The sequence below is a fragment of the Zingiber officinale genome, chromosome 9A (assembly GCF_018446385.1).
Source record: "Zingiber officinale cultivar Zhangliang chromosome 9A, Zo_v1.1, whole genome shotgun sequence".
In the NCBI taxonomy this organism is placed as follows: domain Eukaryota; kingdom Viridiplantae; phylum Streptophyta; class Magnoliopsida; order Zingiberales; family Zingiberaceae; genus Zingiber; species Zingiber officinale.
The window spans coordinates 101,761,999-101,834,087 of NC_056002.1; the positions used below are offsets into that span (position 1 = coordinate 101,761,999).

The following is a 72,089-nucleotide window of genomic DNA, read 5'->3' on the forward strand; positions in this document are numbered from 1 at the left end:
TACAATTAATTAGGAAAATTTATTTAATTTTTTCTTAATTAATTGTTGTCAAGGAAAGTTAAGGAAATTTTATTATAAATAAATTTTCTTATTTGCCAAAGCCAAGGAATATAAAAGAAGGGGTAGGGGTGCCTTCATGGGTAACAACCTCTATTATTTCTCTCCCTCTTTTGTTCCTTGGTGTGGCCGGCCATCATCATCCTCTCCCTCTCTTCCTCTTGTGGTGGCCGAACCTCTCTCTCTCCCCTTGGAGCTCTTGTGGTGGCCGGATACTACTTGGAGAAGAAGAAGAAGAAGGAGAGAAAGCTAGCATCTCTTGGAGCTTGGTTGGTGTTTTTCTTCATCCTTGGTGAAGCTTTCTTTGTGTTGGCGAACCTAGCTAGGAGGAGAAGAAGGTTCATTGGTGGTTTCTCATCTCGGAAGATCGTTGCCCACACAGGGTTAGAGGAATACGGTAGAAGATCAAGGGTTTTTCTAAAGGTATAACTAGTAATTTTTCTTTCCATCATACTAGTTATTTTTGGAAATAATACCAAATACAAGAGGCTTCTGATTCTAGTATTTCGAATATGTTTTTTCGATGTTGTGTTCTTTTGTTTTATTTTTCCTTGTGATTTGATTGTTCTTTCGGTTAACCTAAAGTTATTTTAGGAAATTAAATATTAGCTTTCCATAAAGGTTTTGTCTAGTCGGTGGTGGTTGCTCCCATATCCAAGAAGGTCGTGTGCCTCGGTCTTGGAACCAATTATGGAAATTAATATTTAATGAAATTAATAACTTAAGACAATTTGGGTCGAACGTGTTAAGTTCAGGAGACCAAGTCAAAACCTAAAGAGCGAATAGATTAAGTTTTGGATCAAGCGTGTTAAGTTCAAGCGATCCAATTTAATTTAAAGAACACATGGTAGCTAGGAAAAGGTTAAGACCTTTGTACAAAATTTTTTTATGGTGGAACCTCTAGATTTCAGAGTAGCAACAATTGGTATCAGAGCTAGGGTTTTGCCTCTGTGTATTTGGTATTAATTTAATTATGCACATGTCATACATAATTTAGGCAGGATAATAGTAGGATGTGCTAACTTTGTGGATGCAGGATCCAACTATTATGGCTTATAGTTTTATGTGTGTGATTGGACCCTTGGACATGTCAAGGGCATTTATATGTGTGTGCATGATTGTATTAAAAATACAGCAGGAGCTGTATTTAGTTTTAATTAGGATTTTATTTTTGATCTAGATACATGTACATTCCTTTTATGGAATATAGGATCAAAAATGTAAAATTTCTATTTATGTCGCAGATCAAATCTTGCAAAGCGTGGAACCTTCTAAGGACCAGAGGTGCAGCGGAACTAGGAGCAAGATGGATGCGACAGCTAGACCCGGAGGCGGTGGCCAAATATGGTAGTGTTAGAGTTTATACTAAAAGCCTAGCTTTTGGTATAAACATTTATCTAGAAATAAGAATCACATTGGTCAAATGTATACATTTATGATAAATGTAGTTGTTCAATTAATTTATATTGTAGATAACATGGTGTGGTGTCACACACAGAGGATCATGTTATCAGTATCTTATAAATTATAAACAGTAGCTCACGACCATAATGGAAAGGAACAAACCATTGGAAGGTCGTAGTGTAATTAGGTATCGATTTATCTTGTTGTATAATTACACTAGTACACTCAGTGTATTGAGTAGAACCTTTATACTGACTTTATAAAGAAACAAAGACCTCGGTTATTATGGAAGTGTGTGCTCTTAATCCTAATATAATAACAAGCACATATATTTGATATTTATTTCTTTAATTTATCAATGGGTGAGATTTAGTTCGATAAATCAATAAGCCCGATAAATTGGGAAATGATATCACTTATAGTATGTGTTGTTGATTATAGAAGGAAACTGTGTCCTAGAGATACTTGGTTGATAATGTCCTCAAGAGGAGCTCATAAGGATTGTCATGTTAAACCCTGCAGGTGGACTTAGTCCGACATGATAATAAGGTTGAGTGGTACTACTCTTGGACTAAGATATTAATTAAATGAGTTGTCAGTAACTCACTTAATTAGTGGACATTCGATATCTTAAACACAGGGAGACTAACACACTCATAATAAGGAGCCCAAAAATGTAATTTGGGATTGGTGCGGTAGTTCAATGATAGTTCTCTAGTGGAATGAATATCATTGATAAAATAAGTTGTGTGTTAGGGGCGAACACGGGATGCTAATTTTATGGAGACCAAAACCAATTCCTCCTCTCGGTCCCTATCGTAGCCTCTTATTTATAGAGTTCTATACCCACCTATACCACCTTCTATACCCACCCAATGGGGCCCGTGCTAGCTTGAAACAAGCTAGGGCCGGCCTAGATATAAATTGGGTGGTCGGCCTAACGAACCCAAGCTAGTGGGGGCGACCAAATTAAATTAAAAGGATTTTAATTTTAGTTTTTATTATGGAAGAAATAATTTATTAAAGAGAATTAAAATATCTCTTGTAAAATCTACAAAGATTAAAGAAAGAGATTAGATCTCTTTCCTTATTTATAGATTAGTGAGTTATTTATTTTCTCTTTAAAATTATCCACATGTTGATAAAATTAAAATTATAGAAATTTCCTTTATCAACCATGAAGAGATTTTAAAGAGAAATTTTATTTAATTTCCGGAAACAAATTAGGAAGTTTTAATTGTTGATTAAAACTTGTCTAATTTTTCCTTCATTGATGTTTGACCATTAGAGATTAATTGGGAAATATTATTTTATTTTCTCAATTAAATCATGTCAAGGAATTAAGGAAATTTTATTGTAATTAAATTTTCTAATTTGCCTAAGTCGAGGAATATAAAAGAAGGGGTGAGGTGCCTTCAAGACACAACCTCTATTATTCTCCCTCTCCTATTCTTTGGTGTGGCCGGCTAACATCTTCTCCCTCTCTTCCTCTTGTGGTGGCCGAACCTCTCTCTCTCCCCTTGGAGCTCTTGTGGTGGCCGGATACTACTTGGAGAAGAAGAAGAAGAAGGAGAGAAAGCTAGCATCTCTTGGAGCTTGGTTGGTGTTTTTCTTTCATCCTTGGTGAAGCTTTCTTTGTGTTGGTCGAACCTAGCTAGGAGGAGAAGAAGGTTCATTGGTGGTTTCTCATCTCGGAAGATCGTTGCCCACACAACGTCCGAGGTTAGAAGAGGAATACGGTAGAAGATCAAGAGGTTTTTCTAAAAGGTATAACTAGTAATTTTTCTTTCCGCATCATACTAGTTATTTTTGGAAATAATACCAAATACAAGAGGCTTACGATTCTAGTATTTTGAATATGTTTTTCGATGTTGTGTTCTTTTGTTTTATTTTTCCTTGTGATTTGATTGTTCTTTTCGGTTAACTTAAAGTTATTTTAGGAAATTAAATATTAGCTTTCCATAAAAGGTTTTGTCTAGTCGGTGGTGGTTGCTCCCATATCCAAGAAGGTCGTGTGCCTCGCCACGTCAGTACTGGGAACCAATTATGGAAATTAATATTTAATGGAATTAATAACAAGGTGATTTGAACGTGTTAAGTTCAGAGACCCAAGTCAAAACCTAAAGAACAAATAGATTAAGTTTTGGATCAAACATGTTAAGTTCAGTGAAAATTTAATTTAAAAGAACATATAGTAGCTAGGAAAAGTAACAAAATGTATGAACCTGTTTAAGTGACAACAATTGGTATCAGAGCTAGGGTTTTGCCTCTGTGTATTTGGTATTAGTTTAATTATGCACATGTCATACATAATTTAGGCGGGATAATAGTAGGATGTGCTAACTTTGTGGATGCAGGATCCAACTATTATGGCTTATAGTTTTATGTGTGTGATTGGACCCTTGGACATGTCAAGGGCATTTATATGTGTGTGCATGATTGTATTATAAAATACAGGAGCGGTATTTAGTTTTATTAGGATTTTATTTTGATCTAGATACATGTACATTCCTTTTATGGAATATAGGATCAAAATTGTAAAATTCTATTTATCTGCGGATCGAATCTTGCAAAGCGTGGAACCTTCTTAGGACCAGAGGCGCAGCGGAAGATGGATCCGACAGCTAGACCCGGTGGCGGTGGCCAAATATGGTAGGAGCTTGGGATGACAACACACGGAGGACAACTAGAGATAAAAGCCATAATAGTTGAAAATTAGATTTTCTATTTATTGCTTTTATATTGTCTGTGTGTGCATGTTAGTTACAAGTTTAGTAGGCTAACATAGTTAAAATTTCTCATTAATAAATAACTAAGTGGGAGAGGGATTTTTAAATAAATCCCATGGTCTCCATTACTGGTTTGTAAGTGATGCGAACAAGCTTGCGCGTTGGCTCTGAGTGCCTTCCTCCATAACGGATGAGCTAGTTTGCGGATCACTAGAACAGACTTCCATTTTTGGATGACTATAGGAAGTTAATTAAGAGCGTGTGATCTTCCCCAACGGAAGGGGCATAATCTTATTAATGGACTTAGTGTCAAGTAATGGTATACACTTAGACACATCTAATAGTATCCTCCCCATCGGAGTCACTGTTATTATTTGTGTGACCAAATGAAACCAACTATTAATTTTTCATAAAACTAGGTTGACAAGATAATAAAATTAAAGGGTTAAAACCCCTCTTACAAATGATTGATTTTGTATACGTCCACACTAACGTGGCATACAAAATTAACGGTGTTTGAGATAATTTTATTTGTCATAAAGTTACGTTGACAAGATAGTTAATGGGTAAAACCCTCCTCTTACAAATGTTGATTTTGTATACGTCCACACTAACGTGGCATGCAAAATTCACGGTGTTTTGAGGTATTGGTAAATTTAAATAGTATTGTTAGAGGAATCAATATTATTTTAAATTTAGAAGTCTTGACCAAATATTTGATTAAAGATAGACCAACTATTAATTTTATTCGTCATAAAGTAAGGTTGACGAGATAATAAAATTAAATGATAAAATTTCCTCTTTGAATTTGTATACGTCCACACTAACGTGGCATACAAAATTCATGGGGATTTTTAAGGAGTTGGTCTTAACCAAATATTTTTGTGATTCTTAGGATGATGGTCAATCCCTAGCTGATATACTTTAGGATAGACTTAGTGGTCCCAATTATAATTGATTGGAAATAGGATTTGGACATTAAAGTAGACTGTCCTCTTAGAACTAAGAACAATATAGGTGTATTTTATTCATTAGTTGAAACATGTTTAGTGGTGTTATCTACCAGAACCTGGAGTGTAGATACAGATGCCATTAATCATGTCCGCAATTCATTGCAGGGTTCCAGGAAACCCGACAACTAAATGAAAATAAAAACACCGCCCACATGGGCACTACTGTAAAAGTGGCAGTTGTTGCAGTGGGAGATGTTTATCTTTTGATAAAAACAAAACATGGATTTTTAAGTAATTGTCTTTACGCACCAAGTTTAGAAAGAACTAGTTTTCAGTTTCTAAACAATTCAAAGAACATGATATTCTGTCTCTTTTAATAACAAAGTTGTTATTAAGAAAAGAGGGAAGTTATCTGTTCTGGTACGTTGGTTGGCAATTTATAAATCCAATAACTCTCACGATGCAACAAATGGAAATTAGTAACACATCTTCTAACTTTAAGAGAAACCTTGGAAATCAACCAATTATATCTTTGGCATCTAAGGCTAGGTTATATTAACTTGGGTATGATTCGGTAGCTGATGAACTTTTGGGTTCATTAGTAGTGAAAATCTTTCAACTGCGAGTCTTACTTGGAAGGAAAAATAACCAAGAAGCTTTCAAGTCTAAAGGGTATGGAGTCAAAGATATGTTGAAATTGGTTCATTCTGTTTTGTGATCCTATGACTATCCAAGCAGAGGTTGTTTCAAATATTTAAATCTATTTATAGACAACTATTTGATATACGGATACATTTACTTGATGTGTCACAAGTCTAAGTGCTTTGATTAGTTCAAAGAGTATGAGGCTGATGTGGAGAAATGTCAAGGTAAAAGTATCAAGACACTACGGTGAGATCGTAGTGGCAAGTACCTCTTGGGAGAATTTAGGAGTCACTTATCATAAGTAGGGATTCAATCCCAACTAACTACACCTAGGTATATCCCAGCAGAATGGTGTTCAAATTCATAACTCTCTACTCATATAGAATTGCTGAATAAGCGTAAGCCTATTTTGAAGCATATTCGGATTCAGGTAGTCCAGCACATATGCTAAAGAGAGACAATGAAAAGTTGGACAGGAATTCACTTGTTTATGGGTTATCCTAGAGAAATGAAAGTAGGTTTATAGTCTTAAAAATCAGAAGGTCATTATTAGCATCAATGATCGATTTTTAGAAAAGAACTATGTAATAAACCTCATGGCCATAAGAAAATTTGTTCTTAAGGAAATAATAAAAGACATGTCTAATCTAGTACCAACTGTACAAGATGAGATACCACAAGGAAACTGCAACACGTATCACAAATGATACACAATTGCAGAAAGTGCCTCATCGTAGTGGGAGGGTTGTTAGGCAACCTAAAAAGATTTATGTTTTGGGAGAGTTTTTGGACTCGATCCCTGGAGGACATGAATCTGATCTCCGGACATATGACAAAGCACTCCAAGATAAAGATGCAATATCTTGGCAAAGAGTAATGAATAAGAATTAGAATATATATTCTAATAAAATCTGGAAGCTTATAGACCACCAAATGGTATAAAAGCCTTTGGGTAAAAGGTCTATATTAGGAAAGAGGATAGCAGGAAGGTAGAAACTCTCAAAGCAAGGCTAGATGAAAAAGTAAACTTTTTTCTTTGGTAGCCATGCTTAAGTCTATCCGATTCTTTTATCTATTTGGCAAGTGGATGTCACGGCATTCCTTAATGGAAGTCTTGAAAACATCCATATAAAGCAACCAGAAGGGTTCATTGCAAAGGCTAAGAGCATCTTGTGTGTAAGCTCAATCGGTCTATGGACTGAGGCAAAGCAAGGTCTTGGAACATCGGTTTATCAAAGTAATCCAGATCTATGGATTTAGTAACGGATAAGTCTTGTATACAAAAGATGTGATGGAAACGTGGTGGTATTTCTTGTACTATACGTAGATAACATTTTGGTAGTTGGAAACAATATCAAAATGTTATCAGAAGTAGTATAGTTGTCCAAATAATTCAATATAAAAGACTTGGGAGAATGAATATATTCTTGAGATCAAAGTAATAAGGGATCATGAGAAAAGAATATTTACTTATCCCAAGCTTCATACATCGGAAAATCCTTGCTTGTTTTAAGCATACAAAACTCCAAGAAAGGTTTCTTACCTTTTCGGGATGGAGTAACTTTATCTAAAGATATGTCTCTGTAGACATCAAAGGAGATAAAGAAATAAAAGCAGTTCTTTATGCTACGGTTGTTGGAAGCCTAATGTATGCTATGCACGAGATCAGAAATCTGTTTTGCCAAGGGCATAGTTAGCAGATATCAAAGTAACCCTGGACAAGGACAGTGGATTGCAGTAAAGCATATATTGTAGTACCTTAGAGGCACTAGAGATTATATGCTAGCTTACAAGGCAGTTAATTTAGTCCTTGTGGGTTGCATGGATTTTGACTTCCAATCAGATAGGGACAATAATAAGTCAACCTCGGGGTTTTGTGTTTACTTTAGAGAGGTAAAGTCATAACTATGGAAGAGTAATAAGCATAGGTGTTTTTCTGGACTCCACCATAGAAACTTAGTATATGGCAAGCCTCTGAGGTAGTCATAAAAGCTGAATGACTCAATAATCTCAAGATAGACTTAGATATGATTTCTGGTTTGTCCAAATATTATTACAATTTATTTTAATAATATTGGTGCAGTAGCAAACTCGAAAAAATCATAAGTCTATAAAGGCAAGTAAACACAATAAGAGCGCAAGTACCACCCAATACGAGAAATCGTATAAACGAGGAGAAGTTGTTGCTGCCTAGATTGCATCAGGTGATGACCTATAGATCCTTCCACCGAGGTCCTTAAGGCAAGAGCTTTTGATGGACATGTTGAAGGGTTAGGAATCAGATGTATGGCAGCAGAAATAGCAGCTTAGTCTTTTAGTATAAGTGGGAGATTGTTAGAGTGTATACTAAAAGCCTAGCTTTTGGTATAAACATTTATCTAGAAATAAGAATCACATTGGTCAAATGTCTACATTTATGATAAATGTAGTTGTTCAATTAATTTATATTGTAGATAACATGGTGTGTGGTGTCACACACAGAGGATCATGTTATCAGTATCTTATAAATTATAAACAGTAGCTCACGACCATAATGGAAAGAAACAAACCATTGGAAGGTCGTAGTGTAATTAGGTTTCAGTTTATCTTGACTGTATAATTACACTAGTACACTCAGAGTGTATTGAGTAGGACCATATGAGGTCGTTTCTTTTATACTGACTTTATAAAGAAACAAAGACCTCGGTTATTATGGAAGTGTGTGCTCTTAATCCTAATATAATAACAAGCACATATATTTGATATTTATCTCTTTAATTTATCAATGGGTGAGATTTAGTTCGATAAATCAATAAGCCCGATAAATTGGGAAATGATATCACTTATAGTGTGTGTTGTTGATTATAGAAGGAAACTGTGTCCTAGAGATACTAGGTTGATAATGTCCTCAAGAGGAGCTCATAAGGATTGTCATGTTAAACCCTGCAGGTGGACTTAGTCCGACATGATAATAAGGTTGAGTGGTACTACTCTTGGACTAAGATATTAATTAAATGAGTTGTCAGTAACTCACTTAATTAGTGGACATTCAATATCTTAAACATAGGGAGACTAACACACTCATAATAAGAAGGAGCCCAAAAATGTAATTTGGGATTGGTGCGGTAGTTCAATGATAGTTCTCTAGTGGAATGAATTATCATTGATAAAAATAAGTTGTGTGTTCGGGGCGAACACGGGATGCTTAATTTTATCGGGAGACCAAAACCAATTCCTCCTCTCGGTCCCTATCGTAGCCTCTTATTTATAGAGTTCTATACCCACCTATACTCACCTTCTATACCCACCCAATAGGGGCCGGCCAAGCTAGCTTGGGAACAAGCTAGGGTCGGCCTAGGTATAAAATTGGGTGGCCGGCCCTAGCTTGAACCCAAGCTAGTGGGGGCCAGCCAAATTAAATTAAAAAGGGATTTTAATTTTAGTTTTTATTATGTGGAAAAAATAATTTATTAAAGAGAATTAAAATTAAAATATCTCTCTTGTAAAAGATCTACAAAAGATTAAAGAAAGAGATTAGATCTCTTTCCTTATTTGTAGATTGGTGAGTTATTTTATTTTCTCTTTAAAAATTATCCACATGTTGATAAAATTAAAATTATAGAAATTTCCTTTTATCAACCATGAAGAGATTTTTAAAGAGAAATTTTATTTTTAAAATTTCCGGAAACAAATTAGGAAGTTTTAATTGTTGATTAAAACTTGTCTAATTTTTTCCCTTCATTGATGTGGCCGGCCATTAGAGATTAATTGGGAAATATTATTTTATTTTTCTCAATTAAATCATGTCAAGGGAATTAAGGAAATTTTATTGTAATTAAATTTCCTAATTTGCCTAAGCCAAGGAATATAAAAGAAGGGGTGAGGGTGCCTTCACAAGACACAACCTCTATTATTCTCCCTCTCCTATTCTTTGGTGTGGCCGGCCAACATCTTCTCCCTTTCTTCCTCTTTGTGGTGGCCGAAATTCTCTATTGCTTGGAGCTCTTGTGGAGGCCGGATACTACTTGGAGAAGAAGAAGAAGAAGGAGAGAAAGCTTGCATCTCTTGGAGCTTGGTTGGTGTTTTTTCTTCTTCCTTGGTGAAGCTTTATTTTTTGTGGCCGAACCTAGCTAGGAGGAGAAGAAGGTGGTTGGTGGTTTCTCATCTCGGAAGATCGTTGCCCACACAACGTCCGAGGTTAGAAGAGGAATACGGTAGAAGATTAAGAGGTTTTTCTAAAAGGTATAACTAGTATTTTTCTTTCCGCATCATACTAGTTATTTTTGGAAATAATACTAAATACAAGAGGCATACGATTCTAGTGTTTCGAATTTATTTTCGATATAGTGTTCTTTTGTTTTTCTTTTCCTTGTGATTTGATTGTTCTTTTCGGTTAACCTAAAGTTATTTTAGGAAATTAAATATTAGCTTTCCATAAAAGGTTTTGTCTAGTCGGTGGTGGTTGCTCCCATATCCAAGAAGGACGTGTGCCTCGCCACGTCAGTACTGGGAACCAATTATGGAAATTAATATTTAATGGAATTAATAACTTAAGGTGATTTGGGTCGAACGTGTTAAGTTCCGCAGGAGACCCAAGTCAAAACCTAAAAGAACAAATAGATTAAGTTTTGGATCAAACGTGTTAAGTTCCGCAGGCGATCCAAAATTTAATTTAAAAGAACACATGGTAGCTAGGAAAAGGTTCAGACCTTTGTACAAAATTTTTGTACAGTGGAACCTCTAGGTTTTCCGAGTAGCAACCAACAGGCAGCAGCTTGGGATGACAACACACGGAGGACAACTATAGATAAAAGCCATAATAGTTGAAAATTAGATTTTCTATTTATTGCTTTTATATTGTGCTGTGTGTGCATGTTAGTATACACGACTAGTAGGCTAGCATAGTTAAAATTCCTCATTTATAAATAACTAAGTGGGAGAGGGATTTTTAAATAAATCCCATGGTCTCTATTACTGGTTTGTAAGTGATGCAAACAAGCTTGCGCGTTGGCTCTGAGTGCCTTCCTCCATAACGGATGAGCTTGTTTGTGGATCACTAGAACAGATTTTTATTTTTGGATGACTATAGGAAGTTAATTAAGAGCGTGTGATCTTCCCCAACGGAAGGGGCATAATCTTATTAATGGACTTAGTGTCAAGTAATGGTATACACTTAGACACATCTAATAGTATCTTCCCCATCGGAGTCACTGCTATTATTTGTGTGACCAAAAGACACCAACTATTAATTTTATTTGTCAAAAAGTTAGGTTGACAAGATAATAAAATTAATGGGATAAAACCCTCCTTTTACAAATGTTGAATTTGTATACGTCCACACTAACATGGCATACAAAATTCACGGTGTTTTGAGGTGTTGGTTAATTTAAAATAGTATTGTTTGAGGAATCAATATTATTCTAAATTTAGAGTTCTGACCAAAAGTTATTTGTGATTCTTAGGATGACTTTCAACCCACTGTTCATCATACTTCAACAGAATAGACTTACTGGATCTAATTACATAGATTGGAAAAGGAACCTGGACATTGTTCTTACTGCTGAAAGCTATAAATTTGTACTGACTGAGCCTTGCCCTGAAGCACCTACTGGTGAATCTACCCAAGAGGAGAATGAATATCATAGGAAATGGGTAAAAGCAGATGAGATGGCGCGGTGTTACATTTTGGCTTCAATGTCAAATGTATTGCAACATCAGCATCAAGATTTACCAACAGCTTATGATATTATGAACAATCTCAAGGAACTCTTTGGTCATCAGGATAGGGATTCTAGGCAAGAAGCCATGAGAAAGGTAATGACAGCCACCATGCAAGAGGGTACTCCTGTAAGGGATCATATCCTAAAGATGATGGCTTATCTGAACGAAATACAGATCCTTGGAGGAGAAATTGATGGGGAAACCCAGATCGATATGATCCTCCAAATGCTACCGAGAAGTTTTGAGCAGTTTCGCCTGAACTATAATATGTATAAGAGGATTTATTCACTAGCGGAACTACTGACAGAACTTCAAGCAGCAGAAGGATTATTTCGTCACAATGCTCAAATTCACTATGCTGAAAATGGTTCTACTTCTAAATCGAGAGGAAAGAAGAAGAAGAAACAAGTCAGTTCAGCAAAGAAAGTGAATAAGTCTCAGAGTACGGGATTTAAAGCTGGAGTGAAGAAGCCGAAGGGCAAGTGCTTCATCTGCAAGCAGACATGACATTGGAAGGCGGACTGTCCTCGTAGGAACCAAAACAAAGGTATATCTCATACTTTAGTTGTTGAAACATGTTTAGCGGTGTTATCTACCAGCACCTGGTGTATAGATACGGGAGCCACTGATCATGTCTGCAATTCCTTGCAGGGATTCCAGGAAACCCGACGACTATCTGAAGGAGAAATTACCGTCTACATGGGCAATGCTACTAAGGTGGCAGCTGTTGCAGTGGGAGACGTCTACTTATCTTTTAGTAGAAATAGAAATTTGGTTTTAAGAAATTGTCTTTATGTACCCAGTTTTAGAAAGAATTTAATTTCAGTTTCTAAACTATTTTTAGATGGATATTCAGTTTCTTTCAGTAACGATGTAGTTATTAAAAGAAATAAAGTGATTATCTGTTCTGGTGCATTAGTTGGCAATTTGTATACTTTAAATCCAATTTCTTCCACAAAGTAAAATATGAAAATTTATAACTCATCTTCTAACTTTAATAAGAGAAAGGAACCTTCGGAAATAAACCAAGCATATCTTTGGCATCTAAGATTTGGTCATATTAACTTAAGTAGGATTCAGAGGCTTATAGCTGATGGACTTTTGAGTTCGGTAGAGTTGGAAAATTTTCCAACTTGTGAATCTTGCTTGGAAGGAAAAATGACCAAGAGGTCGTTCAAGGCCAAGGGGTATAGATCCAAAGAAGTATTGGAATTGGTTCATTCTGATTTGTGTGGTCCTATGTCTGTCCAGGCAAGAGGTGGTTTTGAATATTTTGTCTCTTTTATAGATGATTATTCAAGATACGGATATATTTACCTAATGTGCCGCAAGTCTGAGTGCTTTGATAAGTTCAAAGAATACAAGGCTGATGTGGAGAAACGATTAGGTAAAAGTATCAAGACACTACGATCTGATCGTGATGGCGAATACCTCTTAGAAGAGTTTAGGAATTACTTATCAGATGTCGGGATTCAATCCCAATAGTCTACACCTGGAACACCCCAACAGAATGGTGTAGCAGAACGAAGGAATAGGACTCTTATGGAGATGGTTAGATCGATGATGAGTTATTCAGAATTACCAAATTCGTTTTGGGGATATGCTCTGGAAACAGCAGTGTATGTTCTGAACTTAGTACCTTCTAAATCAGTTTCTTCTACTCCCATAGAATTGTGGAATGGGTGAAAACCCTGTCTAAGACATATTCGGATTTGGGATAGTCCAGCACATGTGCTGAAACCAGATGCTGATAAGTTAGAATCCCGTACAGAAGTTCGTGTGTTTGTAGGATATCCCAAAGGAACGAAAGGTGATTTATTTTATAGTCCTAAAGACCAGAAGGTCATTGTTAGCACCAATGCCCAGTTTTTAGAAGAAGACTATATAATGGATCACAAGCTCAGTAGTAAAGTTGTTTTAGAAGAACTAAGAGAGGACACGTCTACTTTAGTATCAACAGTACAAGATGAAGTACCACAAGAGACTGCAACACATGCCACACATGATACACAACCACAGACAGTGCCTCGTCGTAGTGGGAGGGTTGTGAGGCAGCCTGAGAGATTCATGTTTTTGGGAGAGTCTTCGGACTTGATCTCGGGAAAATATGAACCTGATCCCCGGACATATGACGAAGCACTCCAAGATATAGATGCAGCATCTTGGCAAAAGGCGATGAATTCTGAAATAGAGTCTATGTACTCTAATAAGGTCTGGGAGCTTGTAGAACCACCTGATGGTGTAAAAGCCGTTGGATGTAAGTGGATCTACAAAAGGAAAAGAGGGACAGACGGGAAGGTAGAAACCTTCAAAGCTAGGCTTGTTGCGAAAGGGTACACTCAGAAAGAGGGAATCGATTATGAGGAAACCTTTTCACCGGTAGCCATGCTTAAGTCTATCCGGATACTCTTATCTATTGCTGCTCATATGGGTTATGAGATTTGGCAAATGGATGTCAAGACAGCTTTCCTTAATGGAAGTCTTGAAGAGAACATCCATATGAAGCAACCAGAAGGGTTCATTGAAAAAGGCAAAGAGCATCTAGTGTGCAAGCTTAATCGGTCCATTTATGGACTGAAGCAAGCTTCAAGATCTTGGAACATCCGGTTTAATGAAGTAATCCAGTCATATGAATTTATTCAAAGTCCGGATGAGTCTTGTGTATATAAGAAGTGTAACGGAAACGTGGTGGTATTTCTTATACTATACGTAGATGATATTTTGTTAATTGGCAACAATGTCAAGGTATTATCAGACGTAAGGGTATGATTGTCTAAACAATTTGATATGAAGGACTTAGGAGAGTGTGCACACATTCTTGGGATCAAAGTAATAAGGGATCGCAAGAAAAGAATGTTGTGTCTGTCCCAAGCTTCATATATAGATACAATCCTTGCTCGTTTTAGCATGCAAGATTCCAAGAAAGGTTTCTTACCTTTTAGGCATGGAATAGCTCTATCTAAAGAGATGTCTCCTAAGACATCAAAGGAGATAGAAGACATGAAAGCAGTTCCTTATGCCTCGGCTGTAGGAAGCCTTATGTATGCAATGCTATGTACGAGACCTGATATTTGTTTTGTCGTGGGCATGGTCAGCAGATATCAGAGTAACCCTGGACAAGGACATTGGACTGCGGTAAAGCATATATTAAAGTACCTGAGAATGATTAGAGATTATATGCTAGTTTACCAAGCAGACGATTTGCTCCCTGTGGGTTACACGGATTCAGATTTCCAATCAGATAAGGACAACAGTAAGTCTACATCAGGCTATGTGTTTACTTTAGGAGGTGGAGCCATTTTATGGAGGAGTGTTAAGTAGAAATGCGTTTCGGACTCAACCATGGAAGATGAGTATGTAGCAGCCTCTGAGGCAGCTAAAGAAGCAGTATGGCTCAGGAACTTTCTAATGGACTTAGATGTGATTCCTGGTTTGCCCAAAATCATCACAATTTATTGTGATAATAGCGGTGCAGTTGCAAACTCGAAGGAACCACGAGCTCATAAGGCAAGTAAACATATAGAGCGCAAGTACCACCTGATACGAGAAATCGTGAAGCGAGGAGAACTTGTCATCGCTAAGATTGCATCAGCGGATAACCTGGCAGATCCTTTCACTAAGGCCCTTCCGGCGAAAGCTTTCGATCGGCATGTGGAGGGAATGAGAATCAGATGTATGGTAGAAGATATGGCAGCTTAGTCATTAGTATAAGTGGGAGATTGTTGGAGTGTATACTGAAAGCCTAAGCTTTTGTAAACATTTATGTTAAATAAAGAATCACATTTGGTCAATTTATCTATATTTAGTTGTAGTTGTTTAATTAATTTATACTGTAGATAACATAGTATGTGGTGTCACATGCAGAAGATGATGTTATCAGTACCTTATAAATTATAAACAGTAGCTCACGACCAAAATGGAAAGGAACAAACCATTAGAAGGTCGTAGTGTAATTAGGAATTAGATTATCTTGACTATATAATTACACTAGTACACTTAGAGTGTATTGAGTAGGACCATTTGAGGTTGTTTCTTTTATACTGACTTTATAAAGGAACAAATACCTCAGTTATTATGGAAGTGTGTGCTCTTAATCCTAATATAATAACAAGCACATATATTTGATATTTATTTCTTTAATTTATCAATGGGTGAGATTTAGTTCGATGAATCAATAAACCCGATAAGTTGGGAAATGATATCACTTATAGTGTGTGTTGTTGATTATAGAAGGAAACTGTGTCCTAGAGATACTAGGTTGATAATATCCCCAAGAGGAGCTCATAAGGATTGTCATGTTAAACCCTGCAGGTGGACTTAGTCCGACATGACGATAAGATTGAGTGGTACTACTCTTGGACTAAGATATTAATTAAATGAGTTGTCAGTAACTCACTTAATTAGTGGACATCCGATATCTTAAACACAGGGAGACTAACACACTCATAATAAGAAGGAGCCTAAAAATGTAATTTGGGATTGGTGCGGTAGTTCAATAATAGTTCTCTAGTGGAATGAATTATTATTGATAAAATTAAGTTGTGTGTTCGGGGCGAACACGGGATGCTTAATTTTATCGGGAGACCAAAACCAATTCCTCCTCTCAGTCCCTATCGTAGCCTCTTATTTATAGAGTACTATACCCACCTATACCCACCTTCATACCCATGAGAAGGGGTCGGCCAAACTAGCTTATGGTTCAAGCTAGGGTCGGCCAAGCCTTGGTTCATGGGTGGCCGGTCCTAGCTTGAACCCAAGTTTAGGTGGCCGGCCCCCATTAAATTAAAAAGAATTTTAATTTTAATTTTTATTATGTGGAAAGATATTTTATTTTTTTCTCTTTGAAAAATTATTCACATGTTGAAAATTAAAATTATAGAAATTTCTTTTTATCAACCATGAAGGGATTTTAAAAGGAAATTTTATTTTTTTTAAATTTCCAAAGACAAATAAGGAAGTTTTAATTGTTGATTAAAATTATCTTATTTGCTCTACATGAGGTGGTCGGCCACATACAATTAATTAGGAAAATTTATTTAATTTTTTCTTAATTAATTGTTGTCAAGGAAAGTTAAGGAAATTTTATTATAAATAAATTTCCTTATTTGCCAAAGCCAAGGAATATAAAAGAAGGGGTAGGGGTGCCTTCATGGGTAACAACCTCTATTATTTCTCTCCCTCTTTTGTTCCTTGGTGTGGCCGACCATCATCATCCTCTCCCTCTCTTCCTCTTGTGGTGGCCGAACCTCTCTCTCTCCCCTTGGAGCTCTTGTGGTGGCCGGATACTACTTGGAGAAGAAGAAGAAGAAGAAGGAGAGAAAGCTAGCATCTCTTGAAGCTTGGTTGGTGTTTTTCTTTCATCCTTGGTGAAGCTTTCTTTGTGTTGGCCGAACCTAGCTAGGAGGAGAAGAAGGTTCATTGGTGGTTTCTCATCTCGGAAGATCGTTGCCCACACAACGTCTGAGGTTAGAAGAGGAATACGGTAGAAGATCAAGAGGTTTTTCTAAAAGGTATAACTAGTAATTTTTCTTTCCGCATCATACTAGTTATTTTTGGAAATAATACCAAATACAAGAGGCTTACGATTCTAGTATTTCGAATATATTTTTCGATGTTGTGTTCTTTTGTTTTATTTTTCCTTGTGATTTGATTGTTCTTTTCTGTTAACCTAAAGTTATTTTAGGAAATTAAATATTAGCTTTCCATAAAAGGTTTTGTCTAGTCGGTGGTGGTTGCTCCCATATCCAAGAAGGTCGTGTGCCTCGCCACGTCAGTACTGGGAACCAATTGTGGAAATTAATATTTAATGGAATTAATAACTTAAGACAATTTGGATCGAACGTGTTAAGTTCCGCAGGAGACCCAAGTCAAAACCTAAAAGAACGAATAGATTAAGTTTTGGATCAAACGTGTTAAGTTCCGCATGCGATCCAAAATTTAATTTAAAAGAACACATGGTAGCTAGGAAAAAGGTTAAGACCTTTGTACAAAATTTTTGTACAGTGGAACCTCTAGGTTTTCCGAGTAGCAACCAACACCCCGGTGGACATCTACAGGTGGTTGTTGTCGAGTACCCCTGGTGAAATCGTCGCCGCTCGGGCCCTCGCTTCCTCCCAAATACCGACAAGTGGCCCGCGGATCAGAATCTTGTGCTCGGGGATATTCGGACGGGCACACTGCTCGAGGTAGTCCTCTGTTGGGAGGTTAAGGACCGCCGTCACGGAGCGTCGGCCGCTCGGGTCCGACGAGGAGGAGACCATCAGACCGGAAGGTGCGGCAGTGGACGCGGGATCGATCCTGGACCGCAATGGTCTCCGTTGGGTCGACGGCAGGGATGCGACCGGTGGGGCAGCAAGGGTCTCTGGTGGCAGCTCGGCCAGAGACGGGGTTCGGTCGGATGAAGTAACCTCCGCCATTGCAAGGAGGGTTGCGGGAGAAGATGTGCCGACCCGCTAAGCGACCTCCACAGCCGAGGTGGTGGAGCGAGGTGGATTGTCCGTGCGGTGCCTCTTGCGCCTAGTAAGTGGCACTTCATCACTAGAAGATTAGGAGCCTCCGGTCCGAGTGGCGGGTTGTGCTTCAGATGTTGGGAGCGGGTCACCTGCAGCATCAATGCTGGCCGTCTGGCCGGTGGTGCCTTCACCCACAGCGGGTGTCTCCCCGCTCCCAGCAAGCGTGCCCTCCTGGGAGCTGACCGCGCGCTAAGTCGCGGCTCACCAACTCCTTTGCAGCGACCGCCTCGATCTCGGCATCTTTTAGCTTGCTATAGTCGGCTGCCTGTGCTCGCATCATGATTCGGGCAGCAAAAGGAAAAGAGGAAATAAGTTAGACTCAAAGGAAAGAACCCAAGAAGTTTCTTACCTAAGCCGCTCGGAAGTCAGGATTGGATCAGACTCAGGCCGAAGATGTACATGATGGCTTCCAGCAGCAGCTTATGGATGTCATATTTCTGGTCGGCCAACATGGTCGCTGGGTGAAGATAGCCCGGCTGGCTCTTGTACTTATTCAGATTGGGCTGAGGGGGTAAGCCGACTTGCTAGTGCGTTTGGAAACATGACCGCTCAGGAAGACGCAAAAAGAAAAAAAATACTCCTTCCAATGCTTGTTGGAAGTAGGCATCTTGTCAAAAAAGACCAGCCCAACCCGTGACTGGAAGAGGAAAGTCCCCAGCTCGGACTGCTTGGGATAGTAAAAATAATGGAAAGTGTGCGAGGTCAGGGGATGTCGTGCAGTCGAAACAAAACTACGACGTCGCACAGCAAACGGAAAGAGTTTGGTACGAGTTGCGGAAGTGGAACACGGAAATAGTTACAAACTTCGATGATGAAGGGGTGGATCAGGAATCGAAGACCGCCCACAAATTGGTATAGGAAAAGACAGATAGTGTCGGTCGGCGGGTTATTTGGCCGATCGGACGGGGAGGTCAAGATTATAACATGATTAGAAGGGATATCGAAGACATTCCTAAGGTTCTCAACATCACCCACATCAAATCTGGTCTTCATGGTACTATACCAGAGACCATGAGCTGGGTCAGACGGCTGCTAAGATTTGGCCATTACCGAAAAACAAGAAAATAGGACTTCGATGGACAGAAAGCACAACGAGCACAGGAAAGGCGAGGATCCAAAAGAATCGCAAAAGATTGAAGATAGCTTATAGAAAGAGCAGAGAAGGTTGCCGCAAAAGAAGACGGGAAGCCACCGGAGCACTGATCGCACGAGAATCGCCAGAGCAGAAAGAGCAGAACGCAAAGGTATGGGAGAAGGGGGCTCTGAGGGTTATAAGCTTTCGGCTCAGCCAAGCAGAGCCGTCGAATCTAGGGCATAAAAGCCCAGGCGCAGATCCGACCGTGGAATTCAAATCGTCAGACATCGCGTCAGAGCCTGTCGCTTGAAGCATGCGGCGACTGCAACAACGACACGTGGCATTCCCTCACTGGTTCACATTTAATAGGCGTCATTATCAGGCGTGGACGCGGGCTTGGCCTTAATGGGGGTGATTTGCACAAATCCCTAAGAGATTCTAATGACGTCGACATTGAACGCACACGTCCGAGGACACTAAGGGAGAAAGCCCAAGTGCAAATACTTGATGCGCCGATCGGCTACAAGGATTGGTCTCGAGGCCGACCGATACTCTTTGGTGAACCGATCGAAGTCCTACCAATATGATGGTTGATCAGCCAACCGATCTCCATGCTTCTTTTTGTCCAGTCAGTCGGACTTGCAATCTCCTTCGACTAGACTTGAGGGGGAGACATGTGATCCGGTGATAAGGGTCTACCCCTCAAAGGGTCGTTGTCACGATGGAAGTCAAAGTCTAGGCGGTCAACACCTCTGCATCGCTGGCCGGTTGGGCAAGTGGGTTATCCAATCGGGGTGAAGTATAGCCAAGCCGATATCGACCCAATGTTACCACAGCTCGGTCGTATACCAAGCTTTCAACGTTCAGAAAACCGTGTGCCGGTGAGGCATAGGTCGAGCGGGCGGCTCGCTCGGACTTACATCGAACCTCAGAACCGGCGAAATGGGATCACAACCGAGCAGTCACACTTAGATATAGCTTAGCACAACAACGAAACTCGGACAGTGGAAGGAGGGTCGAGTGGCCACTCTGCTCGGTCCAAGGGTCAGACCACCCAGACAATTGAGGGTTGGCTAAGCGACCCTCACACTCGACCCACCAACAGACAAAAAGATGATTAACTGGTATCCTTGTGGAAACTCGTGCCACCGACAGACGGTATGATTGGCGACATGGCCATTCAGAGGATCGATGGAAGTTTCCACTATCATGTCAGAGATATGCTCGGGTCATTGAGGTATGGTGTCAGAGACGCTTTCCTGATATGTCTTTTTAGGGAAAGATTTGAGAAGCGCGCATGCCTTGAAGAGCGTGAATGTACACCCTCGGGACCCTATATAAAGGTCTCAAGCTTTGACGGAGGTATGCATAATTTCTACTGTAGCTACACTGTTATTCCGATTCTCTGTTTTTTTGCTTATACATCGCCGGAAACTGACTTGAGCGTCGGAGGGTCATCGTCGATGAACCCTCCCTGGCTCGGCACTGACACTACTGTGATTACAGGATCCTCTAGCTAGGAGTCCATCAACGATCAACAGGAGTGACACGTCCTCCAACATCAATTGCCTCGACTCTCGGACAGAATTAAATATGATTCATAAATATTGTTCATAAATATTAACGAGCTGAACATATATTATTTAATTTAACGAAATGTTTAAAGTTTATTTTTTTAATTAATTTTATATGTATAAAATAAATATAAATAAGTTTTTATTAAATTAAATACTAAATTTGTTCATGATTTAAAATTTTTAATTAATTTATATGTTTACAACTCTCCCGTTCAAGATTTAGATGGAAAAATAATCAGAATAATACAATCAGAATATAGCTAGGTAATTGTAGATGGATAGTTGATGGAATGAAATTTATTTATTTTATAAAAAATCAAAATGGGACGTATGATTTCAAAAAACTAAGGTGCTCTTTTTTTTACTTTTGACCTTGCCCTAAAATTTTTGCAGGGAAGCGTAATTCCATCAAATTATATGGGCGTGATTTGATATAATGACGAGAGAGAGAGAGAGAGAGAGAGAGAGAGAGAGGGGGAGTATCTGGAGTGTAGTCAAAGATCGCAACGGATAGCGTCAAGCCCGCAAAAGAAAATTGTAAGAACGAGTGAATGACCAATTGATCGTGTAGCAAGTCATCTTTGATCGCCTCCCCGAATATGGAGCAAGTAGCGGCCACGCATCTGTCGCAGTTGAACAATTCGTCACCGCGTGCTCCATCGCCGGGACGCTTCAAACTGCTGAGCAGGAACCCGTCGCCATCCATTCCTGGCAGACGCCGTTTGTCCTCCACATTTACTTTTCAATGCAGCGCGTTGTGTGACGTGATCTTTCATCTTCCCTTGGCAATGGTGACCGATTCAAGGTGCATTCCATGATTTTCTATTTTCTCATGCGGAGTTAGTGCGACTATTAACGATAGCATTCATACATGATAGCATATATAAATATCATTACGTCTCGTCGGATGAATCTAATGACTAACGCATGAGAAATTATCACAATAAAATCTGGGGTTCAAATTTTGCCAAAGCTGAAGTAAATACCTCCCTTATGTGCTAGTCATTATACCAAAGGCTAGTAGCCACCCGTGATTTACCTCCTCCGTGTTGACCTTGGGACGGATTGGTGGGATGCTGGGGGCGAGCGTATTCGCCTTTATGCCACAATATATAAATATCATTACAAATGAAAATAAAAAATATATAAATTAAGAAAATAATAAATATTTTTTAATAATAATTATTCTCTAATAATTAAGAAACAAATAATTATTCCCTAATAACTTAAAAATAAATAACTATTTACTTATAATAATTATTTCTTAATACGTTATCTCAAGATAGTGTCCCAGAAATGACATCAATTTTACTGCAAATAGCAAACAACCGAGGTCGAGAAAACGACTTTGTAAGTGCATCATCTAACTGATTCTCAGTAGGAATATGAGTAGCTCGTAATTCGGAGGCATGCACCAGATCACGAACAAAGTGATAGTCAATAGCCAGATGCTTCATCTGAAGTGAAAAACAGAATTAGCTGAAAGATACGTAGCATCCAAATTATCAATAAAAAGTACAACAAACGTGATAACCAGAAGAAGCAGATATATCAAAAGTTAATTAATTCATTGGATCCCAGTTGCTGCAGAGGCAATGACACGATATTGCAGTAATATTGGCTAAGACCATTCAGGACACGAATAGAGAGCTCATCAAAGTCAACTTTGACATTCATAAGTGCAAGAACGTCAATATTTCTTTTGATGTCCTGTATATAATCAGTGATAGACCTGTTATCCCGTTGAGGGCTGACAAGATTATTTTGACGATGAGTTATAATCCTGTCATGTGAGGGAGTAGTATAGGTTCTCTCCAACGTCTGTCATGCGTCTCTAGATGAAGTTGATGAAGAAATAAATTGTACAAGAGTAAGAGACATCAAATCTATAATAGTGTTGAGGAGAAGTTGATCTTGGCAGAACTAGAGAACATGATCAGGATTCGCCTGAGGGAGTGTGACATCTGAAGGCATTATCTGTGCAGGGGGCATGGATGTGAGCCATCAACAAAACCGAGTAAGTCATATTCGAATAGAAGAATCGTGAACTGAGCATTGACGTTAAAAACCACAAGAGAGACAGGAGAATCAGGAGTATTTATGAGAAATAGCCGGCGGGTGATGTCGTCTATGACATCCATTGTAGAAGGTGGCTGGAGCCGATGGTTGATATCGTCGACGACAGCCATTGTAGAAGACGGCTGAGAGGTATTATGGAGAAAAAAAAGATTACCGTTAAACTTAGAGCTCTGATACCATATTGACAATAGAATTTACGTATATTATTAATGGTAGCATATGATATATATATAAATACCATTACAAATGAAAATAAAAAAATATATAAATTAAAAAAATAATAAATATTTTTTAATAATAATTATTCTTTAATAATTAAGAAATAAATAATTATTTTCTAATAATAATTATTCTTTAATAATTAAGACATAAATAACTATTAATTCTTGTGTCTTCACACTGCCTAATCTCAATCTATATTCCTATATATTAGGGAGAAAATGATCGCTTTTGAGGGCGAAAACTAACTGCGGCCTCTTCGAGAATGGGTCTCCTCAGTTGCAGTTTCCTTCTTCTCATCTTGATGGCCTCCATCGCCAATACAATCGCCTGCTCCAATGGAGAATGCCAGGCAAGTTTAGTTTCCCTAGTTGTTTTTAGAGAAGAAGAACAACGATTACAATTTTATCTTTGGGGGAAATTTTTGCACAGCTTCTTGAGGAGTGCTCTTCGGACAGTGATTGCCAGGCAGGGTTGTATTGTTTCTCCTGCGGCCTCTCTGCTTCGAGGTGTGTCCGGTATACGGCAACAGATGAATTCAAGATCGTGGTATGTTCAATTCCATCAATTACTGCTAAACTAATTATAGAATGTTTCTACTAGTTGTTTGTTGGTTTGGTTTACGATTTGCTCGTTGCAACCCACAAACTGTTGTTCAAGCTAATCTTCATGTTTCTAGGATAAGTTTTGATAAATTAGTTGTGCCTAAATTGTGAAGTGATGATTGATAGAAGTGGCATGGCTTGTAATAGCTTCCAAAAATGAACTTATTGTACGATTTCATGTCTTTTAGCTAACAGGTTTCTTCTTTTGGTTTATCTGACACAGAATAATTCCTTGCCCTTCAATAAGTATGCATATCTCACAACCCACAATTCTTTTGCTATTGTTGGAGAACCGTCTCGAACTGGAGTCCCACGAGTTACATTTACAAATCAAGAGGACAGTGTCACTGAACAATTAAACGTAGGGCTCTAATATATTTGAATTTTTTGTTGCTGTCTTTTTAGTTTTCTTCTGACAGTATTTTGTTTTAAATCTTCAACGCAGAATGGTGTTAGAGCTTTGATGCTAGACACATATGACTTTGAAGATGACATATGGTTGTGCCATTCAAACGGTGGAAAATGTCGTGATTTTACTGCTTTTGTAAGTATGAATTATAAAAAATTGACATTATATTACCCAACTATTCTCTGTTTATTAGTTTCCTTTGTTTCATTTCTTTGCATCTTTCAATTTGCTAACCATAAATGGTGGAATTGGTGTCTACTGGTCAAAAAAATTTGAGTATTATTCTATCATATATCTAAATCTCTGAAGTGGAATCGAAAGTAAAAATGAAAAATAAAATGGTAAAATTATTTATGAAAAGAATATATTAAAAATATAATATTTATATGAAATAATCTCAGTAATATACAATTATTATTGCATATTATTTAGATGTTTTACCCATAGCATGTTTAATATTTAACATACAATTTCAATACTGACATATTTCAAAATGCTAGACAGTCATGATAGAATAATATATATTTAATAGTTTCTTGCCCAATCTATGAAGATTCTTACCTTGGTAGAAAATTGGGAAAGAGAAAATACGAAAGTTTTTTTTTCCAAATTCAACTAATAATCATCATCTAGTTTTACTTAATTCAACTTTGTTTTTCCAAATTCATACAAATGCAAATTTGGACAACAACTGCATTCCAACATTTGTTTACATTTTTATGGTAGAACAAGATAAAATCCATAAAAGCATTTATTGTTCAGTGATTACAAATCATATTGAACACATAATTGTTGCTCAATAATTTATGAAATATTAATATTCCCATGACACTTCAAACCAAATTAAAACATTGTTCAGAAATCTTTTTCCTTACTGTTAGTCTTCGGCATGTAGTTTGCTTTGCCTAATTTGCTGACTGCATAAAATGTGGACTTATAACTTGTTTATAACAATTATATAGGTAGCAAGTGTTTGCTAATAACTGTGTATTTTTCTTTGATATTTTGGAAACTAAAGTTCATCTGTTTCTACTACCCGGAATCATTCAAATTTATGATGTATGAGTTTGATTCCAAGGTGTTGATAGACATATTTAATCGATGGCACTGAAGAGCTTCTATGGTCAATTTTATATTATACAAATTCCTCTTTTGGTCCAATATATACATTTTTTTTGTAATCGTACATATGTGTATCACATATACAAACACGTTAGTAACTCAATTGATTGCTAAATTATATCGTATCATGCGAGATTAACTGGACTAGTCTTTTGTGGCTTGAAAATTGGCCGTCTGAAATGGATGAACTCATAATTGGCTGTGCTTATAACAGACTATTTTTTACTGTAATTTTGTTTAATCTGCTCAAGGAAAAAGCTAGTGACACATTTTTGTCCAGGAACCAGCTATAGATACTATGAAGGAAATTGAGGCATTCTTGTCTGCAAACCCATCAGAGATTGTCACATTGATCTTAGAAGACTACGTTGAGACTCCAAATGGATTAACAAAACTTTTCAACGATTCAGGATTGATGAAGTACTGGTTCCCAGTTTCCAACATGCCCCAGAATGGCCAGGACTGGCCTCTAGTAAGTGACATGGTTGCAAACAACCAGCGTTTAATTGTCTTTACATCAATCAGATCTAAGCAAGATACAGAAGGGATAGCGTACCAGTGGAACTACATGGTGGAAAACCAGTGTAAGCATCCTATTGAAAATGTGATTGAGCTCTTGAAAAATAATGCAATGTGCATTATCTTGAAAAATTGTCTTGTTTTTGTGAATGGTTTCCTTTGTTACCGAGTTTTGCATTTCCTGTCACATCTTTCTTCTTTTGGGCATACGTGTATGGAAATATTGTATAATTGTTCTCAGTGCACTTAACCTAATACACCTTACACTGAGGATAACGTCTCCTTAAATGATATTGAAAATAGTGACTTATATCCTTTACTTTTGATCTACAATTTATTTATATTCTTCTTTGGAACTCTGTAGATGGAAATGATGGCATGGAAGCTGGGAAATGCTTCAATCGGGCTGAATCTGCTCCTCTAAATGACACGAGCAAATCTCTTGTACTAGTTAACTATTTCCCCTCAATACCAGTTAGGCCAATTGCATGTGAGCACAACTCCGAGGCACTCATTGATATGCTAAATACATGCCATGGTGCAGCTAGCAACCGTTGGTCAAACTTTGTGGCTGTTGATTTTTACAAGGTAAGTTACTGCTCATTTGTATATTGTGATAACACCATGGTAGACATCAACTAAGCATGAACCACAAGGAGACATAAAGAGCATCTGAACTACATAATCTGATAATTAAGTGCATCAAGAGATGTTTCTTAGAATCTACTGCGCTTGTCAAATTACTCTGGTAAATTTGAATACCATCCATCAGGTTCATGTGGTTAGATTAACTCGCGGTTTGCAATCGTTTTGATGCATCCTAACCTGAGCTTTTAATGAATTTATTATGACCACAAGAGTTCCATATATCTGGTAGATAGAACTGTTTAAAAGAAAGGAGATGACAAAATTGAGAACTTTAAATATCAAACCCATTTTCAGAGAAGCGATGGAGGAGGAGCATTTCAGGCAACAGATATGCTCAACGGGAGGTTGCTATGCGGATGTGATGATGTGCATTCATGCGCGGTAAGATCTTCAATTATGTTTTTGCTGATTTTTGTACAAGTTCCAAATACAGGAATAACCCTTACATATGAAAAGAAACCTTGACAAAGTAAAAAATAAAATTATAGATTGTGTAAAATTTTGAGTATATGCTCTAGAATTTCACTCGATGATAAGTAAAATTTTTGGGCAAACATATTGCTTTGTTTCAATTGCTTGTACCACAAGGTCCTTCTTGATACGTCCATATACTAAATGCTCCTAGAAATTGTTTGTTCTAAATGAAATATTAGGAGATTGAAAAGTATTGTACTGTTTTTAATTTTGATTTCAGAAGTATAGAATTTGCGTAACTAAAAGAAAGTATTAAGCCTTTTCTTTTACCTTTGTCCATGTAGGCTGGGTCGACTTCCAGTTCCTGCGGTGGTCCATAACAGCAATGCTGACACTCCTCTCTTGTATATCAAAGAACTACACAAGGTGATTGACCGGTATAAGATGGAATTCCTCTTTTCTATCTCAATTGAGAAAAAATAACAGCTATGTAATCAAAATTAGTGTTGCAATATTATCAAATTATTTATTTAAAGCAATGTGTTGCATATTGAGGTCAGTCATCATCTGTAATATTTTTTTGAGGAACTAAATGCATGAATGAATCCGTTGTGAATTAAGGCCAGTAAAAGAAAGGCAATTTGAGTTCAACAATTTTGTGGCTATTTACAACTCGGGATCTCAAAGTAATCTCGATAGGTCTTAGAAATATATGGGTCCGGGTCATAATAAATATGTTTATGTGCGGACAAACTCCCATAAATACAAATTTATGCTATTGTATAATGGGACAATTTAGATAGACAAAAAGATCAATTTATGTGTCATTAAGTTGTTTCAGCAATAATTGAAGAAAATCTTGAAACTTGAGGTTGGAGTAGTAGCCATTTATTATATTTAAGTATCATCTTTGCTTGATTGTTAGATACTGTGAGAGGAACAATCTGTAGTAGAATTTCAGATGTTAGAAAATTCAAACACTAACTACATATGGGACCTCCACCACATCTCTATGAAACTTCACTAACTACAGTGAGTACATTAGGAGAGGATAACACCTCAAGAACTCACAAACTAAGGCTATTGGAATGCTGAGAGTAAGTGGTACACAAAACTATGCCCAAATTATATGTGATACTTCATATCGATAGAAACATTATTATATCCTTCTAGATGATTCTCAAATAGAAAAACATCATATGGTCTCATACTTATTAAGTCATGACAAGCCCTAATGTGTCTACATAGCCATTAGCTAATTGCCTTTGAAACCTAGCTCACACAAATCTTAGTTACCATTAGATAATTGCCTCAAGGTAGCAGAGAGAGGTGAAACAAATTAATACAGCATAGTAAATCTATAGAGAAGAAGTATGTTTCATTGCCTAGGGTGTGCTTGATATTGTTGTCTTCGTCTTGGTAACTGCAATACTTGTAGTTGCAAAGACAGGCAAGCCATCTGAGAGGTCTTCTTGGGTATAAATATCCTTCAGTTCGAAGAGATCTTCATCGTCATCATCATCACCATTGATCTCCTCTCTCCTAACCCTGCCAAAATGAGTAAACTCTTTGGCTGCCCTTGAAAATGGCAACTTGTGGCCTTGATGGAACCAATCTCTTGTGAGGTGGTGGTCTTCACTACCAGGCTTAAGCACCCACCTACTCTCAACCCTAGCACCACCGAGTCTGCTTCCCCATGTCTCAAATTCACTCTCGGCGATCCCCTTTTGGCTGTTGGGGCTCGCAAAGCTGCTGCTGCCACAGAAATTGCTGGGTTTGGAACCAAAGCTGCTCTTGCTTCTTCGAGAGGGAAAGGTGTTGTTTCTACTCCTACTACTCTCACTCTGCGCCGCAAGGCTTTTCTGCATCCATTTGTCTTCTTCCTTAGCTTCTTCTTCTTCTTCCCTGGTGCTCGTGCTGGGATTCAAGCACTTGAGCTTCCTGCTGGAAGCGACTCGATTGAAGAAATGGTTGAGATAGCTCACAAGCTTGGCACCAGGAGACCGAGGTTGCTTCCACCTCTTGTCCTTAACCATCGATGATAACGAACTACTGCTTCCAATCACCAGCCCCTCATCTACTTTTCTCTGTTGGACTCCACTCGACTCCTCCTCCCTCTCTTCAGCTGCCAAGCTGGGACCATGTAAGCCAATCAATCCACCAGCCTCGACCTCACCGTAGAAATACTGTGTAGCCTCGAACACATCCAGTTCATCTAATTCATGCTCGCAAAGTTTGTTCATGTTTGGAAATCCCTCAGTGCAAGTCCTTCCTGCTTTGCATGGGTATATATAACACATTTTTGTGGTGATCGGTTCTTGTTAAAGAACTAATGGTGGATAAGGGAGACTATTTACTAGATTGCATTACAATTAATTGACACCAAAACTAAGTTTTAGTCTGCATGTGCATTTAAAAAAAGTTGTGTGCAGTGTGCACGAGTGTTGTTGTGATTGATATATGGAAGAAGCTTCATCGTTGTTCCATTAGGGCAGGCACAGAGAGGCATTAGTGAAGTGAGTGCAGCATCAGTGCACACAAGTAGCTCTGGTTTTTTCCTTTTCTCCATTTAATGTCTTGTCTTGTACAGTGCCGAAACATGGACTGTTCATGCCCTTATCTCCATTGAGTTATTTTCCTTGTCGTGCAGTCCCAGCAATGCACACGGCATCCAACTGCAGCCAGAACTTTTGCTTTGCTGCAAAACCATACTTGTCTTTTCTGTGCAACTCAAGCTGTTCTTAACTGTGCAACTCGAGCTGTCCTTCCTTGCCTTGCCTGGCTCCACAGCCAACTCTTGATTGCATCACTAGAGGCAATGTCTGTGTGAAGTCGGGTGGGTCGAGTCAGCTTGGTTCTATAATCGGGGTGTTTCCGATGAGTGAGTCAGATCGACTAGAAAGATATGAGAACTTGTCGGTTGTGAAGGGCATTTAAAGTCTTTTGGAAGGCGTAGTTAGCGTGAGGGGGGGTCCTAGTATATAGGAGGGGGCATCGTCTAGACGAGATCGGATAGAGGTTTAAGTATGTATTCACGCGGTTGGATCTGTTAGCCTTGTGGTTGGACCACTAGGTCTTGCTTGCTGATTTTGTCTGCATGAGGTCGACAAGAACATGGATCATGGCAATGGTGTTCTTCCCCTTCACATGATCTGTTTTTCCCTATATTGATTTTTCTAATTATTATATAAATATGTTAAAAATTAATTAGCATAGCTCAATATTTGCATTTTATTTTAAATTCAGAAAATAGAAAGAAAACGAAATTTTAAAAAATATGGAAATATGTGTGAAGGTTAATAAATAAAAATATTTTTTGAAACAGATTCTTCCTACAAAATTTTATACAGTGAAATTGATACAAAATATATTAATAATTATTTAATCCAGTGAAAATTATCCAGCTAAAATTGAAATTTTAGCTAATAATTCAGCTAAATAAATGTTATTTAGAAATCAATTCTCAAAACTTCTTTTTTTTTTAAAAAAAATAAAATAAAATAGAATTCAAGTATTTTCTAGAAAATAAATAAATAAATAAATTTCATTGTACAATGATGACAACAGTTGATAATAAATAAAACAAAAAATACTGAAAAATAATAAATATTACACTATTCAACTCAATATGCCAGATCTTCTATATCAAGGTTGTTTTGTGTTCTTAGTAATAATATCAAAATAAATGAAGATCAAAATGGAAGAGAAAAGCTCCCATTCCTATCAAATATTTGATAAGACACTTTTCTTCACCAAAACATAAAATCAGACAGTATACCACCTATTTGCTTAAATCATAATTGATCGACAAGTGATCCATGAAAAATATCAGATAAAATGTTTCAAAAGAGGGAGAACAAGGAATATACAGCCAGAGATAAGAAGATGAAAAAAATCATTCATTTTCATTCACAGTAGAACTAGCAGTTTGGAAGGCTGATCAGTAGAGAGAGCCACAAACAAGATCAGGGGTCTTCTTTAAATAGCATTATCTGGAGAAAAAACAGCAACAAAATAAAGGAATTAGGAAGGTGCAAGGAAATAGGACAGCAAACAAGATGATATATTTTGTCTTGGAGTACACTAATTGCTTTACCAAGTTCTTGTCTATTTCACTGGCTTTGATCTCACTCTTTATAGGTACTAGAATTAATAGGTTTAGATCATGTTTAGAATCCTATGTATATTCCCCCCTTCGATCTTCTCTCCATCTCTCTTATTCAAGGTATCGACTACTGAAAGTGTGGTTATGAAAGTAGCAGTTACCTTGCTGCAGAATGGGCAGGCATGGCTTCTCTCCATCCATTCATATATACAGCAAAGGTGAAACTGATGGGCACACTGCAAAGTACTCCTTGGATTTTCGATAGTGTAATCTGTAGACAAATGAAACGTCATTTACTTGATATTGCAATCACAAGTAGTTTATATGGAAGGCAAACTAAATTGGATGACCATGAAACATGCATGTCTATTGATCTTTGTGTTCCAACTCACCCTCGAGGCAAATTGGACACGAATCTTCAACGTCGGATGACAGATAAAGATAGGGTAACATCTGTGAACTCCCTGAGATGGATCCATTTTCATAGTTCGGATCGGGTTGAGTGTTTGTACCCTTCTCGTATCTGATTGATACAGATTTCTGGACACCTTCTGGAATTACTGCATGCCCTGACACAAGATCTTCATTCTGTCTCTGTGAATGGGAGCCTCTGGGATCATTGCTCAATAGAGGAGAGACAGTATTATCTGCAATATCGACTCGCATTATGGAAATAGAAGAAAGAAGAATGCTCCCTTGCACATCTAAAGCAACAGCTGAACCTTTGGTATGCCCTAACACAAGGCTGTCTTGCTGAGCCTGTGGTTGGGAGCTTCTAGGATTGTCGTTTGACAGAAGAACAGCAGCATTATTTTCTCCAATATTTAGCCCTTGCTCGGCTGAAGGCACGACTCGTTCTCTGCTAGGGAACAATGAATGATACTACATAATGCACATAGGTCAGTAATACAATTCCGGGAGTGATAGATCAAACAAAAAGATCTGGCCAAGGCGAGCAAATCAAGTCTATTTGTGTATCCAGAAAATGTTTTATGTTTGATTTGTTATAACTGTTTAGACTTATAGTTATATGTTGATAGGATTATCGCCTATAGTAAGCCTCACTACCCAAATATGAGTGTGCCAAATGACATACTCAAAATCTTATTAACAATATTTTTATATTCTTGGATCATATATTTATGTGAAGGTTGAAGAGCAATCTTTATCACCAACAGTGGATTAGCTTCTGATTTTATTGTACCTAATTTTCTTAATCAGGTTTTGCTCCTGTAGTTTATATTTGTACCAAGACCTGGATAGTTCAATAAACATCTTCAAGCTGCATTATAGAATGATCATAGAAATTTAAAATCTATGTAACAATATGGTAACAAAGTAATATAGATCGAAGTGAAATTTAAAATTAAAATGGAGGAAGTCCTATAAGGTGAACTAACAAAACATTGCATAATGCTCAAGGGATGAACTGCATTATAGAATGATCATAGATGCATTATATCAGAGGAATATTTTTTTTTTGGAAAAAAATAAATTAGAATCAGTGATCAGATGAATCTAAGAGAAACAGCATTGTGAAGACATTACAAGAAACATACCATGTCAACAACGAGCTGAACGAAGCTACGTCTTCTATTTCGATGTTCTTGTCCTTCCACTTTATTCTCGCGCAAACAAGAACCCACACAACCCATAACTTCAGATCCCAAACGCCGTCAGTGGATTTAACCTAAATTGGTCTCTTTTTTGGGTGGCAAAATAAACTGTGCGATTCGATACGGTGATTTCTGCAATCTGAACACAACAGTTATTTCAGAAACAAGCAACACGCAACAAAGTCATTTGAAGTCGCTTCAAGGCCAAACTCGATTTCAATAGAGATAAGAAAAATAGAAGAAGAAAAGTAAGAACAAGCTCTTTTGAATCCCATGGGAATCAAAAAGGCAAAAATTCACAAATGTAAAGGGAAAACAAAAAATGTAAATTCGACCACAATTCGGTGACGAAGAAACTCTTCCTCGTGAGACAAAACTTAATTGATCGATTCGTGCATGGAATACAAAAAGAGAAACAATCGAACAAATCCGAAATCAAAATGGTTCCTTTTACAGCTCAATATCAGCAAGGCGGAAACTCTAAATCAGAAAGGGAGAAGAAGAAAAAAAGAAAACGAAACTTCAACGCCCAAGTCTCATTCTAATCGTAAAGAGCGTAAATCAAAAAGGCAAAACCTCAGCGTTCGTCTTCTGCCGGAGAGGCAGCAGTAATCCAAACCCAAACAGGGAGGCTAGCGCTGAAGAAACGCGATCATGGTGCGGCGATAGGAGAGCGATCCATCGCCGAAGGCCGAATCCGATTCCCCACAGAGAAAGCGAATCCTTGAGAACAAAGAAGAGCAGGGATCGGAATGGAACCGAGGGTTCTTAGGATCGGCCGGAGACGAAGTCCGTCCTTCGAAAGAAGGAAAAGCGAAGCGTACAGAGCTTAAACCCCTACCATTGTCACTTATGCAAACAATACCCCGTATGTTTTGCTATTTTTCTAAATCACCCTATTCTTTTCACATTACTTAGATCAGCCCAGAGACGCAAAAATTACGGAAGTTTTTGGAGTATTAAGGAATTATGGAAAGGACGGAAAAGCGGAGGGGATAAGCCCTGATAATTTTGTGTTAATATTTTATAAATCTCCCTTAAGTTTTCGTATTACCTAGATCAGTCAGTTCTTCGACAGTAGCAAAGTTTATCATGGCAAAAATCCATTTGAACCCCCACACTTTCTTTATTTTCTAGGCAATGTTTCCATAGTTTAGTTTGAAGTCTACAAAAATGCATTCTAAAGAGAAGAACGACTCATTTTATTCTACCCGAAGGATCAACACCTTTATAACTCATCTAAATATTAGGTAAATCATTTTGCACTTTTAACCCTGACATTTCAAAAATAGTATTTTACCACTTGGAGGTCTAATGTAATGGAACTAGAGTGGTTAATTTGGTTTGGCCTACCTACAAAATAGTTTCAACAGATTAAATTGAGATTTTATTAATCCATTTTAAGGTAGATTTTGGTGGGTTGACCTGTGCGAGTCAGCTCGTGATGGACTGTTGGTCCACAGGTTAAGAAAAATTTTTTCTAAAATTTAAAATTAAAGTGAATTTTAATTGGATCATGAGCTTGATCCGTCTAATTCATAATTTAAATTTGAATATTTTAATATTTTCTATATATATTTTAATTTTTTGACAAACTCATGGATTGATCTGTCTAATCTGTAACTCATCTTGAGTTGAATTAAAGATTTTTCAACCTACTAAGATGATGAATCGAGTCATCTTATCCCGTCATATGATGAATTTTTGATTAACCAATCCACTCCGTTATAGGTTAATCCGTTTGACCGCACTAAATGAAACTCATAAAGTTCAATAACTCGATAAAAATAAAACTATCAATTTATGTCGTGGCTTAGAGATTTCTACTAAGTAGGTGGCATTTCGAAAAAAATGAACTCTAAGGTCAAATTGAAATTTTCCAATTCTTAAAATTTAGTATATAAAGGAATGCCTCAATCATTTAAAATTAATCATAACTTTCTTCTTAAACAAGTTTAATTTGTTGGTTAATAGTTATGGTAGCTGCTTTAATTAGAAGTCAATCAAGTCCAAACAAACAAAAAAATCTTAAAAAAAAAGGAAGAAACTTGTGTATAAGTTCCATTAAGGTTGAATTAAAATTTTAGTCAAAGGATTAGTTCTTTATTTCATTAAATAGTAAATTTTTTAATTATCTATGTATTTGTATTAATATTAGCATAATAATTAAAGTCAAATCATACTTTTTATGACTTCGTATTATAACAAGTAACGACTACAGTTTACAAAACTGCGTCAGCAATATTTAGTATTACTTAATTTCAAGTAAAAAAACGTAGTGTTTTTCTATTATACCCTCCATTCTTTCCATATTTAAATTTGTATTTTATCTATTTAAAAAATTTCTGTTCTTAAATTCAAATTTGAGAGTATATATACATTAAATAGGCTTAGGAAAGTATATTAGTTTTAGTTTGAAATAATTTAAAATTCTCTAAGTCCATTAATAAATTTTAGATAAAAGTTACTGATAAATCTTAAGAATTTTGAATCACTTCATAAATTAATATATGTTTTTAAATCTTTTAAATATATTTATGCCTTTAGATTTAAATTTGATAGCATAAATTAAAAATATTAAATTCTTAACCATAAAGGTTTGATAAAAATTATTACAAACGGTCTAAAATAATGATACTTACTAATCAATACAGCTAATGAATTTTTAGGACCCTCCTAAAAAATATAAAATTTTTAAATAATACATGTTTATCCATTAGTTTAGTCCGAAATTGATGAACGAATTTAAGAAATTTTAATGTATCCATTCCCTAAATTATGAGTGATGATTTGGAAGGAAATAATTTGAACATGAAAACAACAAGAGAGTGGTATAATGGAAAATCACTAGATATTTTTAAATTATGAAACTTAGAACATGAAATGAATAATATTGTAACAAAAAGTAATAACCCTCACCCGAGCCCTCCAAGACCGTCCCAAGTACTTTGGAAGGGAGTAAATCACTATGGTCATTCGACCAGCTGAGCGACTTCTTAGGTAAGGAGGCATAGCATGGGAAAACCTTGCGATTCAAATCCAAGATCTATTATTATAATTTTTTAATCGAGTACCAACTCGGTTAGGTCCAAGGTCAGCTTAAGTCATAGACCGCTAAAGCCTATGCCTAGGGCCCTATTATATTGGGACCCACCTCTATAAATTAAAGTTGAATGTTGTAGCTTTTTATTTTTTTACCCATTCAATATAGATTTGATTGATAATTTAATTTTTTTCTTTTAAAATTAGATTTGTGTTGTAAAATAAAGTATATAGATGTCCATAATCCCCAATAACTTCATAAACTCCCTCATCTATATAACCTATCATCTTTTAAATTCTTAAGTTATGTAAATTTATGAGGAATTTCAATATGATTGTCTACCTATAAATACATATGTATATATTCATTTCAATAAGTAAGAAAGAGAGTCGAGAAAAGAAATAGGTTAACAATATTTTTTTTTCATATGCAATTGTTTATATAATTTCAGAATACGTTATCAACATGAAGAGTTCTACTTTTTTTAAAATCAGTTATAGATAATATCAAAAAAAATGTATAGATATATTTATATATACATTTTTTTTTCTATCAGTCAAAATTATTCACATGCCAAGAAGTTAAATTTATAGTTTCTTTATCATTTATTAGCTATTATCTGATTAACTATTAGTTAGTTACTTATTTGCATGACTTGCAACGTTTCAAAATTTTTACAATATTTTACAATTAAGTATTACCAAATCATCTTTTGATTATATCATATTTTATCATTTATTAATAAATATATATGATGCACAATAATTATTATTAATAATTTAGTTTTCTTTGAAATAGATTCTCACTATGTCCCATCTTTCAAAGTTAGAGTTTGTGGATCCTGACATTTTGGGAAAAAAAATATCTATCATGGATTTTGGATGCGGAGATTCATTTGGATGCTACGGGTCTTGGAGACACCATAAAAGATGGAAATAAGGAATCTTTATAAAATCATGCAAAAACAATGATATTCATTCGTCACCATCTTCATGAAGCATTGAAAATTGTATATTTGACTATTAAAGATTCACTTAAGCTATGAAATAATTTGAAGGAAAGGTATAGCCATTATAAAATTGTGATTTTTCGAAATGCTTGTTATGAATGGATTCATTTACGTTTACAAGATTTTAAATCTGTAAGTGAATATAACTCAGCAATGTTTAGAATTAGCTCAAAATTAAAATTATGTGATGAAAAAATTACTGATGAAGATATGTTGGAAAAAACATATTCTACCTTTCATGCATCTAACATGCTCTTGTAGCAGCAATATAGAGAGAAAAGTTTAAGAAATATTTTGAGTTGATTACATGTCTTCTGGTGGCTGAGCAAAATAACGAGCTTTTGATGAAAAATCATGAGATCCGTCCAACTGGTGCTAGTCCAATCCTTGAAGTGAATGAGACAACTGGTAAAAATGATAAATGACAACATAGACAAAAATTTCACCGTGGTCGTGGCCGTAGCTGTGGTCGTGGTCGTAGATACGGAAATGATCGATCTCAAGAAAATCATGATGGTTATAATAAAAGAAATACAACAACTCACCAGAAGTGGGTTAACAATAACGTTCACCAAAAGTGGACAAATGACAATGGTAAAAGGGTTCAAAGTGGACAAGATAATAACAAAAAGAAATCACAAAATTCATGTTATAGATGTGGCATGAAAGGACATTGGTCACGTACTTGTCGTACGCTAAAATACTTTATTAATCTCTACCAAGCCTCTTTAAAGGGCAAGGCAAAAGATATAGAGACAAATGTTGTCTTTCAAGACAATAACACAATTGTTGGTCCTTCTATGACAACACATTTGAATGTTTCTGATTTCTTTGTCGATCCTGATGGAGGGATAGACAATTTGATTGGAAATGAAGATATTTATGGAAATGTCTAAATTAATCAAATATTTTAAAATAAATTAATTCATTTGCTATTATGTTTTCTTTTACTAATCTTTTAGTTGTTTCTCATTATGTATCTATTTTGTTTTAATGAAGAATATCATGGCTTTTGAATTCAATAATGGAGATTTATACCTTATTGATAGTGCAAGGACACATTCTATATTCAGAAAGAAAAAATATTTTTCTTATTTAGAAATGGATGAAAGTAATGTTAATACAATATCTGGTACTACAAATATTATTGAAGATTCCGAAAGAGCTAATATATCATTATTTGGAGGAACAAAATTTGTTATTGATAATGCATTGTTCTCTCCTAAGTCTAAGAGAAATTTGCTAAGTTTTAAAGATATTTGTCGAAATGGATATCACATTGAGACATATGATAAGAATATTGAATATCTCTATATTACAAAATTAGTGTTGGGTAAGAAACATGTATATAAAAGATTACCCGCTTTCTTATCTGGTTTGTACTACACAATAATATATGCAATAGAAATAAATGCAATAGTAAACCTGAAGTTTACTGATTCAAATGATTTTATACTTTGGACACCCATTAAAGAACCAGAAGATTCTCCAATTTAATGAATTCTCATGTTTTGCTTGTTCTCAAGGAAAACTTATTATGTGACCTTCATCATCTAAAGTTAGAATTGAATCCCCTGCATTTCTGGAATGTATACAAGGCGATATATGTGGGCTTATTCACCCACCATGTGGACCATTTAAATATTTTATGGTGCTAATTGATGTCTCTACAAGATGGTCACATGTATGTTTATTATTAACTCACAACCTGGTGTTTGCGAGATTTCTCGCCTAAATAATTCAGTTGAGAGCTCAATTTTCAAAATATTCTATCAATAAAATATGTCTTGATATTGACGGTGAATTTACATCCCAAGTATTTAACGACTATTGTATGTCTATTGGAATAACTATTGAACATCCTGTTGCTTATGTTCATACACAAAATGGTTTAGCTGAATCATTTATTAAACGCCTCTAGTTAATAGCTAGACCATTGATTATGGGAACTAAGGTCCCTACATCTATTTGGGCCATGCTATTTTGCATGCAGCAACACTTATACTTATCTGGCCAACCAGTTATCATATATTCTCCCCTTTACAATTGACTTTTGGTCAAGGGCCTAATATATCCCATTTGAGAATATTTGGATGTGCGGTATATGTGCCAATTAGCCCACTACAACACACTAAAATGAGACCTCAAAGAAAATTGGGAATATATGTTGGATATGATTCTCCTTCAATTATAAGAATTTGGAACCAATGACAGGAGATGTTTTTACAGCGCGATTTGCCGACTGTCACTTTAATGAAACAATTTTTCCAAACTAGGGGGGAGAAAATAAAGAGTTTCCCAAAGAAGTCACTTGGCATGCATCATTATCACAATTTGATCCTCGTACAAATCAATGTGAACTTGAAGTTCAAAGAATAATACATTTGCAAAATATTGTAAATCAATTGTCTGATGCATTCACTGACTTGAAGAGAGTGACTAATGTTGGTGCAACCTTAGGTCAAGGTTGACCTGGTTGACCCGACTCGAGTTGACCTGACTCGAGTTGTATTTTGATGTTTGACAAAGAACAAAAGAGTTGTATTTTGATGGGAGATTGTTGGTGCAACCTTAGGTCAAGGTTGACCTGACTCGAGTTGACCTGACTCAAGTTGTATCTTGATGTTTGACAAGAACAGAAACTTGGGAGGTTGTGGGTGCAACCCGTGGTCAAGGTTGACCTGGTTGACCCGAGGTGAGTTGACCTGACTCGGAAAAGTCCAAGCAGGGAGCTTGGCACGGGAAAAGTCCAAGTATGGAGATTTGGCACGGAGAAGTCCAAGTATGGAAGCTTGGCAAATGGGAAGTCGGAGAGGGTTCGGTAGCTCGTTCTCCGGACTGTGGTCAGAGAGGGCTCGGGAGCTCGTTCTCTGGACCGGATGGAAGTTGGAGAGGGCTCGATAGCTCGTTCTCCGGACTGTGGTCAGAGAGGGCTCGGGAGCTCGTTCTTTGGACCGGATGGAAGTCGGAGAGGGCTCGATAGCTCGTTCTCCGGACTGTGGTCAGAGAGGGCTCGGGAGCTCATTCTCTGGACCGGATGGAAGTCGGAGAGGGCTCGGTAGCTCGTTCTCCGAACTGTGGTCAAAGAGGGCTCGGTAGCTCATTCTCTGGACTGGATGTGGAAAGTCCTGGTGAGTGAAGTCAGGCAGACGGATAAGTCCTGGTGAGTGAAGCCAGGCAGTGGGAAAGTCTTGGTGAGTGAAGCCAGGCAGTTGGAAAGTCCTGGTGAGTGAAGCCGGGCAGATTGGAAATCCTGGTGAGTGAAGCCAGGTGAAAACCCTAGTGAGTGAAGCTAGGTGAAAGTCCTGGTGAGTGAAGCCGGGCAAGGGAAAATCCAGATGGATCAAGGGTGATCGGACATCTGGTGTTGAGAAGGTCAAGTAGGTCAAGGGAGTGACCGGATACTTGACACGAAGAGAAAAGTCCAAGTGGGCCAAAGGGATTGACCGGACACTTGGTGGGGAGTCTTAGCAGGTCAAGGGAGTGACCGGATGCTAAGCATGATGTACCAACAGGTCAAGGTTGACCGGATGTTGGTTTGGAAGGTTTGGGACTTGGTTTGGGCAAAAACCAAGCTCTGGATCGATCAGTGGATCGATCCAGTGATACACTGGGTATCTGGATCGGTCCGGTAACGATCAATGGCTTACAGAGGTTCTTCTGATCGGTCTGCAGACCGATCAGAAAGCGAACAGAAGGCAAAGAGAAAAGGAGGGGATCGGTCTGTGGACCGATCCACATGCACCCTGATCGGTCCACAGACCGATCAGGAGACGATCAGAGAACTTGGGCGAGTTCTCTGTGAAGAGTGCTGATCGGTCTGGGGACCGATCAGCATAGGTCCTGATCGGTCCCCAGACCGATCAGAGAAGGTCTGGACCGATCAGGGTGGAGCTTGATCAGTCCAGCACTAGCCGTTGTGACACAACGGATAGATCTCTGCGTTGTCTGCTTCGTCTGTTTTCTCCGCAGGTTCCAGGGGGACATCAAGAGATATAAGGCTTCTACAGAGAACGTTCTTGTAACTTCTTTTCTTCTTCCTGCTGAGCTTTGGTTGAGCTCTCATTGTGCTGAAGCTTCGGGTGAGCTTTCGTGCTGGTTTTCTAGCGATTCTTGGAGCCGTGAAGCTGCTGCTTCATCAACGGACTCCGACGAGAAGGCAAGCAAGTGTTGTTCACATTTCTGTTAGTCTTGTTCTTCTTGTTCTATTTTGTTGTACTCCTTATTGCTGTTGCAAAGGATTTGTGGTGAGGTTTCTCCACCCAGAAGGAGTATATATATTAGCCGGTTCTCCGGGGACTCATCCACCGACGGATTGATAGACTTCGTCCACCTTACGGACACGCCGAGGAGTAGGAGCATCATCTCCGAACCTCATTACATCGGTTTGTTTGAGGTTTGTCTTTCTCATTTTCGTTTCTATTGTTTATTTCCGCTGCGCTAACCCTAATTTGTAGAAAGAAACGAACGATTTGGGGCGGCTATTCACACCCCCCCTCTCTAGCCACGATCATCGATCCTAACAAGTGGTATCAGAGCGAGGTCGCTCTTCGTTGGATCAACACCCGGGGGAGCACGAGCTAGAGAATGGATCTATTTGGAGAAGATGTCACGATTCCACCCTTCTACGATCGCGACAACTTCGCGTTTTGGAAGGTAAGAATGAAGTACTTTCTTATGACTAACCTTGAAAATTGGAGTTGTGTTCAATTAGGTTTCAAGCCTCCAATGGACAAGAAAGGAGAAACCCTAGAGAAGAAGGAGTGGACCAAGGAACAAGTCCACCAATCCCTAGTCAATGATGAGGTATTGAAAATTTTTGAATTTTCTTTACCTAATGATGTTCTATGTAAGATAGGTGGTTACAACAATGCTAAGGAGTTGTGGAACAACTTGGCTAAGTTCCATGAGGGGAACTCCACTTCAAGCCATGAAGAGGAGTCAAGTGAGCCAAGTAGCTCATTTCATGGAGGAATGAATTTAGAAGTTGAGGGCCACTCAACATCTAAAGAAGAAGAGGAGGAGAATTCTTCTTCAAGTTCGGAGCAAGAAGAAGAAGCTTCTACTTCCGGAAGGGATGAAGGAGAGAGCGTTCATCCATCCTCAACTCTAGGTAACTCAAGCCATTTAGTTTCTAGCAAATTACACATAATGTGCTTTGAGTGTAGGGAATTTGGGCACTACAAGAGTAAGTGTCCAAAGAGGGTTAGAAAGACTCCACCGGCGCCAAAGGTCAAGGAAGCCGGAGTCCCAACACGCAAGGGCAAGGAGCACGTGGTGTGCTTCCAATGCAAGCAAAGGGGACACTATAGGAGCCAATGTCTGAGGGGGAGGCAATCTCACAAGGACAAGAGACCGAGCACGTCTATAGGGGGAGCTAAGGCAAACCCTAAGGTAATCTCTAAGGCACATTCTTGCAATTCTAGTAGGATGCATGCTAGTAGCCTTATTGCTATTGTTAATAATGGTAAGCATGATAACATTAGAAATCGATACACATGCTTAGGTGCCAAACATGTTAGCCTAGGTAAGGACAATTCTAGAAATGCTAACCCTAGAATTATCTCATCTAAGGCTAAGGAAAACCTAGGTAGAAACCCCAAAACAACTAGACACATGCCTAGGAATACCTCAAAGAAAAATGAAAAATTAAAAATTGAGGTATTAGAGAAGGAGAATCAAGTCTTGAGGTCAATACTTGATACTTTGGAAAAGACTCTTAAGAACTTGGAGAAGTCATCTCTAGGGTTTAAGGGTCAAAAACCAATGTCCAAGGACAAGAAAGGTTTGGGTCACAAACCTAAGTCCCAAGTGGTCCAGCCCACTTATCATAATGTTTCATTCGATTATGGAACAAAATCTAGGGCTAGGAAGACCATCACCAAGGTCACAAGGGGAGTCACCCCTAGAGTGGATCTTGATGAGTCCCAAATGACCAAGGCTTTAAAGCCTAGGAGGGTCATTAGGAGGGTTGCTAGGGAAGTCATCCCTAGTGAATATTTAGTGAACCCAATGAGCTCCAATAGGTATTGGGTTCCTAGGAGTGTGATTTCATCACGCTAGATTAGTTAGGGTGTGCCAACCTTACTTGAATAGGTAGTTAACCTAATCTTGGCAAAAGGTGGCACTTTAGGAATTTTCAAGGTGTAATCAAGCCTTGAAAATGAAATGGAAAGTGATTCCTAAGGTGATTAGGATGTGCCAACCACACTTGAGGAATTTTCTAGAGTCAATCTAATTGGCACATAGTGATCTAAAAATCCTTAGTATATGATTTTAGGTCTAATACACTTAGGAATATGGATTTTATGGAAAAATGATCAAAATTATCAAAAATGACAACTAAGGCTAGAATTAGGTATTTTCTATACCTTTATGTGCTATTTGCCATATATTGTTTGCCATATGCCATGTCATGACATCATATTTAATTTATGATCATTTAAAATGTCATGATAATCCTTAGGTTAGTTAAATGTCATGCTTTATTTAAGTTTCATACTTTATGCCATGACATCATGACATTGGCACATGTTTTCATTTTTGATACTATTTTATGCCATGTCATCATCTCTTGCATGTATAATCAATGAAATTGATTTAAGGACTAAAACACAATTTGATATGGAGATCAAATTGTTGTTTAGAAAAATGCATGAGAACTTAGATTAAGCTAACCTAAACCCATATCTCACATCAAAATTGACTTGGATGTGTTTGATACACCTTAGATGTGTGTGAGATATTATGATTATGAGTTAGGATCAAGGTACATAGTTCATGTACCTAGATGAGCCTAATTCGAAATTGGGGATCATAGAGAAAGCTTATGTACAAGTCATGTACATTTAGCCCAAAGATTGTGGTCCTAAATTAAATGGTTTAAAAAACATTTCAAAATTGATTTGAAAAACCTTGATGAAGCTTTTCTAGTGATAGCATTCATCATTGAACAAGTTGATACAAAGATAAGTTAACTTTGAGCTATTTCAAAGACTTTTGAACTTTGTATCAAGATTGAAAAATGGAAGTTATTTTCATAGAAAACTATTTTTCCATGATAGTATATGTTATGAGGAATGTATCCTCAAAATTTCATAATTTTTGAAATTTTCTGTAATTTTCTAGAGGTTTCTGAATTTCGGGAGAAGAAAAATTCAGAAATCAGAAATCAGAGGTTGTGGACCGATCAGGAGATTCCCTGATCGGTCCAGGTCTGTGTGGATCGGTCATTGGACCGATCCAGAGGGAGCCTGATCGGTCCGGTGACCGATCAGGGCGTGCCAACTTACTGAAATTCGACTGGTTGTCTGAAATTTCAGCTCGGGAAGTGGTGTTTTAGGTTTCTAAAGGTTTGAAACTCTCGAAGACATTGTTGGTGCAATGGTCAAGGGGGAGTTGCCTTTTAGGGGGAGTTTTAACTCCTAAAAGACTTAAGTGATATGGGATTATCACTAAGTTAATTGTTGACTCTAGTGTCAAGGGGGAAATTAAGGGTTTCAATGAAAGGTATGAGACTTTCATTAGGAAGAAACTCTTGACCTTGATTCATTCCTTTTGATGTGTGTCGAAAAGGGGAAGAATGTCTAGAGAATGTTCAAGGAAGAACATTGGAGTTAGTAGGAGAGTTTGTTGATCACGACGAGTGAAGTTGTGAACAACGATAACTTACTCTTCAGGGGGAGAGTTTGTTGATGTATGCCAATAGGGGGAGAATGAAGGGTTTAAGTTAGACCTTCATTATCTAAGAAGGAGGTTGCCTTCTTAGAAGGAGAATGTAAGGTTGTAACTTATGTTTCATTACCTAGTGGCATGAGGAAAGTTGAGGCTATTGGATTAGCATAACTTAAAGGTATTGTCAAACATCAAAAAGGGGGAGATTGTTGGTGCAACCTTAGGTCAAGGTTGACCTGGTTGACCCGACTCGAGTTGACCTGACTCGAGTTGTATTTTGATGTTTGACAAAGAACAAAAGAGTTGTATTTTGATGGGAGATTATTGGTGCAACCTTAGGTCAAGGTTGACCTGGTTGACCTGACTCGAGTTGACTTGACTCAAGTTGTATCTTGATGTTTGACAAGAACAGAAACTTGGGAGGTTGTGGGTGCAACCCGTGGTCAAGGTTGACCTGGTTGACCCGAGGTGAGTTGACCTGACTCGGAAAAGTCCAAGCAGGGAGCTTGGCACGAGAAAAGTCCAAATATGGAGATTTGGCACGGAGAAGTCCAAGTATGGAAGCTTGGCACATGGGAAGTCGGAGAGGGCTCGGTAGCTCGTTCTTCGGACTGTGGTCAGAGAGGGCTCGGGAGCTCGTTCTCTGGACCGGATGGAAGTCGGAGAGGGCTCGGTAGCTCGTTCTCCGGACTGTGGTTAGAGAGGGCTCGGGAGCTCGTTCTCTGGACCGGATGGAAGTCGGAGAGGGCTCGGTAGCTCGTTCTCTGAACTGTGGTCAGAGAGGGCTCGGTAGGTCGTTCTCTGGACCGGATGTGGAAAGTCCTGGTGAGTGAAGCCAGGCAGACGGATAAGTCCTGGTGAGTGAAGCCAGGCAGTGGGAAAGTCCTGGTGAGTGAAGCCAGGCAGTTGGAAAGTTCTGGTGAGTGAAGCCGGGCAGATTGGAAATCCTGGTGAGTGAAGCCAGGTGAAAACCCTAGTGAGTGAAGCTAGGTAAAAGTCCTGGTGAGTGAAGCAGGGCAAGGGAAAATCCAGATGGATCAAGGGTGATCGGACATCTGGTGTTGAGAAGGTCAAGTAGGTCAAGGGAGTGACCGGATACTTGACACGAAGAGAAAAGTCCAAGTGGGCCAAAGGGATTGACCGGACACTTGGTGGGGAGTCTTAGCAGGTCAAGGGAGTGACCGGATGCTAAGCATGATGTACCAACAGGTCAAGGTTGACCGGATGTTGGTTTGGAAGGTTTGGGACTTGGTTTGGGCAAAAACCAAGCTCTGGATCGATCAGTGGATCGATCCAGTGATACACTGGGTATCTGGATCGGTCTGGTGACCGATCAGTAACCAAACAGTATGCTACTGTATGTTATCTGATCGGTCTGCAGACCGATCAGAAAGCGAACAGAAGGCAAAGAGAAAAGGAGGGGATCGGTCTGTGGACCGATCCACATGCACCCTGATCGGTCCACAGACCGATCAGGAGACGATCAGAGAACTTGGGCGAGTTCTCTGTGAAGAGTGCTGATCGGTCTGGGGACCGATCAGCATAGGTCCTGATCGGTCCCCAGACCGATCAGAGAAGGTCTGGACCGATCAGGGTGGAGCCTGATCGGTCCAGCACTAGCCGTTGTGACACAACGGATAGATCTCTGGTTTGTCTGCTTCGTCTGTTTTCTCCGCAGGTTCCAGGGGGACATCAGGAGATATAAGGCTTCTACAGAGAACGTTCTTGTAACTTCTTTTCTTCTTCCTGCTGAGCTTTGGTTGAGCTTTCATTGTGCTGAAGCTTCGGGTGAGCTTTCGTGCTGGTTTTCTAGCGTTTCTTGGAGCCGTGAAGCTGCTGCTTCATCAACGGACTCCGACGAGAAGGCAAGCAAGTGTTGTTCACATTTCTGTTAGTCTTGTTCTTCTTGTTCTATTTTGTTGTACTCCTTATTGCTGTTGCAAAGGATTTGTGGTGAGGTTTCTCCACCCAGAAGGAGTATATATATTAGCCGGTTCTCCGGGGACTCATCCACCGACGGATTGATAGACTTTGTCCACCTTACGGACACGCCGAGGAGTAGGAGCATCATCTCCGAACCTCGTTACATCGGTTTGTTTGAGGTTTGTCTTTCTCATTTTCGTTTATATTGTTTATTTCCGCTGCGCTAACCCTAATTTGTAGAAAGAAATGAACGATTTGGGGCGGCTATTCACACCCCCCTCTCTAGCCGCGATCATCGATCCTAACAACTAAGTCACATATACTAGCTATTAATGCTCTGACTCATATTGATGTACCAATTGGACAATCAATTAATGAGATTATAACTTGCCTGAAATGTGGTAGATCAATCAGTTCTAAAGATAAAAATCCTCGAAAAAGGAATGGAGCGACTAATCAAGATGTTCATTTTGAAGCACCTAGGTCTCCTATAAAGACAACTGAGATAACTTTTGATAAAACTCCAGTCCAGATACTTGAAAATAATGAAGAAATCTCAATAAATTATATCAGGATAGGGAATAAATTGAATCGATTAAGATTAGTTATTGACAATAAATTTGCATACAATGTAGCGCTTGAAATTATTTATGAAAATGATGATCAAGAACCTAAATCTATTGAACAATGTCGTAGTATACATGATTGGCCAAAATGGAAAGATGCAAGTCTCACTTGTAAAATGTGAGGTTTTGGGACATGTAGTTCAAACACTAAAAGGTGTAACCCTTGTAGGGTACAAATGAGTTTTTGTACGAAAGCGAAATGAGAAAAATGAAATCATAAGATATAAAGATCGTTTAGTGGCACAAGGTTTTTCTCAAAAACCTGGTATTGATTATGAAGAAGCATATTCCCCTGTAGTGGATGTAATCACATTTCGATATCTTCTTTGTATGACAGTACAAGAAAAGCTTGAAATGCGTTTGATGGATATAGTAGCAGCTTATTTGTATGGAAAACTTGATAACGATATTTATATGAAAATCCCTGAAGGGCTCACAATGCCAGAAGCATCAAGTTCTAATTTTAAAAATATTTATTCCATTAAATTACAAAGATCTTTGTATGGATTGAAACAATCTGGACATATGTGGTATAAACGTCTAAGTGATTATTTGGTGCAACATAAATATCAAAATGATCCAATATGTGTTTTTATAAAAAAAGGATGGACTAAAATTTATTATTATTTTTGTATATGTTGATGATTTGAATATCATTGGAAGTCCTGAAAAAGTTATATATTATTCAGTTGATATCTTGAAAAGAGAATTCGAGATGAAAGATCTAGGAAAAACGAAGTTTTATATTGGATTACAAATTGAACATTTTGCAGATGGAATTTTTATCCATCAATCGACTTATACACTAAAGGTTCTAAAATGATTTTATATGGATAAAGCTCATCTATTAAGTTCCCTGATGGTTGTTCGATTGCTTGATGTGAACAATGATCCTTTTCGACCTAGTGAAAATGGTGAAGAATTGCTTGGTCCTAAAGTACTATATTTAAGTGCAATTGGTGCATTAATGTATCTTGCTAATAATACAAGACCAGATATAACATTTGCTGTAAATTTATTAGCAAGATATAGTCTTCTCCAACACGTAGACATTGGAATGGATTAAACATATATTTAGGTATCTTCAAGGTACCATTGATTTGGGCTTATTTTATTCTAATATGTCTACTTGAGAGTTAATTGGTTATACAGATGCAGGATATTTATCTGATCCACATAAATGTTGATCTCAGACTGGTTATTTTGGTGGAACAACCATATCTTGGAGATCTATCAAACAAATCATAACCGCTACATCATCGAATCATTATGAAATACTTGCAATACATGAAGCAAGTCAGGAATGTGTTTGGTTGAGATTAATGATTCAACATATCAAGGAAAAATATGATTTAACTACTAATAAGAAAATTCCAATAATATTATATGAAGACAATGCAGCATGTAAAGCTCGATTAAAGGAAGGGTGCATCAAAGGGGATATAATTAAAAATATTTTACCAAAGTTCTTCTTCACTTATGATCTACAAAAGAATGGTGATATTAAAGTTCAACAGATTCATTTTAGCAATAATTTGACAGATTTATTTACTAAAGCATTACCTACAACAACATTTAAGAAATTAGTACATGGTATTGGAATGCGACGGTACAGAGATCTCAAATGATATATCAAATAGGGGGAGTAAATTTTCACTATATCATATTATGTTGTCCGATAAATTTATAGTGATCATATAGTTGTGGAATGACATACTCTTTTTCCTTACTAGGTTTTTTCCCATTGAGTTTTTCCTAGTAAGGTTTTAATGAGGTGGATTCCTTAATTATGGACATCCAAGAGGGAGTGTTGTAAAATAAAGTATGTGAATGTCCATAACCCCCAATAACTTTATAAACTCCCTCATCTACATAACCTATCATCTTTTAAACTCCTAAGTTATGTAATTTCATGAGGAATTGCAATATAATTGTGTACCTATAAATACATATGTATATATTAATTTCAATAAGTAAGAAAGAGAGTGGAGAAAAGAAATATGTTAATAATATTTCTTTTTCACATTCAATTGTTTATATAATTTCACAATAATTTGGTTGTTAATTTTTAATTTTTTATTAAAATTTTATCCATTTTTTTATTATTTATTAATAAAAATTTAGTTTACTAACAAAAATTAAGTTGATTAATAAATTAAAATTTGATAATGCAAAATCTCAAGATCTATATATGTAATACACAACAATAATTTTATTATTGCATCAAGACTTTTCTTTATCGAAATTAAAATTGATTGATAAAAAATTTTAAATAACAATTAGAATGTATATTATTAGTATTATTATAATTTATTTCTCACCAAATTAATTAGTAATTTTGGCATGTCATTGATGAAATTTAACTTTTATTTATTTAATTTTAATATATTGATTAGATAAATATATTATTTTTTAATAAATTACGCTTCAAACTTTAGCATAATATTTTTTAAATTTTATAATAAAAAATAAACTTTGACATTAGATAAAGATATTGGTAAGTGGCCTAATTGATCGCTATTTTCAATTGCAAAAATAATTTTTTAATAATGTATAAATTATCCTTTTAAATTTTATTAATAAAATTAAATATCTCTAATAATAGTTTATAAAAAATCTATTTTTAAAAAATATTATTTATTTTTTAAAAACATATTAAGACCTTAGAAAATACTTCTTCTTGGTGATGAGCCCTCCGATGCGGTCTCCTAGATCCTAGACGCGTTTCACTGATCTCCTCACGCGAGTTTCAGATCGGTGAGTTTCGATTTCTTATTCGGTATTTCTTTTTTTTTAAAAATTTTTTCCGGATTGGAGAACGTGAATCCAATCAGTTTTGACTGGTCGCGTTTTTGTGGTTTGGATATTGTTTTATCTGCGTTGTTGGGTTTTGATTCGGTCGAGAGTCGATCTCGACTTTCTTCGACAAATGTGTTTTTTAGGTCAGATCTGAGTCAGGATTAGAATGTTGGTGAGGCAACGTCTGCAAGTGAAGTAGGATGGAGGAGTTGAAAGCTCGATCCGGGAGTTAGGGTTCGCGTTCTCGCTCCCGGATCGCGAAGCCAGAGGAGAAGCCCTTTCGCGGCCGGCATCGGAGGGAGAGGATGGATCAAAGCGACGCCTTCAGGGATTGGACTCGCAAGCCCTCCATTGCTCCAGCCTCGATCTGCTGCTCTTCTCTCTCCAGAATTGCAATTGCAAGTAAGATTGGGAATTAGGGATTCGAGAGGAGAGCAGCTCTCACCTCGATTCAAAAATGAGAGGGCGGGAAGGATCTGGTCATCCGCCGGAACATTTAAATGAGATTAACAGCCCAATTAGATAACGACATGTAGTTACACGGGCGGTGTACTGTCTTAAACTGATATATTTTAGTCGTATGGAACGGAATTCGAGATAACGAAAATGCACTTTAAAAAAAAAGAGTTTTTCTAACACTTCAAATGCCCTTAAAAATATATTTTATTATGCTTTAATTATATTTTAAAATTTATACTTCACATAACAATTAAACGATCATCTATTTTATAGCTGAATGGATGACCTTACAACAAAGTTGGGCTCATTTAGAACAAGCAGAATTGGAGTGAATTCCAAGGCAAAAGCAATTGAAATGTATACACTCACACTTCAGAAATGAATCATAATATGTAGCATAGTTAGGCTATTTTGGGAAAAGAAGTAACCCTGTGAGTGTCGATCTATCGAAACAAATAGATCCTCGGAACATCCGAAAGCGATAAACAGATGGAAAAACTAATGAAACGACTGACTAAGAACCAACATCTTGTTAGGTGTAACAAATAGATTGCTTTGTTTGTCTGCCAGTTGTGAGATTACATCTTGATAAAAGCACAACCTAAGAAACTAGAAACAAAATCTTGACATACTAACCTCTATTTTGAACTTCTGAATCTGTTTTTCTTCAGTTTTTTATCAATCACATCCTTGGTTAGCACTATAAAATCAACTAACCAACATAATTGATGCCATGTAATTGTTTCGTCGTCTATTGATGGTCTTAGATGTTGAGAAAATATCATCTTATGTAGCAATTCCTGAAATAAAAAGAAAAAAAAAGGTATATTAGAAGATAAATCTTTAACAGGGATAAATGGAGTGCAAAATCAGGTAGAAGACTCTAACTGCCTGATAATCCATTGACTGAAAAACATAGAGAAGAAAAATCCTGAGCGTTGTGCGGAGAGTCGTCGCAGATTTAGGGAGCGTCGAGGTTTGACAAGTGATCTAAGGCACAAAGAGAATAGATACTGCCATAACTTAATGGTAGCTTATATTTCTTGTGAATGACAAAGCTTAATCTACCTAACTTGATACTTTATCAGCTTTTGGAAATTGGATATTGGATTGACGGGACTAATCGACCAATGATCATATGTTGAACAATATGGTTCTGGACTAATAATGTTTGTAGGTTATCCGTAAGTGTTATCCATTGCCAATCTAAACTTGTCATTATGCTCAAACTAAATGATACAATGTTTTCCCCAATATTGTGTATGATGGAAAAGTAAAAAAAATGAGTGGATGTAGACAAAAGAAATCCTTCATTTTGTTTACATCCATTCATTTTCCACTTTTCAATCCTTTGGAGTAAATGGGCTCATAAAAGTGTGGCTCTGCACTGAAATACACTTTTAAAGTTCGTTAACTCAGATTTTTCACAACAACCGAACCGAGATAGATGCAAGGCTTTTATTTTGGTAGAACTCAGAAGTAGTAAATACCTTTGACTTGGCTAAACAAGCAGATTAGGATGTAAACGGATCATAAGAATCCAAACATTCAAAATGTGATCAGCTGGGAAATGGAGATTATGATGCACATCTAAGTCAAAAATGTAGTTTGCGTAGAATCATGAAGCAATCCAGCAGAGCAGTAACGGTTTACTTTGATGACCAAGAAGTGGCAATGCAAATAAGCATGTAAATGCCATGGTAAATGAAGCACAATGGTTTCCCTAATTGATTAGATTGAGGAGATGAGACATTAAGATATTTGCCCATAATTTGATGGTTGACTAGTGTTGCGCAAAACAAAAACCAGTATCAGGTGATGAGGGATAGAAGAGTAAACTGAAATGGTTTCCTATGTGATCTGATGGCAGGGGAAAAAAATTACTCATTTGGTAGAGTTAGTGTTCAAGAATGCCCCTCTCAAGCAGAAGCTGAAACAAATAACTGGGACGTGATCATTATTCAAGAATGTTTTTTTACCAATATAAGCATATACCCTTCATGGGTGAACAAAGTCAGCAGGAAGAAATGAAAAAAAAAACCTATGACCAACAGCTCTGGAAATTCATAATTGAATTAGTGTCAGACGAATCTAGGAAACAAAAAGTTGGCAATCATATAAATCTACATGAGATTCTAAATAGCCAAATGAGATTTCATGTGTATTTACATATTCATGGTTGAATCATGTTTCTTCATGAAACAAATGCATAAATAAATGTAAAATGAGTAGAGTTAAAGAAATAACTTACCTCTATTTGGTTGTCTATTGGTAATGCCATAATCACTGATGTATTATACAAAGCCCTTGCCTATGATATCTGAAGCACATTATCAAGTGCATAACCAAATGGATCAGCCTCTCCATGTCCAGATAATGATGACTGCCAAGTTGGGTCCATAAACTCAACTTCCACCATAGAGTTTTTGAGAGATTTCTTCAAACCCACCATTTGTTGTAGTGCGGGAAGTTTTCAAAGGATTAGGCATGTGGTTCCTTACAAAACCGGCAGGACCGAGATCAAAGTTGTTGTAAGAACCCCCATAACTTAAAGTTCGACCGGCATAGCTTGAACTATTCATCCCAATCAGAGATGAGAAAGGAGCAGTACTATCCCAACTTGGATTATTATTGCTAAATTCACCAAGGTTATCACTGCCAGGAGGCATATAGGCATTGGAACTTGCAGAACCTGTAGCATAATTAAGGTTTCCACTACCCCATGCATTATGTGCCATTGAGCTAAAAACTGAACTAGTGTTTGCACTACCTCCAACATAACCTATGGGACTATTGAACCTTGCAGGCCATCAATAGACGACGAAACAATTACATCGCATCAATTATGTTGGTTAGTTGATTTTAGAGTGCTAACCAAGGATGTGTTGGTGCAGCGGAGGCCGACAAGAGGGGAGTGAATTGTCTGAAAAAGAAACTATACCCTCCTCGTACATTCAACTCAAAAATGCAATCGTAATAATAAAACAACTGAAATAAAGAATCAGAAATAAAACAGAGACTCAACAGTTGACCTGGTTATAACCAAGAAGCTTGTTAATCCAGGGCAAAAAGAAGCGCACTAGAAAAAGTCTCCTTTACTGAAGGCGGAGAAGTCTTTTACACTCTAATAGCTCAGAACTATTGCTAGGAATGAATACAGAGTTGATTGAACAATTGATGAATAATTCCTAGCTCCAGGGGCCTTTATATAGCCTTTGGAAATTCTATCTCGGATGTTCAAGGCGCCTTCAATAGAGGTCCAAGGCGCCTCCATCGAGTGGGCGGATAAAACTTTATCCGAAAGCTCAACGACCACTTTGGCCAGGTCCGAGGCGCCTCCAACAGGCATTGAAGGCGCCTTCAAGCTTTGATGAAGGCTCTGTTAGGATCGTCGTACTCGGCTAGAGAGGGGGGTGTGAATAGCCGACCCCAAATTCGTTCGTTTCTTCCTACGATTAGGGTTAGTGCAGCGGAAATAACAAATAGAAACGAAAAAGGAGAAGCAAACCTCAACACGAAGATGTAACGAGGTTCGGAGATGATACTCCGACTCCTCGGCGTGTCCGTAAGGTGGACGAAGCCTATCAATCCGTCGGTGGATGAGTCCCCGGAAAATCGGCTAATATGAACTCCTTATGGGTGGAGAAACCTCGCCACAAAAACTTACAACAACAAAAAGGAGTACAAGTACAGCAAGAAGCAAAATACAATACAATTGTAAAACCTTTGCTTACTTGCCTTCTCTTCGACTGGATGAAGCAGCAGCTTCAAGCAACGCCTACAACAGCAGGAACCCAGCCGAAAGGAAGCTCACGCGAAGCTTAGACGAGAGCTCAGCAAAGCTCGATCACTGTCAGGAGTAGAAAGAGGAAGAACTTCCAGAAGAAAGAAGCACTGTCTGTAGAAGCCCTCGATCTCCTTATAATCCTAAGCCAACCTGCGAACCTGCAAGCAAAAAGGCCAGAACACAAAAGCCCGAAATAGCCTAGCCGTTGAGTCACAACGGCTAGGCCTGGACCGATCAGGCTCCACCCTGATCGATCCAGAGCCTATCTGATCGGTCATGGGGACCGATCAGGCCCTAGGCTGATCGGTCCCCAGACCGATCAGCTGTTCTTTCCCGAGCCTGTTGCCTCCTTCTGATCGGCCTTCTGATCGGTCTTCAGACCGATCAGATAACACACAGAAGCTCACTGTGTGGTTACTGATAGGTCACCAGACCGATCACTCGTATCGCTGGATCGGTCACCAGACCGATCCAGGTTTAGAGCTCCAGCCCTAAACCCTAAATGGTCCTGAGAACGAGCTACCGAGCCCTCTCTTGACCTAGTCCAGAGAACGAGCTACCGAGCCCTGTCCGACTTCGTCCGGTCCAGAGAACGAGCTACCGAGCCCTCTCTGACCACAGTCCGGAGAGCGAGCTACCGAGCCCTCTCCGACTTTCCGTGTCCGGTCCAGAGAACGAGCTACCGAGCCCTCTCTGACCTAGTCCGGAGAACGAGCTACCGAGCTCTCTCCGACTTCCCATGCCAAGTTTCCATACTTGGACTTCTCCGTGCCAAGTCTCCATACTTGGACTTTTCCCGTGCCAAGCTCCCTGCTTGGACTTTTCACCAGATGTCTGGTCAACCTTGACCCATCTGGATTTCCCTTGCCTGGTTTCACTCACCAGGACTTTCTAACTGCCTGGCTTCACTCACCAGGATTTTCACCTGGCTTCACTCACCAGGACTTCCCACTGCCTGGCTTCACTCACCAGGACTTTCACCAACTGCCTGGCTTCACTCACCAGGACTTCCAAACTGCCTGGCTTCACTCACCAGGATTTTCCCAACTGCCTGGCTTCACTCACCAGGACTTTCCACCTGGCTTCACTCACCAGGATTTTCTCCAACTGCCTGGCTTCACTCACCAGGACTTTAACAACTGCCTAACATCCCAATTAGGACTTCCCAGTCAAGTATCCGGTCAACCTTGACCTACTTGACTCTTCTTCATTCAACCTGATCAGACCCTGATCAGTATCTCTCCGCATGGACAACTGCGCCTGCATTGTCCATGTCTACATGTCTTTCTGTATTGTCAAACATCGTCAAACATAACTCGTCAAACATCAAAACACAACTCGAGTCAAGTCAACTCGAGTCTGATCAACCAGGTCAACCTTGACCTAAGGTTGCACCAACAATCTCCCCCTTTTTGATGTTTGACAATACCTTTAAGTTAGGCTAATCCAATAGCCTCAACTTTCTTCATGCCACTAGGTAATGAAGCATAAGTTACAACCTTACATTCTCCTTCTAAGAAGGCAACCTTCTTAGATAATGAAGGCCTAACTTAAACCCTTCATTCTCCCCCTATTGGCACACATCAACAAACTCTCCCCCTGAAGAGTAAGTTATCGTTGTTCACAACTTCACTCGTTGTGAACAACAAACTCTCCCACTAATTCCAATGTTCTTCCTTGAACATTCTCTAGACATTCTCTCCATTCTCCCCTTTTTGACACACATCAAAAAGAGTGAGTCAAGGTCAAGAGTTTCTTCCTAATGAAAGTCCCATACCTTTCATTGAAGCTCTTAATTCCCCCCTTGATACTAAGGTCAACAATTAACTTAGTGATAATCCCATATCACTCAAGTCTTTAGGAGTAAAAACTCCCCCTAAAGGTCAACTCCCCCTTGACCAATAGGTAAAACTCCCCCTAAAGGTCAACTCCCCCTTGACTATTGCACCAACAATGTCTTGGAGAGTTTCAACCCTCTAGAATTCCAAAACACCAACTTCATTGCTGAAATTTCAGAAATATCAGACAGCACAGTCGAAACTGGCACGCCCTGATCGGTCACCCTGGATCAGTCACAGTGACCGATCCACAACTGTCTGGACCGCTCAGGCTCCCTTCTGATCGGTCCACAACCTCTGATATCAGTTTCTGAATTTCCTTCTGCGAAATTCAGAAATCTCTAGAAAATTACAGAAAATTCCAAAAATTGTGAAATTTTGAGGATACATTCCTCATAACATATACTATCATGGAAAAATAGTTTTCTATGAAAATAACTTCCATTTTTCAATCTTGATACAAAGTTCAAAAGTCTTTGAAATAGCTCAAAGTTAACTTATCTTTGTATCAACTTGTTCAATGATGAATGCTATCACTAGAAAAGCTTCATCAAGGTTTTTCAAATCAATTTTGAAATGATTTTAAACCATTTAATTTGGGACCACAATCTTAGGGCTAAATGTACATGACTTGTACACAAGCTTTCCCTATGATCCCCCAATTAGAATTAGGCTCATCTAGGTACAAGAACTATGCACCTTGATCCTAACTCATGATCCTAATATCTCACACACATCTAAGGTGTATCAAACACATCCAAGTCAATTTTGATGTGAGATATGGGTTTAGGTCATCTTAGGCTAAGTTCTCATGCATTTTCTAAACAACAATTTGATCTCCACATCAAATTATGTTTTTGTCCTTAAATCAAATTAATTGATTTTAAATGCAAAAGATGATGACATGGCATATAATGATATCATAAGTAAAAACATGTGCCAATGTCATAATGTCATGTCATAAAGTATGAAACTTAAATAAGACATGACATTTAAACTAACCTAAGCATTATCATGACATTTTAAATGATCATAAATTAAATATGATGTCATGACATGACATATGGCAAACAATATATGGCAAATAACACATAAAGGTATAGAAAATACCTAATTCTAGCTTTAGTTGCCATTTTTGATAATTTTGATCATTTTGCCATAAAATCCATATTCCTAAGTGTATTAGACCTAAAATCATATACTAAGGATTTTTAGATCACTATGTGCCAATTAGATTAACCCTAGAAAACTCTTCAATTGTGATTGGCACATCCTAAACACCTTAGGAATACTTTTCCATTTCATTTCCAAGGCTTGATTACACCTTGAAAATTCCTAAAGTGCCACCTTTTGCCATGATTAGGTTAACTGCCTATTCAAGTAAGGTTGGCACACCCTAACTCATCTAGCGTGATGAAATCACGCTCCTAGGAACCCAATACCTATTGGAGCTCATTGGGTTCACTAAGTATTCACTAGGGATGACTTCCCTAGCAACCCTTCTAATGACCCTCCTAGGCTTTAAAGCCTTGGTCATTTGGGACTCATCAAGATCCACTCTAGGGGTGACTCCCCTTGTGACCTTGGTGATGGTCTTCCTAGCCCTAGATTTTGTTCCATAATCGAATGGAACATTATGATAAGTGGGCTTGACCACTTGGGACTTAGGTTTGTGACCCAAACCTTCCTTATCCTTGGACTTGGGTTTTTGATCCCTAGACCCTAGAGTCAAATCCTTAAGAGCCTTTTCTAGAGAGTCAAGTCTTGACCTCAAGACTAGATTTTCCTTTTCTAATACCTCAAGTTTTAATTTGTCATTTTTCTTTGAGGTATTCCTAGGCATATGTCTAGTTGTTTTGGGATTTCTACCTAGGTTTTCCTTAGCCTTAGATGGGTTAATTCTAGGGTTGGCTTTCCTAGTGTTATCCTTATCTAGGCTCACATGTTTGGCACCTAAGCATGTGTATCGATTTCTAATGTTATCATGCTTATCATTATTAATAATAGCAATAAGGCTACTAGCATGCATTCTACTAGAATTGCAAGAATGTGCCTTACAGATTACCTTAGGGTTTGCCTTAGCTCCCCCTATAGACGTGCTCGGTCTCTTGTCCTTGTGAGATTGCCTCCCCCTCAGACATTGGCTCCTATAGTATCCCCTTCGCTTGCATTGGAAGCATACCACGTGCTCCTTGCCCTTGCGTGTTGGGACTCCGGCTTCCTTAACCTTTGGCGCCGGTGGAGTCTTTCTAACCCTCTTTGGACATTTACTCTTGTAATGTCCAAATTCCCTACACTCAAAGCACATTATGTGTAATTTGCTAGAAACTAAATGACTTGAGTTACCTAGAGTTGAGGATGGATGAACGCTCTCTCCTTCATCCCTTCCGGAAGTAGAAGCTTCTTCTTCTTGCTCCGAACTTAAAGAAGAACTCTCCTCCTCTTCTTCTTTAGATGTTGAGTGGCCCTCAACTTCTAAATCCATTCCTCCATGAAGTGAGCTACTTGGCTCACTTGACTCCTCTTCATGGCTTGAAGTGGAGTTCTCCTCATGGAACTTTGCCAAGTTGTTCCACAACTCCTTGGCATTGTTATATCCACATATCCTACACAAAACATCATTAGGTAAAGAAAATTCAAAAATTTTCAATACCTCATCGTTGACTAGGGATTGATGGACTTGTTCCTTGGTCCACTCCTTCTTCTCTAGGGTTTCTCCTTTCTTGTCCATTGGAGGCTTGAAACCTAATTGAACACAACTCCAATTTTCAAGATTAGTCATAAGAAAATATTTCATTCTTACCTTCCAAAACGCGAAGTCGTCGCGATCGTAGAAGGGTGGAATCGTGACATCTTCTCCAAATAGATCCATTCTCTAGCTCGTGCTCCCCCGGGTGTTGATCCAACGAAGAGCGACCTCGCTCTGATACCACTTGTTAGGATCGTCGTACTCGGCTAGAGAGGGGGGTGTGAATAGCCGACCCGAAATTCGTTCGTTTCTTCCTACGATTAGGGTTAGTGCAGCGGAAATAACAAATAGAAACGAAAAAGGAGAAGCAAACCTCAACACAAAGATGTAACGAGGTTCGGAGATGATACTCCTACTCCTCGGCATGTCCGTAAGGTGGACGAAGCCTATCAATTCATCGGTGGATGAGTCCCCGGAAAACCGGCTAATATAAACTCCTTATGGGTGGAGAAACCTCGCCACAAAAACTTACAACAGCAAAAAGGAGTACAAGTACAGCAAGAAGCAAAATACAATACAACTGTAAAACCTTTGCTTACTTGCCTTCTCTTTGACTGGATGAAGCAGCAGCTTCAAGCAACGCCTACAACAGCAGGAACCCAGCCGAAAGGAAGCTCACGTGAAGCTTAGACGAGAGCTCAACAAAGCTCGATCACTGTCAGGAGTAGAAAGAGGAAGAACTTCCAGAAGAAAGAAGCACTGTCTGTAGAAGCCCTCGATCTCCTTATAATCCTAAGCCAACCTGCGAACCTGCAAGCAAAAAGGCCAGAACACAGAAGCCCGAAATAGCCTAGCCGTTGAGTCACAACGGCTAGGCCTGGACCGATCAGGCTCCACCCTGATCGGTCCAGAGCCTATCTGATCGGTCATGGGGACCGATCAGGCCCTAGGCTGATCGGTCCCCAGACCGATCAGCTGTTCCTTCCCGAGCCTGTTGCCTCCTTCTGATCGGTCTTCAGACCGATCAGATAACACACAGAAGCTCACTGTGTGGTTACTGATCGGTCACCAGACCGATCACTCGTATCGCTGGATCGGTCACCAGACCGATCCAGGTTTATTGCTCCAGCCCTAAACCCTAAATGGTCCTGAGAACGAGCTACCGAGCCCTCTCTTGACCTAGTCCGGAGAACGAGCTACCGAGCCCTGTCCGACTTCGTCCGGTCCAGAGAACGAGCTACCGAGCCCTCTCTGACCACAGTCCGGAGAGCGAGCTACCGAGCCCTCTCCGACTTTCCGTGTCCGGTCCAGAGAACGAGCTACCGAGCCCTCTCTGATCTAGTCCGGAGAACGAGCTACCGAGTTCTCTCCGACTTCCCATGCCATGTTTCCATACTTGGACTTCTCCGTGCCAAGTCTCCATACTTGGACTTTTCCCGTGCCAAGCTCCCTGCTTGGACTTTTCACCAGATGTCTTGTCAACCTTGACCCATCTGGATTTCCCTTGCCTGGTTTCACTCACCAGGACTTTCTAACTGCCTGGCTTCACTCACCAGGATTTTCACCTGGCTTCACTCACCAGGACTTCCCACTGCCTGGCTTTACTCACTAGGACTTTCACCAACTGCCTGGCTTCACTCACCAGGACTTCCAAACTGCCTGACTTCACTCACCAGGATTTTTCCAACTGCCTGGCTTCACTCACCAGGACTTTCCACCTAGCTTCACTCACCAGGATTTTCTCCAACTGCCTGGCTTCACTCACCAGGACTTTTACAACTGCCTAACATCCCAGTTAGGACTTCCCAGTCAAGTATCCGGTCAACCTTGACCTACTTGACTCTTCTTCATTCAACCTGATCAGACCCTGATCAGTATCTCTCCGCATGGACAACTGCACCTGCATTGTCCATGTCTACATGTCTTTCTGTATTGTCAAACATCGTCAAACATAACTCGTCAAACATCAAAACACAACTCGAGTCAAGTCAACTCGAGTCTGGTCAACCAGGTCAACCTTGACCTAAGGTTGCACCAACAGGCTCCTTGAGCTTGAATTCCAGCTCACTTTTTCTTTCGCTTTGACTTCCGAAGCTCCGTTCTTTTGGGTGATTTCGGCCAACGGAAATAGGGCTCACCCGAATCCAATTTCTGGCCTTCTCCTCGAGCAGCCTTCCTCCCCGGCTTAACGTCCTTCGAACATCGCGCACGTTCTTCTCACCCACCAGTGTACTCTTCCGCAGCTCTCTCGTCCTTCGGGCACACCGAGCTCGTCGGCTCCCTTCCCGTGTCGTCCTTCTCGCTAGCTACGTCTTCCGCTTGACTTTCTGCGCTCCTAAGCTCCTGCACACTCAGACACAGGGATCAAACACAAAGCAGGACCTAATCAACTTGGTTGATCACATCAAAACAACCACGGGGTCCAATAATCTCTCCCTTTTTGATGTGTATCAACCCAAGTTCAAGTTAGGTTAAAAATAGACAAAAAGTAATTAAGTAACATGTTAAGCATAAATTTGCAATAAATAAAATTGCAACTATTTAGTTAAGAGTTTAAATAGAATTTTTCAAAAAAATATTTAAACTCAGAGTTTAGACTCTCTTTCCACCTAAACTTGTACCTATCTCTCCCCCTTTGATCATAGCAAAAATAGGGTAATAATAAGAGAATATGAATTTCTAGAATATTCCACACACAAAAATTCTAAAAAAAATGAATTTTTAGAGTTTTCAAGAAAGTGTTTAAAAAACTTTCAAAGCATTATTTAATTCAAATTTTAATACTTTTTCAGAAATTAAATATTTTATTTTAATATTTCAGTTTCCAGGTCGTGGCGAGGCGCTAGGCCTTCTTGGTTATTGGAGCAACAACCACTTCCTTAGACAAAACCTAATAAAAAAATTTTAACGTTTAATTTTTTTGCTGGAAGTTTTTTTTTTAAAAAAAAAATTATTCTAATAAGGCTTTTGGAACCCAATAGAGGTTCCTTCCTACTAGATTAATCAGAAACTTATGGGATATATTATTCTTGAAAATTTTCCTAAGTTGACCTTGATGATGTTTAACATACCAGTTTAATTTTCCATAAATCTTATGTTTTGATTTTTGAAAAATATTTGTTTTAAAACATGCATCGGCCTTCGTTTTTTCAATTTCATCTTTCAATTTTGCATTTTCTAATTTCAAATGTTCATTTTCCTTTTCTAATTTATCTAACTCTTTAGAAAGGGCTTTAATAAAGCAAAAGGACTGAGTAGGGGTAAGATTACGCACCTGACTTACCTGACTTGGTGATGCTCCCCCTTCATTGCAGTTTTCCTCTTCTGATGTTCCTCCCCCTTCATCTATGCTCATTTCTGAGCTTGACTCTTCTTCCAGCTGATGGTTAACCATTAGCGCTAACCCTGAGAATTCTTCGGTGTTTGATTCGGAGGATGAGTCTGACCATGTGGCTTTCAGGTTCTTATATTTGGAGAAAGATTGTCACTTTTCCTTTACTTTTTCCTTTTTCTTCAAGTTTGGGCAGTCATCTTTGATGTGCCCTTCTTCATTGCAGTTATAACAACGAACCGTTCTCCTCTTTCGCTCATGCCTCTTTGTCTGCAATCTAAATTTATTAGAATTAAAAAACTTATTGAAACGCTTTACCAGTAGTGCCGCTTCCGATTGGTCGATCGAGGTTTCAGAGTCAGAATCGTTTGTTCTTGCCTTTAAGGCAATGTTCTGACTTGTTTTCTCCACTTCATTGGGCTATGCAATCCGAGATTCATGAAGTTCAAAAGTTGAAAATAAATTTTCTAAAGTACTTACCTCGAAGTCCTTAGAGATGTAGTACGCATCTACTAAGGAGGCCCACTCAGGAGTTCTCGAGAAGGCGTTGAGCGCGTACCAGATCGAGTCCCGGTTCGTTACTTCTTCTCCAAGGTTGCTTAGTTGAATTATTAGCTCCTTAATCCTTGCTTGGAGTTGCGCTACCTTCTCGCCATTGTTCATCCGGAGGTTCGTAAGCTGGGTCCGGAGGATGTCGCGCCTTGCTAGCTTTGCTTCTGAGGTGCCTTCGTGGAGCTCCAGGAATTTATCCCAGAGGTCTTTGGTGGAGTCGTAACTTCCGATCCGACTTACCTCCTGGGGCGGCAGAACACTGAGCAAGTGAAATTCGGTCTTTCCGTTGGCCATGCAATCGACCTGCTCCTTCTTCGTCCAGTTGCACTCTTCTTTATCTTTTGGCGCTGCATATCCATACTTCATTATTAAAAGTATATCAAATTCAGTTTTAAAAAATACCTCCATTTTTTACTTCCAAGTAGCGAATTCTCCGTCGAACTTCGGGGGATGAATGTTTGCGCCGGCCATCGTCCTGATATTTGTGCTTCAGTCGGCGGTTAGTCCTTCTGAGGCTGTCGGGCTCTGATACCACTTGTTGGTGCAGCGGAGGCCGGCAAGAAGGGGGTGAATTGCCTGAAAAAGGAACTATACCCTCCTCGTACTTTCAGCTCAAAAATGCAATAGTAATAATAAAACAACTGAAATAAAGAACCAGAAATAAAATAGAGACTCAACAGTTAACCTGGTTATAACCAAGAAGGTTGTTAATCCAGGGCAAAGAGAAGCACACTAGAAAAAGTCTCCTTTACTGAAGGCAGAGAAGCCTTTTACACTCTAACAGCTCAGAACTATTGTTAGGAATGAATACAGAGTTGATTGAACAATTGATGAATAATTCCTAGCTCCAGGGGCCTTTATATAGCCTTTGGAAATTCTATCTCGGATGTTCAAGGAGCCTCCAATAGAGGTCCAAGGCGCCTCTATCGAGTGGGCGGATAAAACTTTATCCGAAAGCTCAACGGCCACTTTGGCCAGGTCCGAGGCGCCTCCAACAGGCATTGAAGGCGCCTTCAAGCTTTAATGAAGGCGCCTTGAGCTTGAATTCCAGCTCACTTTTTCTTTCGCTTTGACTTCCGAAGCTCCGTTCTTTTGGGTGATTCCAACCAACAGAAATAGGGCTCACCCGAACCCAATTTCCGGTCTTCTCCTCGAACAGCCTTCCTCCTCGGCTTAACGTCCCTCAAATGTCGCGCACGTTCTTCTCACCCACCGGTGTACTCTTCCGCAGCTCTCTCATCCTTCGGACGCACCGAGCCCGTCGGCTCCCTTCCCGTGTCGTCCTTCTCGCTAGCTACGTCTTCCGCTCGACTTCCTGCGCTCCTAAGTGTTGGAACCCCAAGGTTGTTTTGGTGTGATCAACAACTTAAGTTAGGTCCTGTGTTGTTTTAACCTTGTGTCTAAGTGTGCAGGAGCTCAGGAGCACAGGTATTCGAGCGGAAGACGCAGCTAGCGAGAAGGACGGCACGCGGTGCGTCTGAGGGGCGAGGTGCTGCGGAAGAGTACCCCGGTGGACAAGAAGGAAGCGTGCGGTGGTTCCGAGGGACGAAAGCCGGAGCGGAAGATTTCTCGGGGAGCAAGAGACGCAGCTAGCGAGAAGGTCAGCACGGGGTGCAACCAAGGGACGAAGACTGTGGATGAGTACACTGGTGGACGAGAAGGAAACACGCGGTGATTCCGAGGGACGAGAAGCCGGAGCGGAAGGCTGCTCGAGAAGACCAGAACTTGGGTTCGGGTGAGCCCTTTTCCGGATGGCAGAGATCACCCAAGCGAGCGGATTCGGAGGAGAAGAACCGGACCGAGGTGGGACTGAACCAGAGAAGAGGTCCCAGACGAAAAAGTCAACATCTGTTAACTCTGTACACTCTAAGTGTACTAGTGTAATTATATAGTTAAGATAAACTAATTCCTAATTACACTACGACCTTCCAATGGTTTGTTCCTTTCCATTTTGGTCATGAGCTACTGTTTATAATTTATAAGGTACTGATAACATTATCTTCTGCATGTGACACCACATACTATGTTATCTACAATATAAATTAATTGAACAACTACAAACAAATGTAGACAATTTGACCAAATGTGATTATTTATAAATGTTTACAAAAGCTTAGGCTTTCAGTATACACTCCAATAATCTCCCACTTATACTAATGACTAAGCTGCCATATCTTCTGCCATACATCTGATTCTCATTCCCTCCACATGCCGATCGAAAGCTTTTGCCGGAAGGGCCTTAGTGAAAGGATCTGCCAGGTTATCTGCTGTTGCAATCTTGGCGATGACAACTTCTCCTCGCTTCACGATATCTCGTATCAGGTGGTACTTACGCTCTATATGTTTACTTGCCTTATGGGCTCGTGGTTCCTTCGAGTTTGCAACTGCATCGCTATTATCACAATAAATTGTGATGATTTTGGGCAAACCAGGAATCACATCTAAGTCCATTAGAAAATTCCTGAGACATACTGCTTCTTTAGCCGCCTCAGGGGCTTCTACATACTCAGCTTCCATGGTTGAGTCTGAAACGCATTTCTGCTTAACACTCCTCCATGCAATGGCTCCACCTCCCAAAGTAAACACATAGCCTGATGTAGACTTACTGTTGTCCCTATCTGATTGGAAATCTGAATCCGTGTAACCCACAGGGAGCAAATCGTCTGCTTGGTAAACTAACATATAATCTCTAATCCTTCTCAGGTACTTTAATATATGCTTTACCGCAGTCCAATGTCCTTGTTCAGGGTTACTCTGATATCTGCTAACCATGCCCACGACAAAACAGATATCAGGTCTCGTATATAGCATTGCATACATAAGGCTTCCTACAGCCGAAGCATAAGGAACTGCTTTCATATCCTCTATCTCCTTTGATGTCTTCGGAGACATCTCTTTAGATAGAGTTATTCCATGCCTAAAAGGTAAGAAACCTTTCTTGGAATCCTGCATGCTAAAACGAGCAAGGATTGTATCTATATATGAAGCTTGGAACAGACACAACATTCTTTTCTTGCGATCCCTTATAACTTTGATCGCAAGAATGTGTGCACAATCTCCTAAGTCCTTCATATCAAATTGTTTGGACAACCATACCCTTACGTCCGATAATACCTTGACATTGTTGCCAATTAACAAAATATCATCTACGTATAGTACAAGAAATACCACCACGTTTCCGTTACACTTCTTGTATACACAAGACTCATCCGGACACTGAATAAATCCATATGACTGGATTACTTCATTAAACCGGATGTTCCAAGACCTTGAAGCTTGCTTCAGTCCATAAATGGACCGATTGAGCTTGCACACTAGATGCTCTTTGCCTTTTTCAATGAACCCTTCTGGTTGCTTCATATGGATGTTCTCTTCAAGACTTCCATTAAGGAAAGCTGTCTTGACATCCATTTGTCAAATCTCATAATCCATATGAACAGCAATGGATAAGAGTATCCGGATAGACTTAAGCATGGCTATCGGTGAAAAGGTCTTCTCATAGTCGATTCCCTCTTTCTGAGTGTACCCTTTCGCAACAAGCCTAGCTTTGAAGGTTTCTACCTTCCCGTCTATCCCTCTTTTTCTTTTGTAGATCCACTTGCATCCAACGGCTTTTACACCATCAGGTGGTTCTACGAGCTCCCAGACCTTATTAGAGTACATAGACTCTGTTTCAGAATTCATTGCCTTTTGCCAAGATGCTGCATCTATATCTTGGAGTGCTTCGTCATATGTTCGGGGATCAGGTTCATGTTTACCCGGGATCAAGTCCGAAGACTCTCCTAAAAACATGAATCTATCAGGATGCCTAACAACCCTCCCACTACGACGAGGCACAGTCTGTGGTTGTGTATCATGTGTGACACGGAGCGCTCTGGGGCGCCCGGAACCCTTTCGGGCGCCCAGACCAGACTTTTGACCAGGATCGAGATTTGACTCGATCTGATTGTTGGGGGATAAAGTTTATCCCCCCCAGGGCACCCGGAACCCCTTCGGGACGCCCCGACTAAGGCTATAAATATAGCCTTGGTCCAGAAGCTTTTCAACGAACTCTGAATTGTAATTCCAACGCTTGTAAGCTTTAGTCTAGAGTTGAGCTTCTGTTTTCTACGCTTCAACGCTGTACGAGGCTTCTCCGCCTGAAGGAGTTTTTAGTGAGCTTAATCTTCCTTGGATTAACAACCACATCGGTTGTAACCAAGTAAATCCTTGTGCCTCGCTTTTTCTTTACGCTTTTAATTTATCGGCTTACTTTATATATACAAGTGTTAGCTTAAAGAGTTCGAGGAAGGGTTGTTTTGTTTTTTTTTATTTTACAGGACTATCCAACAACCCCCTTCTAGCCGGCCGCAACGGTCCTACAAGTGGTATCAGAGCCGAGACGCTTCAAGAAGGACTAACCGTCGTCTGAAGCAACAAAACGATGGTCGGAGCTAGCGACTACCCACCAGCATTCAAGGGGGAGTTTGCTGTTTGGAAACAAAAAATGGAGGTATATCTTAATTCTGATTTTGGTATTTCTTTAATATTAAAATTTGGCTATGAAGCACCAAAGACAACGAATGGAGAAGAACTCGATCTACGCCTCTAGAACAAGAAGCAACGTGACGAGTCAATGGCAAACGGTTAGGCAGAATTTCACATTCTAACCGTAATACCAAATGAAGATCTCAATAGAGTTGGCGAGTACAAAAGCGCAAAAGAATTTTGGGAAAAAGTTCTTGGAGATTCATGAAGAATCAAAAGAAGCCAAATCCGAGACTAAAGAAATTGCCGAAACAGCAATCATAGCAGAAGACCCACCTAAAGATGAAGAAAGCTCAACCGAGATGAGCATCGAGAAAGGGGGAGAGTCTTCAGAAGAAAGTAATTCAACAGGGGGAGAATCAACGGCCAATAAGGTAAGTAAGGTATGACCTCTACCCTCAGAACAACTGGTTAATTCAATAGAAAAGTTGCTTGGAAATTATTGTGATTTAAAAATTGAATTATCGAATAATTCAATAGAAAAGTTGCCTGAAGATTTTTGTGATTTAAAAATTGAATTATCGAAAGAGTATTTCGGTTTACCAATTATCTTGAAAGATTCTTACGAATTACAAAATATTCTGATAAAAGAATTTTGCAAGTTAGAAAATATTTTGACAAAAGAATTTTGCAAGTTAGAAATTTTGCCGAAAGACTTTTGTGAATTACAAAATATTTTGTTGACAGATTTTTACAAATTAGAATTTATGACAAAATACTTCTGCGAATTACAAAATATTCTTCTGAAAGAATTTTACAAAGTAAAGACATTGCTGAAAGAATTTTTATAAATTATATTGTCGAAAAATTCTATTAAATTAGAATTTATACTATAAAAATATCTTTGCAAATTAGGAATTCAAAATACAATAGAAAATGACATGTTACAATTTATACAAATTTCTACATGTTCAAATTATCTTGCTTCAAAGTTAAGAAATTATGATAAATTAAAATGGAAATTTAAAATTTTCTGATAAAAGCATTAGAATAAAATAAATAAATGCATAGGATTTTTTTAAAAATGTTATCAATTTTCTTAAAGTTTTTCTTGCATAAAGTTTTGGGCTAAAGATTTTTTTGATAGCGAAAACTAAGAAATTTTTCACAAGTTATTTTTGTCTTAGAAATTTTTCCTTGGCATGGAAATATTTTTTCTGAAAATCATTGAGATAGATTTTTATAAGTTTCTAAGTGTCAACCTTTAGACTTTTCTTGCAACCCCAATTTTTTATGTGATCAAAGGGGGAGAAGAAAAAGTATAAGTCTAGGGGAAGGTAGAAAAATTGAAAATTAGAATTTTTGAAATTTAATGTTTCTATCTTGTTGCACGTTATTGAAAAATTGAAAATTGAAAATTGTTTAATTTTCATATCTATTTTTGACCCTAGCTTAACTTGGGTTGTGTTGGTTGCTACTCGGAAAGCCTAATGGTTCCACTGTACAAAGGTCTGAACCTTTTCCTAGCTACCATGTGTTATTTTAAATTAAACTCGGATCGCCTGCGGAACTTAACACGTTTGATCCTAAGTTTAATTTATTTGTTCTTTTAGATTTAGACTTGGATCTCCTGCGGAACTTAACACGTTCGATCCAAATCACCTAGGTCACAAAGTTAATTAAATATTAATTTCCAAATTAGGCTTCCAGGACTACATGGCGAGGCACACAGCCTTCTTGGATATGGGAACAACCACCACCGCCTAGACAAAGCCTTTTAAGGAAAGTTAATATTTAATTTCCTTAAATAACTCTAGGTTAACCAAAAAGAATAATCGAAGCACAAGTTCGAAAAGAAAACAAAAGAACACAACATCGAAAACTAATTCGAAATCTAGAATCACATGCCTCTTGTATTTGGTATTTTCCCAAAGAAATAAAACTAGTATGATGCGGAAATTAAATACTAGTATACCTTTTCTTTTGCAAACAAAAAAACCTCTAATTCTTCTACCGTATTCCTCTTCTAATCTCGGACGTTGTGTGGGCAACGATCTTCCGAGACGAGAACCACCAAGACACCTTCTTCTTCCTTCCTTCAAGTTTCGGCCAAGCATATCTTCTAAAGGATGAAGAATTTTTTTTTTTCACCAACCAAGCTCCAAGGGATGCAAGCTTTCTCTCCTTCTTCCTCAAGCTAGATCCGGCCACCTCCTCCAAGCTCCAAGAGATAAAGGATTTCGGCCACACAAGAGGAAGAGAGAAAAGGAGAAGGGTCGGCCACACCAAGGAAGAAAAGAGGGAGAAAAAAGAATAGAGATATTCACCCATGAAGGCACCTCTACCCCCTCTTTTATAATCCTTGGTCTTGGCAAATAAGGAAATTTTAATAAAAACTTTCTTAATTCTTTTGCCATGAAAGGGAAAATTTAATTAATTAAAAATTAATTTTCTTTTCTCAATTCATATGGCCGGCCACCACAAGCTATAAACAAGGAGAGTTTTAATTAATTAAAACTTCCTAATTTGTCTCCGGAAATTTATAAAAATTTCTCCAATAATTTTAATCCCTTCATGGTTAGTAAAAAGGAAATTTTATAAATTAAAATCTTTCTTTTAAACATGTGGATAAAAAGAAAGTTATCTCTAAAAATTAAAATCTCTTTTAATCTACTAATAAGGAAAGATATCAAATCTTTTCTTAATCTCTTGTAGAAACTTATAAAAGAGAATATTTAATTTTTAAACTCTCTTTTAAATCATGAACATGGTTAAAAAGGAAAGTTTTCTTAAAATTTAAAATCCACCTTTTAATCAAAAAATAAGGAAAGATTTCAAATTTTAAACTCTCTTTTAAACATGTAGATGATTTACAAATAAGGAAAGTTTTTACCAAAAATTAAAACCATCCTTTTGATCTACAAATAAGGAAAGAGATTAATCTCTTCTCTTAATCTTTTGTAGAAAGTTATAAAAGGAAGTTTTTAATTTTTAAACTCTCTTTTAAAACCATGATATCCACATAAGAAATAATTTTAATAAAAATCCTTTTTAATATTCTAGTGGTTGGCCACCTAAGCTTGGGACCCAAGCTTTGGCCGGCCACCAACTTGGCTCATCCACTTGGTCTTGGCCGGCCCTAGCTTGGGTTCCAAGCTAGCTTGGCCGGCCCCATTGGATGGGTAAGAAGGTGGGTATGTGGTGGGTATAAATCTCTATATACAAGAGGCTACGATAGGGACCGAGAGGAGGAATTGGTTTTGGTCTCCCGATGAAATTAAGCTTCCCGTGTTCGCCCCAAACACACAACTTAATTTCATCAATAATAATTCATTCCACTAAAGAACTATTATTGAACTACCGCACCAATCCCAAATTTCATTTTGGGCTCCTTCTTATTATGAGTGTGTTAGTCTCCCTGTGTTTAAGATAACAAATGTCCATTAATTAAGTAAGTTACTGACAACTCACTTAATTAATATCTAGCTCCAAGAGTAGTACCACTCAACTTCATCGTCATGTCGGACTAAGTCCACCTGCAGGGGTTTAACATGACAATCCTTATGAGCTCCTCTTGGGGGCATTCTCAACCTAGATTACTAGGACACAGTTTCCTTCTATAATCAACAACACACACTATAAGTGATATCATTTCCCAACTTATCGGACTTATTGATTTATCGAACTAAATCTCACCCATTGATAAATTAAAGAAATAAATATCAAATATATGTGCTTGTTATTATATTAGGATTAAGAGCATACACTTCCATAATAACTGAGGTCTTTGTTCCTTTATAAAGTCAGTATAAAAAGAAACGACCTCTAATGGTCCTACTCAATACACTCTAAGTGTACTAGTGTAATTATATAGTTAAGATAAACTAATACCTAATTACACTACGACCTTCCAATGGTTTGTTCTTTTCCATCTTGGTCGTGAGCTACTGTTTATAATTTATAAGGTACTGATAACATGATTCTCTGTGTGTGACACCACACACCATGTTATCTACAATATAAATTAATTGAACAACTACATTTATCATAAATGTAGACATTTGACCAATGTGATTCTTATTTCTAGATAAATGTTTATACCAAAAGCTAGACTTTTAGTATACATCTTAACAATTTTCCACTTATACTAAAAGACTAAGCTGCTATATCTGCTGCCATACATCTGATTCCCAATCCTTCAACATGCCCATCAAAAGCTCTTGCCTTAAGGGCCTTAGTGAAAAGATCTATTGGTCATCATCTGATGCAATCTAGGCAGCAACAACTTCTCCTCGTTTATACGATTTCTCGTATTGGGTGGTACTTGCGCTCTATTGTGTTTACTTGCCTTATAGACTCATGGTTTCTTCGAGTTTGCTACTAGACCACTATTATTACAATAACTTGTAATATTCTTTGGACAAACCAGAAATCATATCTAAGTCTATCTTGAGGTTTTTGAGTCATTCAGCTTTTATGACTACCTCAGAGGTTTGCCATATACTCAGTTTCTATGGTGGAGTCCAGAAAAACACCTATGCTTATCACTCTTCCATAGTTATGACTTTGTTGGTTGCTACTCGGAAAATCTAATGGTTCCACTGTACAAAAATTTTGTACAAAGGTCTGAACATTTTCCTAGCTACCATGTGTTCTTTTAAATTAAACTTGGATCGCCTGCGGAACTTAACACGTTTGATCCAAAGTTTAATCTATTTGTTCTTTTAGGTTTAGACTCGGATCTCCTGCAGAACTTAACACGTTCGATCCAAATCACCTAAGTTATTAATTTCATTAAATATTAGTTTCCAAAATTGGTTTCCAGGACTGCATGGCGAGGCACATGACCTTCTTGGATATGGGAATAACCATCACCGCCTAGACAAAGCCTTTTAAGGAAAGTTAATATTCAATTTCCTTAAATAACTTTAGGTCAACCGAAAAGAACAATCAAATCACAAGGAAAAGAAGAACAAAGAACACAATATCGAAAACAAATTCGAAATACTAGAATCGTATGCCTCTTGTATTTGGTATTATTTCCAAAAATAACTATTATGATGCTGAAAGGAAAAATACTAGTTATACCTTTTAGAAAGACCTCTTGATCTTTTACCGTATTCCTCTTCTAACCTCGGACATTGTGTGGGCAACGATCTTCCAAGATGAGGACCACCTAGCACCTTCTTCTTCTTCCTTCAAGTTTCGGCCAAGCACCAAAATCCAAGGATGAAGAACTTTTTCCACCAACTAAGCTCTAAGGGATGCAAGCTTTCTCTCCTTCTTCTTCTTCTCCAAGTAGTATCCGGCCACCACAAAAGCTCCAAGCAAGGAAGAGTTTCGGCCACCACAAAGAGAAAGAGAGGGAGAGAGGATGGCCGGCCACAACACCAAGGAAAAAGAGGGAGAGAATAATAGAGGTTGTGTCTCATGAAGGCACCTAAACCCCCTCTTTTATATTCCTTAGTTTTGGTAAATAAGGAAATTTAATTACAATAAAATTT

At 38.4% G+C, this 72,089-nt stretch overlaps 3 protein-coding genes across 4 annotated transcripts; 1 reads left to right on the forward strand and 2 right to left on the reverse strand.

Annotated features, from left to right (window-relative positions):
• Positions 1-23,147: 23,147 nt before the first annotated feature.
• LOC122021741 (PI-PLC X domain-containing protein At5g67130-like) lies at positions 23,148-27,287 on the forward strand. The gene is made up of 8 exons (XM_042579894.1): positions 23,148-23,302; positions 23,383-23,499; positions 23,779-23,916; positions 24,001-24,099; positions 25,367-25,670; positions 25,970-26,193; positions 26,548-26,634; positions 27,012-27,287. Exons 1-8 carry the CDS (start codon positions 23,216-23,218, stop codon positions 27,045-27,047), a joined length of 1,092 nt encoding a protein of 363 aa, XP_042435828.1. The 5' UTR covers positions 23,148-23,215; the 3' UTR covers positions 27,048-27,287.
• Positions 27,288-28,052: 765 nt separating this feature from the next.
• Positions 28,053-28,910, reverse strand: LOC122019396 (protein BIG GRAIN 1-like B). The gene has a single exon (XM_042576867.1). The coding sequence runs from the start codon at positions 28,908-28,910 to the stop codon at positions 28,053-28,055; it is 858 nt and encodes a 285-aa protein (XP_042432801.1).
• Positions 28,911-30,326: 1,416 nt separating this feature from the next.
• Positions 30,327-33,204, reverse strand: LOC122020578 (E3 ubiquitin-protein ligase At3g02290-like). 2 transcript variants are annotated; one of them, XM_042578554.1, is made up of 6 exons: positions 32,965-33,204; positions 32,332-32,527; positions 31,495-31,654; positions 31,165-31,419; positions 30,934-31,043; positions 30,327-30,659 (listed from the first exon to the last, which is right to left on the reverse strand). In XM_042578554.1, the coding sequence occupies exons 2-6, from the start codon at positions 32,425-32,427 to the stop codon at positions 30,633-30,635; spliced, it is 648 nt and encodes a 215-aa protein (XP_042434488.1). In that variant the 5' UTR covers positions 32,428-32,527; positions 32,965-33,204; the 3' UTR covers positions 30,327-30,632. The 2 variants fall into 2 exon arrangements, with proteins under 2 accessions (XP_042434488.1, XP_042434487.1); XM_042578553.1 differs by having other exon boundaries at positions 31,165-31,654.
• Between the last annotated feature and the right edge of the window lie 38,885 nt (positions 33,205-72,089).

Excerpts from the sequence above, each read along its gene's own strand:
- LOC122020578 (XM_042578553.1), bottom strand. The coding sequence starts at position 32,427 with ATGGGTTGTGTGGGTTCTTGTTTGCGCGAGAATAAAGTGGAAGGACAA. Across the intron at positions 31,044-31,164 it reads GTGTCCAATTTGCCTCGAGG|ATTACACTATCGAAAATCCA; the intron begins GTGAGTTGGAAC and ends ATTTGTCTACAG. Across the intron at positions 30,660-30,933 it reads CCTGCCCATTCTGCAGCAAG|ATAATGCTATTTAAAGAAGA; the intron begins GTAACTGCTACT and ends TTTTTTCTCCAG.
- LOC122021741 (XM_042579894.1), top strand. The coding sequence starts at position 23,216 with ATGGGTCTCCTCAGTTGCAGTTTCCTTCTTCTCATCTTGATGGCCTCC. Across the intron at positions 23,917-24,000 it reads GTGTCACTGAACAATTAAAC|AATGGTGTTAGAGCTTTGAT; the intron begins GTAGGGCTCTAA and ends TCTTCAACGCAG. Across the intron at positions 24,100-25,366 it reads GTCGTGATTTTACTGCTTTT|GAACCAGCTATAGATACTAT; the intron begins GTAAGTATGAAT and ends ATTTTTGTCCAG.
- LOC122019396 (XM_042576867.1), bottom strand. The coding sequence starts at position 28,910 with ATGAACAAACTTTGCGAGCATGAATTAGATGAACTGGATGTGTTCGAG.